Source organism: Lampetra planeri, chromosome 13 (genome assembly GCF_965212315.1).
Source record: "Lampetra planeri chromosome 13, kcLamPlan1.2.h2, whole genome shotgun sequence".
Lineage (NCBI taxonomy): Eukaryota > Metazoa > Chordata > Hyperoartia > Petromyzontiformes > Petromyzontidae > Lampetra > Lampetra planeri.
Window position 1 is genome coordinate 4,191,668 of NC_136119.1, and position 72,089 is coordinate 4,263,756.

Genomic DNA, 72,089 nt, shown 5'->3' on the forward strand with positions numbered 1-72,089 from the left:
AAACAAGGCTTAATGATGAAACAGATGTAAGTGCCGTGTACAGCTGCATGGTAATTATCAAACGAGAATTAGAGAGAGCTAAATACATTAGTGCTTGTTTGATACTGCAATTGTCAATGCTGCATGTGCATTAAACATGTATAATTATAAGTATTCGTGAAACAGTAATCTATGGCGGATATTTTTTTCTTCCTGAAATATGTTCTTCGTAATCATTAATAACAGGGTGGCAGCCAAGGAATTGATTTATTCTGGAGAGCGTCAACCGAGGAGATGGAACAATAAAATCAGTGTGCAAGATCGTGAGAGGTGGTGGTGGTTTGGGCAGACCTTTCATCCAGCAGTGGATTGACCATGGCTAATGAGGATATCATCATGAGACATGGTTTCATTCTGAAACTGTGAAAGAATTCCTCATAATGAAGCTACATATATACGTTATTTATTCGAAGTTTTAATTTGTTACAATTCATGCCATGAATATTAACTTTTAGAGTTATAATGACATTGTTCATCTCTTATGAAAGACAAAAAAAAAACTTTAGAATGGAACGTTGTCATGTTTCAAAGTGCTAATAGCCAACTGAGGCAATCGGCGTGCATTGCTAGGAGACAGCTGCCATTGTATTTAGCCTCTTTAAATTCGTTTTTTTTATGCTGGGGACCTGTCTTTTAGTAGTTTTTGCTTCATGCTGTCTCATTTTTTGAGGAATTTTACCAATGCCACAACGAGATAACGTATATCACACTTTCACCTCAACGTCAGGCATGACATTTGGTATCTTGACGACTCCGGCAAAAGAATGGCCATTGTGCAAAACGTTGCACAAGAATTTAAAGGTCAAAGTAAAACTAAAGTACTCGATGTAAATTATTAAAAAATGCTGATGCACACAGCTGTGACTTGTAATTAGGGAATGGACTGATAAAATGAGGGCTCATTGAGTTTATTACATTAATAGAATATGCTGAGATTCCTGACAGGCCAAATTCATTATAGTTTATATAATTAGGTGTCTGATATTGCCTATAATATTAACACGGCACAGTAAGCAGATTAGGAAAATTTAAATGTTTCCATTTGCATATCTGAACGTTAACATTTTAGGCAAGCAAACATAACGATTGTTGTACGTAATATTTCATTCTCGTGCAAGCTCCCTTTGAAATCTAGTTAGTTTCATCATTGCAGCTTTGAATTAATATGAACTGTGGGTCTTCACATTCCACGCAGCATATTAAGTTGAAACAAACTAATGCTGCCTTAAAATGAAAATGTATATAACAGGCAATGTTTTGGGCATTGGCCCTTCTTGAAAGCACATCATTTGTCCCCTTAAAACCACTGTGTAACGAATGCCCGTGTTGAGTGTTTGTGTTTATTGTATCTTGTACCCCACTGCCAACACAGCAGCAGCATCACCAAATCATGTTTGTAATATTAAACTGAGCGCAAAACGTCTAAAGTAGGCGATGTGCTTTACAATAAGACGAGAATTTATCAGCTCATGATTAAAAGATGACACGTTCCCTTCATTGAATTTTGCGACGATAACGTCTAGGTCTCCCTGTGCTGTCAGCAAGAGGGTGTAAATCAACACTCCCATCAATCAAACACCTACCGGTTCTGTGTTTTATAATTCTGCCAATGTCTTGCACGATAATGCGTAATTGGATAAAATAAATAAATTAGATTCATGTGTGTATATATATTTAACAATCATTATTCGATGACTTTCATTATTCATGCCCCCCCTTCTTGCCTCCAAGCCCCCTGATGTGGATAGACGTGAGTGGAGGCGGGACAGCTGCAGCCAAAGTTGATTGCATTAATGACACTGGCGCGCGGGGCCGGGTATCATAGAATCTGTTCGCTTTCACAACGCGCCCGATTATTCAGAGAACACTGGAGAAAAGTTTATAGGTTTTTTTTTTCTTCTTGGTTCTTTCGGTAAAGTCACATAGAATGGAAATAATAAAATAATAATAAAATAATTCTCACGACGTTTCGGCCACAACGCAAGCAGCCGTCCTCAGGTGAAGAACAGGTCTGTCGAGAAGACAGAGTCTATTCAGACTCTGTCTTTTCGACAAACCTGTCTATTCAGACTGTCTTTTCGACAGACCTGTTCTTCACATGAGGACGGCTGCTTGCGTTGTGGCCGAAACGTCGTGAGAATTATTTTATTATGTTTTATTTTTATTATTTTATTATTTCCCTTCTACGTGACTTTACCGAAAGAACCAAGAAGATGAATCCCTGCAGTCACGAAAGCTTTAAATCGAAATAGTTTTTTTTTCTATGAGGTTTTACAGACGTGGGCATCATCGCCGGTGGAATGGCGGTAATTTTGGAGTTGGCAGTGGTGGTGCCCAGACCTTCTCCTTGAACCTGATGGAGGGAGGTCGCTTCCCCCCACAAGGCTGATTGACAACACTAATTACAATAATAATTTATATTTGTACGCGCATTTGTATTCGTAGCTCCCAAAGTGTCCGCGTGTACGTAAATGGTGAGAACTAGGGGCGTAAAAACAAGGGCGGTAGTGCAACTTGCAGCTCTTTGTTATTCCGTTGGAATCTTTTTCCCCACAATGCATTTTAACGCAACGTAACCCACATCAGCATCCGTAAGCAAAGTTAGTGTCATTTGTTTAAGCAGGTGAAAAGTCAAGAGACCTAGCTAGAGTGACGTTGGTCACCAACATGGCAAAAAGCTAAAAAAAATTAGGTGCAGTACTGAAATAAAACAAACAGAAATCGGCTCAAAAACTATTTTTTTTATTACATGCAAAATATAACTTTTAACGAAAATGTCAAGAAGAACATCCAATGACGTGTGATTTTTCAACGATGTTCAAGAATGATGACAATTTTTACCTTGTATTACACTTCATTTGATTTTCGGTTCTCGTTTGGATTATTTACTCCATCGTTAAGAGAATTAAATATCTATGAAACTAAATGAGAAACACGTGTGTCCGTAGTGGCTAACGCGGCGGCGCAGCGATTAGCGGTTCTGCGTTACAAACCCGGCCACCGGAGTTCAATTCCTGCTCACGGCCAACACCATTATCTGAACCGGCCCTGGGCCTCCCCTAGGTTGGCTCAGCCTCAACTGACTATCGCCACTGGGGAGAAAAATGCGGCCGGGCTTGGTGCTGGCCACCCACCCCCTCGTGTATCCTGCCTGCCTTCACAGGTGCTCGCTAACAGCACTTGTTAAAGCTATAAGGGGGATCTTTATTTTTGTCTTTTGGTGGTTAAACCAGCCGGTTTGTAAGTGCCCATGTCCATACATCCGTACAATAGAGTGCTAAATACAAATGTCAATACTGTAAGCGTACAAAGCGTGCGTACAAAATAGGAGACTGTTTATTGTCTTTTCTAAATAAAATGATTACGCCGTGGGTTTTTTTAAGGTGGCTGCAACCGTCCCAATGCCTCGTGACATCTGCTTTTGAGGAGATCTCCTGGAACAAAAGAATCAATCACTTGAGTGAAGCTTCAAATATCACATGTCACAGTTGATTTCAGCTATCGTGCAAATACACAGCGTTGTTTTGTCAGGTTCTAAATCAGCCTCTGCATTCTAAAGGTCAGCTATGCCTTTTGTGGTAATAGCTTTGCCGCTCCTCTTCTCGAAGTGCTTTGACTATGCTTGTTTATTAATGCCTGTAAGAGGAAAGCACTGTATATTAGCAGATATATGGCTTTGTCACTAATGCCAAAGCTGCCCCCGAAATACACGTGACACTTTATTTGTAAGCAGTCTGTAATAAAATATCGCTACATATAGCAATATTGATTTTTGTTGATGCGCACAATATAAATAGTTTATATGTTTACACAAAGGGTGGTCATGAGATTTTTGAAAAAGAGATAGCAAATATACACTCACCTTCAGCTTATTTAGAAGCCCCAACGAAAAAACTAATCACAATACTGTACGTGGTAATTCAGTTTATATTACCTCTTGCGTTAATGAAAATTAAGGAATAGTTGTAATAGTTACGTATGCTTTAAATATATTCTATTCTGTGCCGCACATATTTAAAAATAAAGTAACATCTGATAATCATAATATTACAATATCAGCTACACAAGTCAAACAGAGTCCTTAAGTGGCACTTCATTCTAATTAGTGTTATTTTATCCTGAAATGTTTTTCATATTTCCGTGTAGTTGTATAGTTTGCATATGAGTGCTGCGTTTTAATGAAGTGCTTTTGATTAATATTACTAAGACCTCTAATGAACAATACATGTTTTGTTAATGATCTCATATGTCTAAAGAATCTCGTGAACGACTTGTTCATTAAGAGCTCCAAACAAAAATGATATTACCTATATGTGTTGTATATATTTGCATAGACCTAAGTAGATACATGTGATTAAATAAGGTATTAGACATGCATACCCGTGCCTGTTGCCAAAGCCATTTGCATTATGAAATTATTCCCCACAATCTCCTTATGAAATGGAAACAATTCATATTGCATTCTAGATACATAAATACATAGACAAAGGCTCCCCGTATAGACGTACAGGAAGTTGGGACAAGTGCTGTTAGCGAGCACCTATGAAGGCCAGCAAAGCACACGAGGGGATGGTGTAGTCACCACCACACCCTGCGGCCTTTGTGTTCCCCAGTGCTGATATTTAAGCACCATACCAGGTACTATTTTGAGGCTGAGTAAACCTAGGGGTCGACACAGACAAGTCTGCGCGCGAACACACACACACGCGCGCAAGCACGTGCTGCCACCCGCACGAACCATTTTGTTTCCTCTCTTAATGACATTTAAATGTTAAACATAAAGTTGAAATGCTACATTACTGGGTAGTACGTCACGGCTGTCAGATATTCGCCATAACTCTGGCACTGCCCAACCCCCTTGTGCTAGCAGCCTCTAAGCTCATAGATACTCATCCTGCGAAGGTAGGGTTTCAGGGTGCCCTCTGGCTCGCCTTTGCATTCACATTAAACAAGCCTAGCATGCAAAACTACAAGCTGTGCAGTATCTTTAATTCCCATAAGTTGAATTATGTGAAAATGAGGCCGCCTACATTGTTAATGTGCAAACGTTGGTACTTTGAGGGTTCATCTCAAACCAACATTTGTGGATTCTTTTTATATCCCTCTAGGTTTCTTAGTTTCGATGGACATCATAATTTTTGTTTCGTGTATTTTGACAATGGAAAAAAAAACGTAATAGTGCTGTGTGTATTCTTGCATAAAACAGAGTGGCTATGCCAAAACAATTCCTGTAATTGTTGTGCATGGCAAATATTTGATTTCGGTTTCATTCATCGTACACATAGTTGACGAACTCATTCGACAGTAAAAATAAAACAGAATACTTGAGCACGTAAAAACGTAAGACAATGATGTCCTAAATGTGTGGCTTTATAATTAGAGGGAGAAAAAAAATCCCTTGATAACAAAGCAGGAGGGCATTATTCCCATTATTTGTGTTGTTGTAGAATAAGTCTCCCTATAAGGGAGAGAGGTTGGGTAGTGACCACGGTTGTGATAAATACAAAAAATTACACCGTGTGCATGCATGCAAGTCTGTTTTGTATGCACAAGCATTTGCATGCGTGTGTGCATTAGCCTGTACAGTGCATGGACTTGCAGGGCAAAATACACTCGGGAGGGACGTTGCGTGCGTGTTTATTGTAGGTCACGTTGATAAGTGTATTGATTTTCATGCTTATGTGTATTTTTACGAGACACATGCTGTCGCAGTTGCAACACCACAAGATACAGCGTTAAAGACACATTTATTGAAAGTTTTTTTTTGGTTTGGGTATAACTTAATTTGTTGGCGCTAATTCAAAATTCTTGGCTTAAAATATTGATTTTTTTTTTCACCATTACTATGAACAGTGATGTATGAGAATAAATGGATTAGTTTTTTTGTAAGGTGGATGGCGATGCAGATAAAATATTGATTCATCATCGCTTAATTAGTACATTCGTTTTATTGTTTTAATTGTTTATCGCGCGATTTCAGCAAACCGGCGGAAAAGCTTGTCCAGACACATACTTTGCAATTCATCATCCACCTTAACTGGAGCGTGTGAAGGGTGGTGAATCTCTCGTAATTGGCTTGCTCTGCTAAAAGTTCATGTTCATACAAGCAGTCACTTAAATGCTGATCTGTGACTGCATTACACAAAGAACCCCCAAGCCTTATCCACACACCCAGAGGACCATGAGTAAACGATGGAATTTAAGGAAGGAAAATTCCTTTCCGGATCCCCAAGTGTTCTGTTAGCCCCAGTGTCTGAACTGAGTTGGCGTTTTCAGGCAGGTATTTCGTGCAGTCCCCTTGGTCTCATTAGTACTTAGGTCTTGGGCTGATCTCTCACCCTGCCAGCAGCCAGGCCAAACACTTTGCGACTAATGAACAAGCCATTACTGGGTCCCCGGCTGGCTGGACTGCAACAGAGATTAGGTGTGCATGTGTCCATCTGGCTGTTGTTGAGGCAGATTACTTGGAGGGATTATTCAGTGCAGAGAGTAAAAATAGAGACAATTAGAATGCAGGACACCACTTAGAAAAGATAATACGAGGATAATGCTGGTAAGATTAAAGGGGGGATAGGTGCAAGCAGTATAATAGAGACTTCGGGTTTTTTAAATGTGTCACTTGTCATTTAAAAAAGGGTACTTTTGCAGTTTGAAAAAAAACATTGGGTAAGTATATTTCCAGCTAATAATGTACAACCTTGAGAGCAGATTTTTTTTAAAATATGAATGGCAGCAATCATGATGAAAAAAGATATACATTTAGCAAAATACAATTATTGCATTATGGTTCAGAGCTAGACATATTTTATAGATATAGACAACCTATGTAAATAATTTAAGTGTTTGTTTTAAATAAATGAAAAGACTGCATTGACTTTATGAGTTTCTTCCACTTTTGCTTTTTTTGTCTATTCGGTTTAAAATTGGTTTTCTGCAGTAGTTCTTTCAGAGATTATTATTTTTTGGGGTCCAAAAATTCCTATTTGTAACAGCAATTTTGTGTGGTTTATGAGATTGCCCTCGCAGACTGGTGGAGGGTAGCGGTACAAAGCCAGCTCTGTAGCGAGGCTCATCTGCTAAAGGAAACCACAGACATGTTAGCCCCGGGGTCACTGTTCCTGCCCCGCAAAGCCTGGCAGAAATTTAATCTCCCTTTGCACGCTGCAGGAAAAACATCTGCCAGCTCTTTTTAAAAAAGCTGTGAGACAACCTATCTAAAAAATATATATATAATATCCACGAAACAGGGAATTAAAAAGTCTCTTTATGAATACAAAAAAATGTTCTCATGCACTGATACTCTGTTTTGTTAGGCTTAAGGATCTTTCTTACAGTCGAGTTAATGTTACAGAAACATAATTCAAACGTAATTTTTACTATGGCGGCCATATTGGTAGGAGTACATGTGAGAGACAGCCTGTGCGATAGATTTGTTTTGATTCTACAACACCATTTGTAATAGTCATCTGTATTTTTTTCATTTTTAACTTGACCATATCCACTAGCCGTCCAGTAAAGAAAACACATTCATAATTCCAAAAACCTTTACTAGTTCATACATCGTACACTCTACAACCAGTGTGATTACCGCACAACATACTTGCCAAAACAACGCACAGTGGCTAGATCTTCGTCGCAAAGCTTTTATAGAGTAATGATGTGTGTTAACTTTCACTTAGCACAAAAGTCACGGTTACATATTCTTTGGGTCTTGCGGTAAAGTCACATAGATAGTTTCAAAGAAAATAACAAAAACTACGACGTTACGATCACAACACAAGCGGTCGTCATCAGGTGACGTCCGCTTGTGACTTTACCGAAAGACCCAAAGAATATAAATTCCTGCAGTCACGAAAGCTTTAAATCAAGTCGTGGTTACATTTGCACGTAGCGCTACAGTAGGTTGTATATGTACACTATCCATTATCTAGAAGTATTGCATAAAAAAACTTAGCTCCATTTAGGCATCTCTCTCTTTGTTTCACACTGATCATATTAGACAACAAGAACCATTTGAGATTAATCACGAGCCATTGCAATTCACAGCCATCAGAGAAAGTGGCTTTACTACCATCGGAGTGGATGAGACTAATCACAAGGCATGACAATTCACAGCCATCGTCAACAGCAGCTTTAACTGCCATTGTTAGTGTATGACTTGCAGCATTAGCTGGCAGGCATACACAATGCATATTTTACTCGCATATATTTGGGTTATTTTATAATTGAAGAGCATTGCACACTGAACTGGCAATCCAGAGATCGGAGGGATTGATGCTCTGTCCTGGCACGGTACTTGAAAAATCTTGCAGGTTTATTAATCCCTCCCCCCGCGTCTCTGCCCCCCCCCCCCCCAGCATAATTAATGGGTATACCACAGTTGGTCAAAAGGTCGCATTTGGTGGGGTAAAGTGTGGGTAATCCCACCTTTACTGAGACGTTTTGGCCAGTGTGGGAAAAGTAGGCCAAATACCCTCTCGAGCGGGGTTTTCTTGAGCTCCCTTTTGTCAGCAGTGGCATCAACAATCGCAGAATTTAAAAGTATTGTTATTGTTGAGACGTCAAAATCCAACTTGCTTATATGCAGTGAACAAACACGTTTTAATGTTATCGTAACCTTTATTCAAGAAAGCCGATGTATAAGGGATTGTGTTTGGATCAGATAAATACATTAAGATTGTATCAACGCCTCTTACATTCTGTTCATTGCAGGTAAAAATAAGAACATTGATCGACGAATCCAATTATAAGGGACTGTTCGTAGTGATATATATAAACGATCAAATTCATAATTAACTCTGCTTTTGTGCAATGGGGGTTCTTATTGCTGTTATGACGAAGGCCATTCGCATCTTACATATTTTGTCCGTTATAACGCATAGATAAATGATGACTGTGGTGAGTGGTCTTTGTGTGAGAAGTTGAAACCACCCTAAAATCATTGTGATCCTCCAGTCCTCTGAGTCTGCCATGATCCATCTCACACCCTGTTATTTTTGTCTTTGCTAAACTTGGTGAAGGCATTCTCGTCTCCGTGCTATCAGGTCAGGTAAATGTGACCTTACTTTCTCCATTCCCGGAGCAGAGCATGCAAGAGATCTCATGGATAAACCTCCGATCTCAGGTCCCCCACCCTCTCGGGAGCTTTGTGACAGGAGGTGGTCATATGAGTTATAAATTACTGTGATCGCAATGTAAGTAAAGGTGTAGCCCCACAATTTCTTGCTCACACAAACTGCTGGCGGAATGGCCTCAAGTAGAGTGGCTCTAGAGAGAATACCCTCCAGAGGGTGGGTGGTAGGAGTGTTGGAGTACCAACGCTTTACCCCACCAAACACGATCTGAATATCGATTTTTTTTTTGCGTATCCGTTTATACCGCCGAGTGGACAGAGGCGGAGGGACTTGATACAAATTTGCACCATAATTATACCGAAATTGTATACACGTTAAACAATAACATAATGACAATAATCTCTGAGGTTAATTTGAAGTTGTGTTTATCATTTGCTGATACAGGACAATTCCACAAAAGATGCGTATTTGCCGTTGATGCTGCTGAAAAATAATTCCTCGAATGGAAAGAGACATCGTTTGTAATTATCGGCTGTGACTATGCCACTGTCCCAAGACACATTACAAAACGCTGCCCTGTTTACGCCACGTATGCCCCCTGTAAACATGCTGATGTTGGGTAATATAATTCGGCTTGCATTTCCTATATCCTTAACAACACCATGAATGTGAAATGAGGGGAATATATAATTTATTAATCATGTTTTATTTCCACAAACCCGTGTTGGGCTTTTTTGTTGTTGCTTTAATTATTTAGCATGAGATATACATCAGGAGAAATATGATTTGCTTTGTAGACGAATTGGAGAGATGTTTTAATTTCCTGGGGATGTGGCCAGGGATGCATATGTGTCCATGCCTTACCTAATTTAATCGTCATACACATTACAAACATGGTCATCTATACACATAATTACATACAACAGTCTCTGAGGCCTGCTGGGACAATTAAAATATAATTTCCACAGTATTTCTCTCCTACATGGTTTCAGGTCATACCGCGTGTTGTTCAGCAGGATGTCCGACGTTTCATTCCACATGCCGGGAGCCTTGTCAGTTCCTGAAGACGTTTCTTCAATTTTCCAAACAAGCACCGATGGTGTGGAACGAAACGTCAGACATCGTGCTGAACAACACGCAATACAACCTGAACACACAATGGATATATACACAAGCACAACTGTGAAAACCTACTTCGTAGAATCCTTCACACAGAGTCTAAGTCAACATGTGTCCTCCACAAGACTGTTTGGTCTATCCTTCACACAAGCGCCAAAGCAACATAAAAGAATCGTGATACATTGAACAGGGGATTTTGCCCATAGGCAATATTTAAATTGGAGTACGTAATAATACGCGCACGCACCACTCTGCAGTCATCCAAACAACGCCGTCGTTATTTTGGTTCATAAATGTGCTTTCTCCAAACCTGTCTCTTCGTGGCACACATATGATGTGTGGTGTTTGTTGTGACACCCGTGAGCCTGATATGACTTGTGAATATGTAGGGATTATTTTGTCAGTTGTACAATAAATATCTCATATTTGTAATCTTTAAACTTTGTGTACTTAAAAAGAAGATTATAACCAAAATAATGTATCGGCAGGTCGCATGCTGTGGGGTAAAGTGTTGATATTCCCACCTCTTTCAAGACATCTGACCAGCATGGAAAGGTAGGCCAAATACCCTCTTGAGTGACTTTCTAAAACTATCTCATAGTTGAGGCCCTTGCACCAGCAATGGTGTGAGTACGACATTTCAGGGCTGCTGCACCTTTTTACTTTAATTTTAGTAAAAGTACACATGCCCTGCACGGGAGTGGTCCGTATGTGCAGCAAAGATCGACCCAGGGTTAAAACACATTCCTGCGGAGGGAGCTGGTAGGAACGTTGGATTGCTCGGTCAATGGCCAGGGTCAACGGCGGCGTGGTGTATTCCGCAAATATGCCCGACTGTGAGGGCGGGCACAAGCCGGCGTGAGTAGGTTAAACGTTGAGTTTTATAAGGGCACCATGGGGTGAGCAGCCCCTCCCCACCCATCCCCACCCCTCCCACCCCCCACCCAGCCCCACCCTCCCCACCCAGCCCCTCCCCACTCTCCCCTCCCTCCCCACCCAGCCCCTCCCTGCACGTTGGACGGACGGACACAATAATCCCCTGTGGGCTGGTGTAACCAGGAGGTTCCTACCAGGACAAATTCTGCAGAAGCATTACTGGCCATCTCAAGCCGACTAACGTCAACGGCCTCTAAACCTCTTGGGTGGCATCGAGCTCCCGGACATCAGAATAACTGGCGAGCCATTCATAAAAGTCGCACCAGCCCTTGGTTGCAAAGCATCTGCTTTGCTAGCATATACCTGCTGGCAGGAGGATAAAGTCACATACCTCCTACCAGTAGACTCAAGGCATATACAGTGAGGGAAAAAAGTATTTGATTCCCTGCTGATTTTGTACGTTTGCCCACGGACAAAGAAATGATCAGTCTATAATTTTAATGGTAGGTTTATTTGAACAGTGAGAGACAGAATAAGAACAAAAAAATCCAGAAAAACGCATGTAAATTTTTTTATTAATTGATTTGCATTTTAATGAGGGAAATAAGTATTTGACCCCCTCTCAATCAGAAAGATGTCTGGCTCCCAAGTGTCTTTTATACAGGTAACGAGCTGAGATTAGGAGCAAGCTCTTAAAGGGAGTGCTCCTAATCTCAGCTTGTTACCTGTATAAAAGACACCTGTTGACAGAAGAAATCAATCAATCAGATTCCAAACTCTCCACCATGGCCAAGACCAAAGAGCTCTCCAAGGATCTCAGGGACAAGATTGTAGACCTACACAAGGCTGGAATGGGCTACAAGACCATCGCCAAGCAGCTTGGTGAGAAGGTGACAACAGTTGGTGCGATTATTCGCAAATGGAAGAAACACAAAAGAACTGTCAATCTCCTTCGGCCTGGGGCTCCATGCAAAATCGCACCTCGTGGAGTTGCAATGATCATGAGAACGGTGAGGAATCAGCCCAGAACTACACGGGAGGATCTTGTCAATGATCTCAAGGCAGCTGGGACCATAGTCACCAAGAAAACAGTTGGTAACACACTACGCCGTGAAGGACTGAAATTATGCAGTGCCCACAAGGTCCCCCTGCTCAAGAAAGCACATATGCATGCCCGTCTGAAGTTTGCCAATGAACATCTGAATGATTCAGAGGACAACTGGGTGAAAGTGTTGTGGTCAGATGAGACAAAAATGGAGCTCTTTGGCATCAACTCAACTCGCCGTGTTTGGAGGTAGAGGAATGCTGCCTATGACCTCAAGAACACTATCCCCACCGTCAAACATGGAGGTGGAAACATTATGCTTTGGGGGTGTTTTTCTGCTAAGGGGACAGGACAACTTCACCGCAACAAAGTGACGATGGATGGGGCCATGTACCATCAAATCTTGGGTGAGAACCTCCTTCCCTCAGCCAGGGCATTAAAAATGGGTCGTGGATGGGTATTCCAGCATGACAATGACCCAAAACACACGGCCAAGGCAACAAAGGAGTGGCTCAAGAAGAAGCACAGTAAAGTCCTAGAGTGGCCTAGCCAGTCTCCAGACCTTAATCCCATAGAAAATATGTGGAGGGAGCTGAAGGTTCGAGTTGCCAAACGTCAGCCTCGAAACCTTAATGACTTGGAGAAGATCTGCAAAGAGGAGTGGGAAAAAATCCCTCCTGAGATGTGTGCAAACCTGGTGGCCAACTACAAGAAACGTCTGACCTCTGTGATTGCCAACAAGGGTTTTGCCACCAAGTACTAAGTCATGTTTTGCAGAGGGGTCAAATACTTATTTCCCTCATTAAAATGCAAATCAATTTATAACATTTTTGACATGCGTTTTTCTGGATTTTTGTTGTTGTTATTCTGTCTCTCACTGTTCAAATAGACCTACCATTAAAATTATAGACTGACCATTTCTTTGTCAGTGGGCAAACGTACAAAATCAGCAGGGGATCAAATAATTTTTTTCCCTCACTGTACATGCTGCTAGTAGGCTCAAGTCATATGCCTGGTGCCAGTAAAATCAAGTCTGATACTTGCTGCCAGTAGAATAAAGTCGTATACCTGGTGCCAGTCGACTCAAATTGGATAAGCATCATAGAACCATTATGGTACCGCTCACATCATCTCTGGCGATCACACGGCTCCAACTCTGTAATGCACAACTGCGAGCAACATCAACGGCTGCTAAGATAATGAGACTGCGAGTAGCGGAGGCTCCAGCATTGGGGTCAGAAGAACCTATACGGGCAAATCTGGCGATGCCTGAACCGCCTCTGTACAGGTGTCTCCTGCTGCAGAGAGAACCTCTGCAAGTGGAGCTCTGCCAACCAGGCGCAGAGCACGACCTGTGTCTTCGGTGAAGAGCAGGCAATGCCTCATCTGTTCCAGTGTCATGAGTTGGAGGAGCCGTGCACAGCTGAAAATGTAAGCACCATTCCAGCCCGTACGTGGGCCTGTGCCCACAAACGCTCACCGTTGATCGAGTTTGGCTGCGATGGATACGAAATAGTGATGACTGGTGAAATATAAAATGTGGGCTGTGGCCAGATTCATGGGTTGGAGTTTGAGAACCAACACACTACTTGCTGAATTATATTCTCTGCAACAATAATGAAGTCACCAATAATTAATTCATGCATGCATATTAGCTTAATAAATATATGCCCGTTTTGACAATGTAAGTACAGTAGGATATATTTATAAACTAAATAAATGTAGATTGCATGTATCCATTATAAAAAAATCTTCCACGTTTTCATCCACCTAAGTAAACAGCGTTTAAATATATTAATGCATAGCCTCGTACGTACACATACATTATAATAAATTATAATACATTTTAATAAGCGCAGTTAATTTTTTTTATTTAACACATCACATTCTTCCCGACAGACCTGTTCTTCACCTCAGGACGGCTGCTTGCGTTGTGGCCGAAATGTCGTGAGAATTATTTTATTATTTTTTATTTTTATTATTTTATTATTTCCCTTCTACGTGACTTTACCGAAAGAACCAAGCAGATGAATCCCTGCAGTCACGAAAGCTTTAAATCGAAATTTAACATCACAGAAATTTTGGAAACACTGTTGCGCATTCTCCAGCCACATTGTAATGAGCTCTTTAGACTTTCAAGGCAAGAAGTAATTACAAGGCAAGTGCACAGCATAGAACAAAACTGCAGCATTGAGCTGTCACCTGCTATAGACATCAAAGGCTCTCACTCCGCTTCTCTGCTAATGGCTGCATTGTGGTGACAGGAGGAGCCCCGTGGCTGATGCGTGGTAAGCACACAGCCTGAAGTGTTGAGAATTGCGTTTTGCCCACATGCGTTTCATGCGAGCAGAACTAATGGAAACAGCTACCCACTGTACGGATGAGTTTCAGATTAACACACTTCGGATTTTTAAAAACATTTCTAAGGACAAGTGTTGAACTTTTTGGATGTGTTTGTATCGTTTACATTGTCTGCGAATGTAAAGTGTCCTCTTGCTTACAATAGTGACATCACCCGATATAACGTGAATCTACTTTTGGTGGCTTCATGTTTAAACATCACTTTTGGTTTTTGGATAGCTACAATTCAAAGTATTTTTTGGTGATCGTGCAAACGTTTTGCTTCTATGCTTGACTTTCATATGTTTAGAATTAACACCAGAATTCGGAACACGTCCTCCTACGCACTACTGGATGTGTACACAAAAACGTGTAATTTAGTTTCGTTGTTATCTCACCCCCCCCCCCCGCTTTATTTTACATACAATAAACTAAATTTGGGGTGGAGCAGTGGCACAGTAGTGGTTAACAAACTGTACAGTAAATCCAATGACCTGGCCATGGCTGTTATCAGTGGCGAGTGACACCTGAACTGGCTCTGGTGCCCCCCTTCACCTACCTGCCCTTACATGTGGGGAGCCCTTCATCCAAGGGTGGACTGACAAAGAGCTGTAACTTCAACCAGAATTCTAGCTTACGTTTGCACACGTTAAAGGTTCTATGGAAACATGCTGATAATGATAGTACTTTCATTTATGTATGCTATGCTGTCTTAATATTTTGAGAAATTATGTGAGGCATCAGCTATGGTGCAGCCAAGAAAATTTTCAAAAGGCCATTTCATGTTTTGAAATTGCAAATGTACAACCACACTCCCCGAATAATTAGGCTTCTCGCTATCAGTTCTGTTATACATTCTGTTTTTATCATTTAATAATTACTTTACGACGGCTGGAATTCGCATATAGAATAAACATCAACGTGATGCATTTTGATATCCTCTTTATAAGGTCCTGAGATGGTAGCATAATTTTCTCAATTTGAACCGAAAGCCTCCTTGGATAGCTGCACATTAACAATAATTTGCAGTAATAGAGATACCCCACTGATCGGCAGAACTAAATAAAATGTCCTATAAATGTTAGTGTTATGGGAAAACAAATTTCATATGCACGAGAAAAAAATTCTGAATCAAAACGTACATTGACATTAAACCATTATTTTATCAATTGCAAAAAAACACACAATTCAATATGTTACATATTGAAAGCCAAAATATACACAACATCGCAGCCGCATTATCACACGAAGCTAATTAAACAACGTGAACTTCGTTTTAAAAATACAATTTACAGTCGAGTATTAACAAGTGCATGCACGTTGTGGAGAGAAAGAAAAAAAAAACCTGGAATATTATTTTTTAAAATACCCCAGCAGGGTTTGACAAATTGCCTGCATTCAAAGTAGTGTCTCCATCACAGCAACACAATTATCCAGGCAAGTCCTGAGCCCACTGTTGCGGGGAAAAGCTATTGGCCGACGGAAGTGAAGAAAATGGTGCCTGGTAATTTGATGTCTCCTGCTCTGTTAGTCTCCGAGGAAGGCAAGACAGACACGTGATAAGCAGGACAAACACCACATGGCAGATCGTTATTCCTCTTTGGAACGGCATGGGACGTTCAGAATTCATTAGCGAGTGACAGATGATGTGTCTGCTAGGCAATACACAAAAGGCTCCTTGTCGGTAATGTGAAGAGGAAACAAAGGGTGTCCTCAGCATTAATACGCAGACATTTCATTCGTGGTTTCACTTCGCGGGCCAATGTATCGAGATATATAAACCTCCACATCGACGGTGAAATGCGCACAAGTGTTCCCACGAAACAAATAAGAAAATAATCACCATCGCAGCTTAGGTGGGATATTGATTTCAATTCTACTGCTGTTTGCTTCATTGTGGCAAAGACGGGAATAGTTGCATTTCTCTACGGATCACATCTGTGTATATGAGTACCGAGAGCAGGCAGAAACAAGTTAGAATAATAGAATATAGTAATGCATTTATGTTTGGGTTTCCTATGTAAATGGTGAGTACCGCGGTGGCGAGATGTTAACTACCTCGCCTGGTATACAGGAGGTCGTTGGTTCAATCCCGACCTGATGCTTGCTGTGTATTTGCAGTTTGCATGTTCTTTCTTCCCGTGGTCGTGTGGATTTTTCTTCGGATCCTGCGGGGTTTCCCTCCACATTTTAGAACATGTGTTGAGAGTATTTTGCTGTTAGAAAATTTCCACGTGATAAGCCACTTTATTGAGCTATCATTTGTGGCCAGGTCGCTTCTGAAAAATAGCTATAGAGTTCAGTCGGCTTTACCTGGTAAAATACAAAAAAGTGTAGTTTTTACTTTTACATAAATAACACATTTGCTTATTTTCATACAGTTTCAATGTTTTACCGTTCAAACATTGTGGTAGCTCCTTGTACATCACTTTACAAGTGAGTGCTAAAAGTGTGTGGGGGTGGAATATAGTTCAATAACTTCACAGAAGAAGAGGCTTTACCTTTGCTGTCAATAAAACAGTGGGTGTTAAGATGTTCAAACACGAAATAGCTTCCTATTGCAAGGCATCAAGTCTGCATTAATCACACGTACTTGAGGCAAAACACGAAAACAAACAAGCTCTGATAAAAAAATAAGTAACATTTAAAAATATTATTTTTAAACACGCTTTAATCAAATGTACTGTACTCGTAATGGCAAAACTCCACGACTCCAGGAAGTGGCCCCGAAGCTTGCCATAACGTAAGGTGGCGTGGTGATTTACAGCCAACGTTAGTTGAGCGTGACAATTAGACCCAAGCCGAAACATAACATATAAAAAAGATGGTTTAAAATTTTTTAATGATAGAATACAGTATTGTCATCAGTAAGACATAAGTATACCAAGTTTGCAGTCGATAGCACATTGGGAAGTGGGTTAAAATTGAGTTACAATATTTGAGGATACGACAACAACAGACAGAGTTAATAGAAAGCATGTAAAAAGATTGTTTAAAAATATATTTTTATTATAGAAAATAGTATTGTCATCAGTAAGACATAAGTATACGAAGTTTGTAGTCGATGCCACATTGGGAAGTGGGTTAAAATTGAGTTACAAGATTTGAGGATACGACAACAACAACAACAGATAGAGTGAGTTAAATAAAAGCGTGTAAAATGGCATTGTCTTTGAAGCTGATTGACCTACACCAGAGACAGCCTTCTTCATGACCTTATCTCACCGGTGTTAGACCAGAGAACGCCAAAAGGCGACCAGTACAAAAATAATGCAAGTATCAAAGTATTAATACCTCGTATTGAGCAGTTATATCTATGAGACTTTTGCCTGTATCATAACGATGATACTGGCAAAAAAGGTCCCTTGGCTTCATAGCAATGGGAGCATTTCTCCAGTATCAATATATCGAATGATAAAAAAGGATTTACCTTGTCTGTCGTAAATGCAGGTGTTAAGATATTCAAACAACAAATAGACACCAATTACAATTATGTTTGGTTCATGCAGACTTAACACCTGCACTTGCACCTTCTTTTATCATTCAGTAACTTATCTTCATGTTATATTAACCGTGTAATGTAGAATTTACTCAGCGTGCATATAATTATGAATGAAACACACAATATGTCTATACTGTACAGTGATTCCTTTAACCAATGTTTAAATACCTAAACACATGGGCAGGTGGGGGAGTATGCCAAGATCATGACCATACGTGCTTTTTTAAAGTCAGGCCAAGTATTTGACCATTTTCTGATGTTGCTGTAAGCAGCTGAAACTCGCTTGTGATGTTGTCCGGATAGGTCCGCTGGCAATACCATCACCGAAAAATAAAGTGTTCGCTCGCTGGGGAGTTAATGCTCATCAAGTGTCGTGTTACTGTGGTCATGACACCATGCAAGATATAGGCTTTCTCGACCTTACTCAAAGCCAATAGGCCAATGGAAACAGCATGCGAGTGTATTTTTAACAGTACGCTTTTGAGCCAGCAATAAAAAAACAAATTGCATCCATTCGAACGTAAGCGTACACGCATAGCTGTTATCGTGTTAGTTTAGTGTAGGATGTCGGTGTACTTTTATGAAAAGCACGACTCGGTATTAATTAAAATTGGACTGTGCGTCTGTTTGTCTGCTCTCTGGGTGCTGAACAGCATTTCCAAATGTTATCATTGCAAGTGAGATGCTGAAAAACCAAACTTGACAGTTTGTGTGTGTTCGCATGGGTCATTGAGCCTCTAGGCATTGCTATTAAAAGACCCATCACAACCATGGCAGCATGTGGGTTAGTCATTTTAGAATCTCATAACACATGTTCAAAAGTGAAACTTATCGGGTTGAGTAATCACGCTTCCTGAATGTGTGCCGCATTTGTGCGAGAGAGAGAGTGTGAGTGTGGATCTTTCCAGATAAGTTTGGGGCAAACAACAGAGTTTTTTTGCCCACCCACCCATAGTTTTGTCTGGTTATTTTCTCCGAGGAGGGAAATAAATAATTCAAAGCAGCAGGAGAAAACTCACTGATGCTGTGACCGTGCACCCAATTACGATGGTGTAAGTGGTCACCCAGCAGGGAAGGCATTTCAAGTGCAGGTTGAATAGACAGTCGCCTTCCCTAACTAATCCAGCTCCCAGGGTGGCCCACCTTGCACACCATTTGCAGAACACAGCCAACTCCGCCTCCTACTACGCACGCACGACAATCGCCTGCATCTCTGATAAGCTTCACCAAGGAACATCAGGGCCGCCGTTTCTAATGGTTATATAGTACATAGGATGTTCTTCTTTTGTGTCACGGAAAGCTCTTCATTGGTTCGACAACAAACATGGTCAATTTGCTTGCTCATGCCAATGCTAGCAAAAGGGACCTCTGCTCGTAGAGGAAATTGTTGAGGCCCCCCCCCCCTTGAGAAGAAGATGTTGACCTTCTCCCACACTGGCCAGATGTCTTGGTAGAGGTGGGACTACTGAGTACCCACACTTTACCCCACCACGTACAACCTGCCGGGAAGAAGGAGGGGGGTGAGAATAAAAAAAACACACTTGTCCATTTTCTTTGGGTTTTTCGGTAAAGTCACGTAGATAGGTTAAAAGAAAATAACAAAAAAATGACAAAAAACTACAACGTTTCGATCGCAACACAAGCAGTCGTCACCAGGTAACGTCATCAGGTGACGAACGCTCGTGTTGCGATCGAAACGTCGTAGTTGTTTGTTATTTTTGTTATTTTCTTGGAATCCCATCTACGTGACTTTACCTGAAAGACCCAAATAATATGGATTCCTGCAGTCACGAAAGCTTTAAGGCAACTGGTCCATTGTTTCAACTGCTTTGCCGGCAGATTGAACCAACGATTTCTAGAATATTTATCGGCACGACACCACAATTGGCTATGTTATTTATGTTGCTAAAATATGTACAAATGTCGAGTTGCACACACAGTATTTTTATGGAGAGCGATTAAACGTTTGAAATCTTTCGCCAGGGACACGTATGCATCTTTTATTATTATTGTTATTGACTTTCATCAGGGCTTGTTTGGGATGTTGTGGTTTAAGATTGTTAATATATGCTTATTATACCAAAGATATTGGTGTCATCTGAGGTATGCTCTATGTGCTTGAGTGTGTGTATATATAAAGCAAATGATGTATTTTTGTTTGGCACTTGTGTAGCCATGTAAGGAAGTGACTCTAACAACATGCATTAGCTAATGGAAAGCTGTCTGCTGTTTTAGTGTCTCCGGAACGAACTGAACAAATCAGACAGAACCATTTACAGACAGCCTGACACACCGACGCATGCACGTGTTCCCTTGTATAAAAAATATATATGTTAAGGGCATATATACCGAACACATTTAAAAATTAATAATACATAGACTTCTATAATAACTTGTTCTCATTATATAAATATTTAAATTCCCAGAAGGATGTACGAAACATTTCTGTAATGTCAAACACTGTGTTTTTGTAAGGGCGAAACATATTGTGAAACTAATTGGTTTGATGAAGGCAAGGCGAAATAATAACATATGGGGGGGGGTGGGGGGGAAATGTAAATGTCAATACCGTATTTATTGTTGGTAGTAGCCGGGGAAGTGTCTGACAGCTTGGCACCAGATTGTTCTTATCGCTGCGGCAATGTATAGGTTACCACACAGTTATAGACGCTACGTCACGTGAATCAGGCGTTTGCAATCCTTGGGTAATCCTCGTGATGGAGAATTTCACGTTTGCTTTTTGATCTTACGGTTCCCCTGTATATGATTTGCATGGCTTACAGTCTTAAAAGGGTATTGTCCTCAACGTAGAAGGTCCATAAAAGCGTTTTGGATAAGCAGGCAGGGCACATTATTTCTATTCTGGGAAAGCAGCCAGTTGACTACTTAGTGAATGTAGTATATCTGGCTAATCTAAAAGACTAACCATGCGTGTTGCAAAACTACTTTTTTCTGCTAAAATGCCCGAGGTCTTTCTTTCCATTTTGGCGTGCGTGCGTTTAAGTTCTGAACAGCCCTTGCAATGTTTTCTTCGCGTTTTTTATTTATCTGCATGCAATGTTTTTTGGGTGAAAATCGCCGACTACGTCACAAAAGCTGGTGGGGGAAAAAAAGGTTTAGAAATCCCAAGTTGTGGCAATACAATGGCGCATTCACGCGTCGAGCGTGCGCGCAAAAACATACCCTTTTTGGTCACGAAGAATGACTCCAAAGCCTCTGCGTGAGACGCTCGTGGTAAATGACTCCATGGTTTTCTCTCCACCACCCCCCCCCCCATTTTCCTTTATTCCATTATAATCATTACATGCACTTTGGGTGTTGTCATCTGTTTTCCATCGTTATTTATGTGCTCGAAACACACATCTTTGAATAACACGGGACATTATTTATTACAATGGATTTTGCTTAGAATTGGACAAGAATCTGTGGCAAATATAATTGCGAATGGAAACTGGTACAACACACAGCACACACCCGGCGTAAGACTATATATGGCACGACATAAAACGAAAAGGCGGTTATAACGGAGATTGCAACCACCACGATGTATGTAATCGTTTCAGGGAGATGGCTTTTTTTGGTTGTTGCGGGAGGCACTAAACCCAAGTGTATAGACGGCAAACGCGCTGGCCTCCAGGGCCCTTGGTATTCTTTCCGTGTGTGTGTGTGGGGGGGGGAGGGCGAACGGACTGAGCCTCGACGAGGCCAAGCTGCTCGGACCACGTTTGGCCATGCATCATTACCGATGTTAGCAAGAATGATTGCGTGCGAAAATGTGGCCTTTCCCTTTGCTCAATATCCACTGGTGATTATGAAGAAGAAGAAAAATAATAACGCTGTTTGACAATGACAATATAAGTGTTAAATTGTTGTTATTATGATTGTTGATGTGAAATTATGGCGTACGAAATAGCCTGAAAAATAGATATCCTTAGAAACACCACGCTCACAGCTTTGTGCGAGCAATCACGCGAACGCCCGCATTTACATTTGCAATAATTTGCATCGGAAGCATCCGGCTGCTTTCGATTAACATTCCTGCCGTGAATCGCAAGCCCTCTTGGTCATCTGTAAATTACTGGCACGTATTATAATATCTCTCCCTTTAATTCCATCTGAGCTCGTCTTTATTGGGTGTTATTGTTTAAAAGTGACTTGAGTTCGGCCTTGGCTTGAGCCACGTCACACAGTACTGTAATCAGCGGTGCAATAAATTTTAAGCACATTATTCACCCTCTGTCACCTCGTAATAGTTTTTGCTCAGTTTATTTAGCGGCAGAGGCTTAAACTGCCTGCATGTTTTAAAGCCTATAAAATGACCCCGGGTCAACCCGGATGCACGGCTGTTGTATTTCATTGCACGTCATTGTTTTACGTGTGATGCGCATTCCAACAGATACGAACACGCAAAGGGCCTGCACTGAGACGCATTGTGATGACACTGAAAGCTATGCATGTCATTGCCGTATTCAGAAATATATGCGATTGTGGTTAACGATTTTCTGCATATTATTCAACATTGACCCCGTATATTTTTGTACCTAGTTAGCTTATATGCATTTTTCGATTTAAAGCTTTCGTGACTGCAGGGATTCATCTTCTTGGTTCTTTCGATAAAGTCACGTAGAAGGGAAATAATAAAATAATAAAAATAAAACATAATAAAATAATTCTCACGAAGTTTCGCTGTCTTTCCGACAGACCTGTTCTTCACCTGAGGATGGCTGCTTGCGTTGTGGCCGAAACGTCGTGAGAATGATTTTATTATGTTTTATTTTAATTATTTTATTATTTCCCTTCTACGTGACTTTACCGAAAGAACCAAGAAGATGAGCTTATATGCATGTTTTATAACAAAGAAAACATTTACACGCACGATTCTTTTTTCCCAAACACAGTATTTCTCAAACACTGAATGTAAATGTTCCCCTGTCCTCCAAAGGTTAGGTCTGTACACTTGCAAAAAACAGCGCCTAGATTTGAACGTACTGTGTTTATGATTATTACTTGATGAAGCAAAACAAAATGTACATGCAGCTATTTAATAATGCCACATGCAAAGAGTGACACGGATTGTAGCTGTACTGAACCAAACGCAATGGCACCAATATAAAAATTGCCTTCAATTTGCAATTGATAGATTATTATATATAAATCTGTATATATATTCCCAGCCGGTGTGTTTGCTTTGCTGTTGCATTCGCTAAGCCAGGTGGTTTTGCTGAGTTAATATTATTGGCGTCCCTGGGCAATCCTGATGCAAGCCTTGCTTATGAAATGTCAGGCTGTGACGGTGGAGGGGGGTGGTGATGGGCGGATATTAGGCAAGCGCACATTGCTGTAAAATAATATCAAGCCAGCACAAGTCGAGCAGAACCCCATAATGAGCATATTCGCACGTGTACGAAACATTGTTAGGTATCCACGCTTGCTGCTACTTCCTTATGTTTTTTCTCTTTCTCTCTCGGTACATTTCCATGAGAAATGTGTTCATTTTAAAATCTAAACACTTACGCATCGTTGTGTTTTCCCAGAGTATTATCCTCCACCAAAATACCAGTACACAATTAAGATGGTAGTTATGCGGTGTCAGTGCACAGAACGATTTCCTCTAAATAGTGTGGGGGGGGGGGGGCATTTAGTGCGCTTTTTGCACCATTGCCTTTGGGTTTTTTTCCAGGCTGAGCTTCAGAAGATGGCAAATTTTGAGATCCCATTTATGATTGCGCAGCGTAGCTGGGAGAACTGAGCTCTCAGCCTCATGCCCTTGAGTGTTCAAATGCACGGTATATTATATATCCAGATTAAAAGCCAAGAGATTTACTTTTACGGAAAACTGAGTGCATATTTTATGGAATCTCTCTTTTCAATATAACATGCGTCTAATTTTCCCATCAAGGCCATTGTAATTACTCAGTTTTCATGCTGTCAGGTAAATAATGAGGTAATAAACAAAACCTAAGGTTGAGGTAATTGCTGAAATCTTTTCTCGTGCAACAAAGCTCGGTACTCCATTACAGCTGATTTGTTTTCCAATGAAAAATCCAATTGGTACACGTATATATATATATTTTCATGTATATAAATGCCACTTTTATATTAAAGAGAGGTAAAAAAAAACCTTGGCTATAATTGTGCATTTAATGATTGAACAACGTCACATTTGGCATGTATAAGGTAATTCGCTGGTGCAGCCAATGACGAGAGAGCAATGTGTTCATTCCCCTCCAACCTCCCGAGCACATTTCCGCCGCATATAATCACATCAATGGGAAAACATGCAAATTAGGTCCTGCCCTTAATATATCTTGTAAGACAGCAATTAGCATGCGACAATAATGGCGCTTCAAATGGCAGCGAATTTGTCTGAGCAAAATGCTGTGGCGGCTGCAGCCAGCTCACTGATTTGCCAGCTATTTTAGCTCTCTGCCTCGCCTCTTCTCGGCGCATCTGCACCTTATTAGATAACTTGGCAGCAACATGGATGACAGAGTCTGATGTCCTTTGAAAAACAGCGTTCGTGTTTCAATGTGTAAGCTGCCAGTGGTATTAGGGCATTCTGATGATATGCAGTCATCTGGTATCACTGACTTGGTTATTTGGCTACATATGTTCCGCGTTTCCAATTTCATTTTATAGCAACTCCTTATAGTGCTCACTGATAAGAGTTTGGGCACTAATGCTGCGCTCACTCTGTGTACACGGCCATCGATGTATAAATACTGGAACCCTTGTATGACCGTTTTTTGGCGTATATCTTTGGCAGATCATTAAATAAGCTTACAGACATGAGGCAGATTGTCCAAAACATTGCTGTGAATCCTTGTTTTCCCCACATATATACACGTGTGTCTTTGATGAAAATTGCATTGCTGTGGGTACATTAAATTCCCAAGGTAGAGAATAGTTTGCTCATTATATATATTTTTACAATGTTTCTTCCTTTTTGATAAACTGCCTTAATATTAAATGATTCAAACTTACCACTAAGCATAAAACATAATTATATTTTCATGAAAAATCCATGCCTAATTAAAAAAAAAGCATCTTCTATATCTTAATAATTTGCCCGACACTGCCGTTGAAAAATTTGCATATCAGTCAAAATCTGTTTGCAGATGTGGCCTCATCAGAGAGACCGCATTGGCCTACCTCTGCTTAGAGTGTTGCTCAATCTTTTAATGTTTACAAGGGGAAAAAATGCATACAATGCTTAAAGACCATGAGAGAGGATTGAATTGACAAATGACCTTGTAAAACTGCATCGGTGATTAGTGGTGGTGGTGAAACCAGTGAGGGCTTGCCTCGTAAGAGAATGTGACACCATGAGTCTTCCCAGGCACCACAATGAATACATTCTGTGATTTGGAGGAAGAAAATGTGTATATTACAAAATGTTAATTGGATGCAAGACAATGCACTCTCTATTTATGTCACGTCTCACAGAATATTTGTTATTCAAATTACTTCTTCAATACAAGCTCACGTGCATCATTTCCCATTGTAATGCCACTTCATCCTGTTCACTATATGAATGTGCTCATTATAGACAATGTTGTATTTATTAGATGCCTACCATAATGTGAAAAACTAAATGATGCTTTCATATCGTGTGCCATTGTATTTATGTAGCTAGTATTTATGTGAATGATTTTCTGCTTTTTTGTAAAACCAACAATGTACTCAATACACATTTCAACTGTAATTGCATTTTATTGTAAAACCAAAACATGATGGTTGAGGGCAAGAAGGAAAAACATTCCCATCAATTGATGGTTTGAATCATTGTTGTTGCTACCAAACTGAACAAGTCTCATCTCTCTTCATCTCAGAGCGAGATGATTTGATAGATGCTGCCGTCTGCCTTTAAAGAGCCTAAATAACTTTGCGGAGAAAAATAAAGTCAGCCGTCTGCAAATTACTGTGGATCAGAGTGCAGAGACTCACCTCCACACTCACCTCCGCACATCGGTGCAATATATATCTCATTATAATTAGTAATAGAGCGCTTGATATTTTTATGTTGGGGAAAAAAACAAGTTATTCTGCAATTAAGTTAAACACTTTCTAATTTAAAGTATATGCAGCATGACTAACATTTGCAGCCTATTTTGAGTCTAATTTATATGTATCGGTAGAACTGCTGAAATGCAAGGCAGGATTATTGTTCTCATATTTTACGTCATGTTAGAAATGACATGGGCAACATGAATGTTGAAGGTGACACTGGTCGAAGCGCACAGGCAACCCGAGGATTATTACGACCCATGTTCGGCTGGAATTGTCCTACATAATAATGCCACGTTCTTTCTAAGGAACATTGAAAACCATGCTGGACCAGTTCAGGTCCCATGCAAGAGGGCTTCGGTCCAGACCCCCACAGCAATCGTACCAGGCCAAGCCAGCACCAAATGGGCTGCGTAAAACATTTTTTTGGTTAAAATTGGGCCATGTGGCTGCACATCTTCACCAAGGTCGCCCTTGGGCCCAGCCATGAAGTTACGGGTGGGATCCACGTCGAAGAGAATGCGCCATTTGGTGGAATATTTAATTTAGATTAACCTCAGGGTAGCACGTTTGTTCATGTAAAAAAAAACAGTGGACAAATTACAAAAAAGTGCTTTGCTTACAAGTGCATCAACTAAACAAAGGATTCGGTCGAAGTTGTTAAATAAATTAGAGTGGGTTTTTGGAGGAAGGGAAAACGATTGGGGAGACAAAGCCAGAGGTACTGCTCATGGAACCTGTATTTATCTTGAAGCGATGGGACAAAAAAATAAGCAGGTGTGGACCATGACCCAGCATGGCCCTGGTCTGATCTCCAGTGGCTATGAACACTAATCATATCTGGAAGTGACAAGAATAACCCATCATAACAGAATAATAGTGCAGGTCAGAAAACTATTAGTAAAAAAATCACACACACAAACATGTGAACAAAAAAACAAGACAGCCTTTGTGTATATGCAACAAACCATCAGCAATTTCCTGCAGAAGTGCATTGTGGTACTCTTAGGTCACGTCACCTTTGCAGCAGTGAGCAATGGTGACTATACTGTGCTGACGAGTCCTAAAACGATGTAAATGGTCCACAGTTGTATATCACTGCATCACTGCTGCTGTCAGTCAATCACATTTGCAGATTTTTTAGTGTATGATAACCTAAGACAAGAAGACCATAATGCACTTCTTCAATATATTATGATTTTTACATAATGCACAGAGGCGGTGTGCTTTTTAGACATTTTTGTGGGCTGTGAAGATGTAACATAACATTCTACCAATACAGGCAGGCAGTTATAAGGTTGGCATCATTATGGCACGAACACATGGACCTGTTCAAGCTTGGACAAGACGAAAGCTTCATGAGCCAAAATGAGGCACGCAAAAAAAACATTGCTTTTAACTGGGGAGATATACTACTCTGAGTAGATGTTGGTATAATAACTGAAATTGCTTTTTCATTACGCGTTGGGTTTCTTTATTTTTTGTATTTTCTCACTCTGGCCTTTGAGATGGGGAATCCAGGACCTTGTTTGGCATATGGCAGTTAAAGGAGGGCATTCAGCAAATTCAGCAGAGCGCTTCAATCCTGAGTGCTTCTGTAAACAAACAATACCCTGAAGCCCATTTAGATTAAATGCTATGCTTACAAGTCAAGATGAGCTTATGTGCTGCAGTCACATCTGGCCGCATGCAAATTATAGGTTCTCTCCACAGAGGGCCATGTGTTGTAAGAGTGATCCGGCTGGGTTAGTGTGATGAGTGAGTCTGCTAACCCCCGCCATACACACCCCAGCGGCGAAAGGAATCCATGCAGACCCATTGCTTCGTTTCTACTGGAGTGTACAGAGTTTACGTGCTTATCAGGAGAGAGAAGATACAATAACAAATGAGCTTCGATACCCATCGGTGTGCAGGGTATGTAAGCAGGGGAGCACGTGGATGCATGCAATAGCAATTCTTACATCGTATTGTTTTATTTTATTCAAACTACTGCACTGTATTTAGATTGGAAATGTAGTGTGTTTGAGTTGGTTTCTTTTCTCCCTTTAAATGGACGGGTTCTTTTCATATCGTGTTTATATTCTGGCCGTGGCAAGCAGCTTCATTCATACCGCGGATTTACCGGGGATCAAATGATGCTTCAAAACTGTCGTGTGTTCATCTTTACTGGAAACATTCCCTCCTCACACATCAGAGGAAGCACAGCGTTGTGAGCATATCGTGGATCATGCCAATCTAGTCAGCAGGGCTCTTGACCAGACCTGCAGACGTCAAATGTACTTGTGAGGAATGTAGTGGGGCTGTTGGGAGGATGGGAAATAGTCACCAGTCAGATATTGTTTTTGTGATGGAAGATGCCAGGGCAGAGCCCAACATCTAAAAGCATTTCCACTCGTCAATGTCATGCTAGATTTTGTAGGTGAAATTGTTATTTAAAAAAAAGAGTTGGGGATTAAGTAGTCTTACGAATTTTCTTTTACCGCTGCATTTGAGTTGTATTTTTTCTGGCTTTGTTCATGTAATCGTACCCATTAGCTTAGGAATTGTAATTTTTAGTGGGGAAATGGTGATTGTTCATAGACTAAATAATTAATGTAATTTAAACCTCCAATGGCCCTTCAAATCACTTGTTGGCCCACACGAAGAAAAGTCACACAAGATGAAAGTGTGGAGCCAGCCCAGGCGGGAGGTTTTCATGCCTTTGTGAGACTTAATTAAAGGGCATGTTGAAAATGAAGTTAAGGTGAGCAAGGATTCTGCATGAACAATGGGATATATTTGAATAACCTACTTGCACATTCCCAAGCTAAAAGTTCACTGAGACACACACAAAGAGATTATATAAAGTTTGGTAGACAAAGGTTTTTTTATGCTGAATTTAATTGTTTCCATTGCCAAAGCGCTGTGTTGTGTTGGACAATGTGTTTGGTATAAAGTGAGTTACTTTTTGGCATATAATTGTTTCCACTCGTATCATGCTCAGCTATTTTGCTCCTCTGAGCGTTCCTTCTTTTGTGTGCATTTTTGTGAAACCTGTTTCAGAAAAGAACACATTCATACCCATCGTGTTTGGATTTATCTTTTAAAATGCACAGTCGTTGGAAGAAAAAGCAGGAAAAAACATCCCGTGACATTCAGGGCGAGTGCAGATAATATATTTCTAATGTAGGAACATCGTTCATCAAGGTTATTATGTGTTCCAAAATTTAGTGTTATCTTGCTAGGATAGATAAATGACGATTGTGCCATCGGTGCAAGCCTTGAAAAGAAGTTGAGAGCTAAAAGCACTATTTGTTCCAGATAAGAGAGAAATGTCTAACAATCTTTGGTGCTGTAACTCACGTGCATGCCTTGCAGACCTTAATTGCCTTGCTAACCCCAATAAATCCTTGGCATGGTCTAATCTGGCAGTCAAATTAGGCGAAATGGCAATTCTGCCACGTCAGAAATTTATATAACCGGCAAAGCAAAGAGTTCCTTACAGTAAGCGCAAGCACATAACCTATTCAACATTGAATCGCACATTCGCTGCCAAGCTCCGCGTGAGTTACAATCGCACGATATTGACATCATTTGTGAATGTGATCTGAAGATAAATAACAAATATCCTTCAAACATTTATATTCCCACTGCATCCCACGGCATTCCTATTCAACTCTGGTCTCGGTCGTTTATGGGCCAGCGGAATAACGTCAGAGTCATATTTTAAGCCGTTTAATTGACAGCCTCTGTCACATCCCACCCCCCTCGACTTCCCTTGCTTATTAATGGAGCCATAAGTGTTATTCATACAAAACTTAATTTACAAAAATCGATAAAATTGTTTTTTGCGAGCATCCAAAGCCTTATGAAATAAAACAGATAAATGCGCGCTATATATTTCTTAGCAGCCACAATGCATCATCCCAAAGAATTGTTTGTAATTAACTTTGCTCTGATGCAGTTGCCCATTTTAGAACGTTCTTTATCCTGTCAGGTTTTGTGCCGCATGATTTACAGTGGTGTGTCAGGACTGTAAATATAAATGTTCTCGCATTTATGGTTTAGCATTGTCCATACTGGCACACGGTCAGGAATGGAAATGAGCTTCCATGAATTATCAACTGCTTATGCCGTGAGCTGACACACCTATTTCATTCTGACTCATCTAAAAAAAACGTAAAAAGTAAAAGGCTAAATATGCCTCACTACTTTGTTTTAGTACTGTCCTGGCAACACTTTGATTAAAGAGCAATAGTTAGAGTGTGGCCAGTGTTTAATCGCTATGTTATGACCTCTTTTTATACCAAAATGCAGTCGGTTAAATGCCCTCACTGCTTAAGATGCAGTTGCAACTTTTTTTTGACATCGCAACCGCGAAAGAGTAAGGCTAGTAACCGCACCCCTATAATAATTAAAACTCCGACAGATATATTTGTTCCTGGAACTAAGTGAAAATTTACGTTCGTTCTGCAGCCCTGATGTGAATTTGAACATAGCAGGTGGTGAAAATGGTTTTTCTTTCGCGAAAAAAGTAAGCTTGTAAACTTTGTGGCATCCATCAGGAAGCATCTTGAACGACGACAGTTCATGAGGCTAAAGGCAATGCCTGTCGCTGAACGGTGTCAATTCACAGTGGGCTTTTTTTCACGACACAGCCTTTTACGATAATCGGCTTCCGTGACAGCGTTGAGAAAATGGCCAACACAGCCTCCTGGCATCCAGTCTCATGGATGAAGTGAAGCCAAGTCAAGGTACAGTTATTTGCTGCTGAGTGAGTAAAACAAAGCAAGGTAAAGCCAAATGATGGGCTAAAGGCGAGAAAACTGAATGGGGCAGAAGCTTTCGGGTGCAGTGTGTGAAGCAGTACACGTGGGCGACTCAGTAATGTGACTCCCCCCCCCACCCCCGACTGAAGAAAGGGCCTTCTCTCAAAAATGTTGCCGCAATCAATTATTCTGTGTGCCTGGGGTAACTTCTGTGTACAGCAGTGGCTGGATTTATGAAACCGGACAGCTGTTGGCAATAAGCTGCAATCATTGATTGTGTCCACCTGCATCACCTGCATTTGCAACGGCAGTCATTATGAATCTGCACAGCTGTTATCAATAAGCTTAGGGGGCATTACGTCTCCAAAGGGATGTTTACATCTGAGCCATCCCTCCCGTTCAATTACGGCATTTACATTTTGAAAACAAACTGACGCTCCCCGCAGCCAATGAGAACGCAATGCACGCAACTGGTTTAAAGGGACAAGAAGAGGTCGCGGAGAAAAGTTTGACAAGTAAACGACGCGCATCAGTGTGCTTGTTCCACCACACCAGTGTACAGTTCACCTGACACCTCCAAACAAATCACGACCACAGTGCATCTGTGTAATCACAAATGTACAATCATAGGCTTGTAATAACCTCATTAAGGATCATCAGTGATGTGTGATTCAAAGCTTTATTTTCCCAAGGGGTCCTTCACACTGAGAAAAACTCATTTCCATTTTGAATAGACCTATAATTTGGTTATTTTCGCGATCAGATGCAGCTTTCCAAAGCTTCCTTGTGGCCACCTCTATACCATAATTAATAAGTTTGATGAACTAAAACTAAACTATTTATATTTTACCAGGAAAGGCTCACTGAGCTATATCGCTCTTTTTTAGAAGCGACCTGGCCACAAATGATAGCTCAAGTAGCTTATCATGTGGAAATGTATTACAGCCAAACACTCTAAACGCATGTTTATAAATGTGGAGGGGAAAACCAAAGGACGTGAATAAAAATCCACACGACCACAGGGAAAACATGAAAACTCAAAAATATACAGGAATCGGGGTCGGGAGTCAGGATCAGGATCGAACCCACAAACTCCTGTATACTAGGCATGGTAGTTAACATCTCACCACCGTGGCACCCCACCAATGTGCCTCCAGGATAAAGTGTTTAAGCAGGGTGTACAAACCTGCTGTGGCATATGGTTCAGAAGCTGGGTGATTAACAAAATAAATAGAACAAACATTGTAAGGTGCACAAAGACACGTGGAAAGTTGCATTCTTGGAATTACATTGAGAGACAAATGAACATACTAGAGAACGTACACTGGCTATAGACATCATTCAAACTTCGATTTAAAGCTTTCGTGACTGCAGGGATTCATATTCTTGGTTCTTTTGGTAAAGTCACGTAGAAGGGAAATAATAAAATAATAAAAATAAAACATAATAAAATTTTCACGACGTTTTGGCCGCAACGCAAGGACGGGTGCTTGCGTTGTGGCCGAAACATCGTTAGAATTTTTTTAAATATTATTATTGTATTATTTCCCTTCTACGTGACTTTACCGAAAGAACCAAAAATATCATTCAAACTGTTAAGAAAAGTAATTGTACTTGGGCAGGACGCATCAATGAAGGGATGATGGGCGAAGGTCAAGAATAATAATGGCATGGCAGCCAAAGGATGGAACGTGTCCGAGAAGACCCATCCACCGAGGAAATAGAGCGATGAAATGAGTTCCTTGTGCAGGTACTGGGTGGATTGTTACATCGCTGGATCACAGGAGATGGTGGCATCTTGGGGAGTTCTTGTCGAGCAGTGAATCGACTGTGAATGATGATGATGTTGTTGATTTTGTCAAATTTCCTTTAAGAGAAATGTTAGAAAATATGTAACATTAAGGAACGAGAGTATTATGTTCATAAGCGTATAGCTATCAAAGGCATTGTCAACGTGCACGCTTTGCAAAATCATCCCTTTGCCTGGCACTGCATACTTTTTGTAACTTTCATATCTTTAAATGCTTTTTGTGGCGTGCAATAATTGAATAACATTTGCACGAGCAGTAATCATGTAAAACATATATTTTACCCTTTCGAGATGGATAGATTGAAAACAGCAGAAAAACATACAATTTATTGCAGCAATTGCCAATAAATCAATACTAAGATTTCACAAAAAATAACGCCTTCTCGTATATTGCAACGGAATAAAAATTTACTCATTTTTCACGTTGTTCCCAATACCTCCTTCAATTCATATTGCATGACTTTCAAAGTATGCTATTTCAGTCCTTTACATTATTAAGAAATATACTGTATTGACATTCCTTTTATATACTTTGGCACAACTGGCCGTCCGATGATGAAATCCATTTACAGCATTATAAAATATACAAGAGCGTAAAGTACATGGCCTTTGTAACTTACGGCCTGGATTAGGGGTTAGCGATAACGCAAATTTGTTCCCTCTCAGTTCCTCCCTCTTTTCTCAATTATCTCTCTGGTCAAACGCCCATGCGCTGTGATGTCAGCGACTGAGTGATTGCGTCCTGACCCCTGAGGAAGGTCAGGAATTTAACACTTAGCCCTGACATCTCTCAAATCCTGACGTGGCCCAGGATGGTAGGAACGACATCGCAAATGCTCACGCTTCCTCAACTTGACCCTATATAGGAGAAAATGGCTGGGCCTCCGTAACGCTAATTGCGCCTGTCAGCCGCAATGTACGCTCGTTCTGGCTCGCAGATTAAAGGTAAGTTTAGCAGGTTATGAGTCGTTTTTTTTATTTTCCCCACTCGAGACAATTGTTGAAAAATTAACATGAAATAACAGATTACTTTTTTAAAGGGCTAAATGTTATTCAAATGTATGCTTCGTCGCCATCATAATCAGCCATGATCAATCCTCTGCTTGATGGTCTCTCCTCAAGCCACCGTCATTTAACAGCAAATTATCGACTCTCATGATGATTTTTCGATGGAAAATTCCATCCAGCCCCTGAAAATGAACCGATTGTATTGCTCCATCTCCTCGGTAGATGTACTCTCAGATGCTTGTTCGTGGTCCACTGTCCCTTCTAGCAACATGTTCTGCCTAAGCTCAATTACTTTTCTTAAAAGGTTGGACGATGTTATTAACCTGTGTATGTATCCACGTGCTTCCCTTTATATATTGCAATATAATTCAAAGCGGGCATATCAGCATGCTTATTTGCACAATTTTATAGTGTTAAATTTCGATTTAAAGCTTTCGTGACTGCAGGGATTCATCTTCTTGGTTCTTTCGGTAGTCACGTAGAAGGGAAGTAATAAAATTAAATCAATAAAATAAAAAACATAATAAAATTATTCTCACGACGTTTCGGCCACAACGCAAGCAGCCATCCTCAGGTGAAGAACAGGTCTGTCGGAAAGACAGCGTCTGAATGAACACCACCACGTGACTTCATAGTGTTAATTCAACATTTCTTGTTAATGGGCTTTACTTGGTAAATAAATTTTTTTGTTTAATGACCAAAATGTGTTACGCACGCATAAGAACCTTTTGCCTCACAAGTACATTAATCGTCATATGCCATTACCTACTTTATAGAAATCTTAACTGCAATTACAGCTACATCTGGGTATGACAGCATGCCCTAAAGCACTGCATGGGATGTGTACATTTCTCCATCTGCTAGAACGTTTTACAATTCTGCCATCACTGCTGGAGAGAGCAAGAATGAAAAAGACTTCAATTTCTATAAGAAGTGAAATTCATTCAATTTACTCGCTGCGTAATATTCTTTCTGTGCTGCAGTGCCGCACAGCACAAATGTGTTTATTGAGTTTTTGTGTCCCTGATATGCTGTGGAAATGGTATTTCTACCCAAGAGAGCAACATTTGTACAGCTGGTACCACACCGTGGCATTGAAAGCCGTGGGGAGAGAGAGAGAGAATTTCTGCCTTTGAATACAGAGACGCTCGCAATGAAGAGAGCTCTGGAACTGTTTACATGCTCTACAGTCACCGGATTTTAGTTATGGATATGCTGCGAGATAGCTGAGCTATCGCATATTTTATAACCAGACCGCAATAAGTACAACTAAATGTGACCGAGTCGTGCGAATGTTTTGATAAAACTACAAGCTATCTACAACAGATCTAGCGCTGGTACATTATGTTGACTTTGCTGGGCATCTTCAGGTATTGCATGTGCAGGTGCAGAGCATGGAGCCAGTGAGTATCATGCTGCGCTATGATGCTGGGCCTACCTCCCAGAGGTGGGACAAAGTCATTGTTATGCAAGTCCAAGTCGAGTCGCAAGTCATCAAATTCATGACTCGAGTCTGACTCGAGTCCAAGTCACATGACTCGAGTCCACATCTCATAGGTGGGACAAAGTCATTGTTATGCAAGTCCAAGTCGAATCGCAAGTCATCAAATTCATGACTCGAGTCTGACTCGAGTCCAAGTCACATGACTCGAGTCCACATCTCATAGGTGGGACAAAGTCATTGTTATGCAAGTCCAAGTCGAGTCGCAAGTCATCAAATTCATGACTCGAGTCTGACTCGAGTCCAAGTCACATGACTCGAGTCCACATCTCATAGGTGGGACAAAGTCATTGTTATGCAAGTCCAAGTCGAGTCGCAAGTCATCAAATTCATGACTCGAGTCTGACTCGAGTCCAAGTCACATGACTCGAGTCCACATCTCATAGGTGGGACAAAGTCATTGTTATGCAAGTCCAAGTCGAGTCGCAAGTCATCAAATTCATGACTCGAGTCTGACTCGAGTCCAAGTCACATGACTCGAGTCCACACCTCTGCTACCTCCACACGAGTGGTGTATGATATCAGAACTGATGCTGGGCCTACCTCCTTTCCCAACCCGCACTGACCAGCGTGGTGAAGCATAGTCAAACAAACCCTATTACCAATGCGGGGTGTGGAGGCCTTCACCCAGCAGTGGATTGACAAAGGGCTGTATGCGATTATCGTAGAGTATGAACCGAAGGTCATGAGTGCAAGAGGGACAAAACTGGAACACTCAATATAGTACTGGATGTCTCTGACAATTATTGAAAGCATGCAGAGATGCATGCTGGGAATTACACTGAGAGATGGAAAGAGGACTCTTGGATCAGACAACAAACACAAACGAAATAAATCATATTGACTATTCAGGAAAGTAAGTGGGCTTCAGCGGAATACACAATGGGTATAATTTATGATAGCTGAAGGATGAGACTGGTGATGGACTTGTAGCCAAAGGGGAACACGTCAAAGAGTACAACCACCATGGAGTGACGAGATCAGCTTATGCGCAGGGTGCCGCGGTGGCAAAATAATAACGACCTCGCCTGGTATGCAGGAGGTCGTGGTTTCGATCCTGATCCTGACCCTGACCCTGACGCCTATGTATTTGGAGTTTGCATGTTCTCTTTTTCTCTCTCTCCCCGTGGTCTCGTGGTGTTTTCTCCGGGTCCTCCGGGTTTTCCCTCCACATTTAGAAACGTGATTTTCGAGTAGTTGGCTGCTATAAATTTCCACATGATATGCGACTTCATTGGGCTATCATTTGCGGCCAGATCGCTTCTGAAGAAGAGCTATATAGCTCAGTGTTGCCTTACTTCATAAAATAAAAAAGTGTTTAGTTTAGAGATGGATTGTGGCCTTACAAGATTGTAGAAGAAAGGTGACGATATTGGGGGGGGGGGGGGGGGGGCTTTGTCCAGTTGTGGAAGGAACATGGCTAATGATGGTGATTATTGTACAATAATTATACTTCTGGATGAAGACCTTCCCATACTGGGTGGATTATGGTCATTTTTTGACCATCCTACATTACACTGGTCAGTGCAAGTTGGTGAAGGGTGTGACCAGGACTGGTTCAGATATCACTCGCCACCAGGTTAATGTCTCAGCGTGCTAACCACCACCGCTCCACCCCATGCTAGTGTATATTATCTTACGATACAACACAAGGGTGGTTAAACGATATGTACGTATGCATGTGGTATAGCTAATTCTGAGCTTTTGAATGAAATCAATTGTCTGTTGGGAAATAAATTAAAATTATTGCAATTTGTTGTGGTTTTAAAAAATCAGTACACAACACACCCATAATGCTGACACGTACATAAAACAGGAAATCTGACCATAGTCCACAAATAGAAACATTATTGTTCTATTACTTTTTTTATTCTCATCACTTTTAAGTGAAAAGTCACACAATGCCAACAAATGTAAGCATTGGTGGAGATCACTGTGCCTGGTATCGGAGCACATAGACCATTGTGTTTGACTACGGAGATTTTCACAAGAGCTTGCAGTCGAGAGACATTTCAGCCCTGACATAGTTTAACACAGTCATCGACATACACCCACAACACATTATCAATACACTTACATTGACGAGAAACTGAATTTTGATTTAAAGCTTTCGTGACTGCAGGGATTCATATTCTTGGTTCTTTCGGGAAAAGTCACGTAGAAGGGAAATAAAAGAACCAAGAATATGAGAAACTGAATATTCACAGTTTTCTCCACCAATAAGTAAATAGTGAAATGTGTTAAATTAAATGTAATTATTATTATTTACAGCTCCATTGTCAATTCAACTTCAGGATGAAGGACTCCACAGGCCATGTCACTCATGGGGGGCATTTGACCAAACTTCACCACACTGGTCAGTCAGCGTGGCCACTCGCCAGTGATAATAGCCATGGCCTGGAATTGAACTCTCGTCAACAGGTACATAGCCATTCTGACATTCATAAAAAATATAGATATCTAAAACGCTATATATTTAATCGATGTGTCGCAGTGACATCTCACGTCGGACCTTTAACATATTCACTGGCGCTCATTGTCCATTGCTCTTAACATATTAAACCTGAGTTAAATTAGAAATATCACATTCAAGAAAGGGTATCGACAGGATTCACGATTGTGTGAAACACGCACGTATCAGCGCTCGTTACTATTTTATGATTTGGTTTCGCTGACAAAAGATACGCGCGAGAGCTAATTTCGCCGATCTTTTGCAGACTTGTCACTCCCACGGAGACGTGAAAATTACTCGAATAAATGATGGCAGTGGAGCACCAGGACTTCACAACAAAATATTCATAAACCTCTGGAAAATTGTGCAGAATGTCCTTCATTATATTAGCCTTTCGAGTTCTGACAGACAGTGTTTGATTCTGTTCTTGAGGGAAACCATTTTTCGGCTGAGCAAACAACCATCCTTGGCATGAAGCTGTTGTTACAACAACCCACCGGGAATTTGTTCACTGTATCTGGAGAAAGGACGGGTGTTGTCAGTGAAATGACGAGGATGCGTTTGACATTGGCGAAGGCAGGGAGAGGCAGTGGCGGCGGAGGCGGTCTTGCTGGCTATTGAAAATTGGTGGCAGACTAATTACGAAATAATCCTTTGAACATTTAGTGTTCTGCAGCTAATTGGCAAAGCGTCCAAGCTGATTCGAAAGTCCACTATGCTACACATTCACATGAAATCAATAATTGCAATCTAATCCCCTCCATCCATTAAAGTCGCTGGTGGCGACACAGCCTGCTGGGCATCCCTCTTGTACCCAGAGACATCTTCATGGACCCTCAGTGAATGAGACTGGCAAGGAGACAGCATTGTGATTCATCCAAACTTCAAAATAAGCCATGCCCTCTGGTTGGTTAGTAATTGGCTGCAAGGCAGGGAGGGATGGGGCTGAATATTTAATCGAGACTTAACAAGATTATAGGATCATTGTCTGGGCCAACCACAATTAATGTCTGAGGCTGGTGGAAGGCTGCCCGCTGGTATACATGTGTTTTATGGTAAAAGCAATCAAGTGACGATCACGTGTGGAATACATAAATACATTGTAATCTACCCTCTCCAGGAGTAAACTGCGGTGGCACTCCTGCAGACCGTATACTTTGACCGCAGCCATTCTGAAGCTCTCGCTAAGTCTCTGGTAAATGCTGTCCCACTATTGGAAGCCGGTGGTCACGATGGTTTGTTGTGGCCAAGTCCTAAATATATTGTGCATCCACTGCAAAATTCCACAGAGAGAAGTAACAAGTTCAAGCATTCTGGCCAAAACACTCATGGCATCTGGCAATGCTATTCCCCCTGCCCCCACCTGCCTGTGATCTTCATGCCTTGATCAGTTCCAGCAGTTAGTGGCCCACCTTAAAATTCTAACCAAAGTACAAAGGCTTCAATAATGGCCATTTAACAACACGCAATGTTATTGACGTAACACAACTTTCTCAGAATTAGTCGCTCAACGTGGCAGGCAAAACGATAGATTGGATTGCTTGGAAGAATAGTTTTTTTCTTTGCGAAGATTCATCATAATATTGCAATCCTTTATCATTTTTTTAGCACGGCGAACATAAAGCCCCCCTTTTATAAGCGATTACATTATTTATTTTACAGAACAAAGGCTCGTGTCTGCAAGCCGACAATTCCGAGCTGCTTTTACAGTATCTGTACAAAAGTGTAGTCCAGTTCCCATCCTTATTCATGTGCTCCCGTAAAAAAAAATGAGTAAGCAGATTCCACTTTCAAAGCGCAAAAGCCTTTGCCAGTTTAATAAAGGGGAAAGAACGGCGGTGGGAAAGGGGGCAGGTTATTACAACCGCCAGTGCCTTTTCATTTCAGTCTGTCACATTCCTAGTCTGTCGTCCATGAAAGGCGTTTGTTAATTTAAACGCAACCCCACCTCCAGTTTTTCTCACAAAGGGGGGATGGGAAGGGGGTGGGGGTTTGTGTGTGTGGTGTGTGTGGGGGGGGAAGGAAAGCTGTTTGGCTAGTGTTTCTTTCTACTTCATTTCACCAGAATGAACTGTGTAGAAGTGGGGTGGGGGGTGGGGGGCGGCTGGCTCTAACCAGCCGAGCAAGGCACAGTCCTCGATGCTCGCAGGAAGGAAGCCTGCTCTTTTCTTGGGCCCAGACAGTCTGCACCCGGGCGCCTCGTGTGTGCAGGGGATGGAGGGTGGGGTGGGGTGGGGAGGATGTGGCGGCGAATAATTTTGCGAGCTCAGGGATGAAATGGGGGGAAACTGCAAACGTCCTGAAAAGCACAATTTTAAAAAAGAATCGCACTTCGTCGTGCGTCTGAATATGGAAAAGGCCGCGAATAACCCAGCCGGGTGTATAAACAAGGCTGCATTAATGGGGACAGCCTTCACATACGCACTCTCGCTTAAACGCCTGGTGCTTGTGGAGGATTTTGTTGGTTATTACAAAATGAAATCAATTACACTGTAGCAAATACATGTTTAGCTCCTGTCTGTTAATGCGTGTTCATAACACGGTGCCAGGGTTAAATGCACAAACATTTAACCGTGACCAGAGCACGATTGTCCCAACATTAGCCTAAGGTCGCTGACCTTTTGTTATGCTTTGTAGCATGCTAGTGGTAACTTAGTTACTGCTTAACTCAACATTTATTCTCGTGAAATTCAATCGCCAAACACTGCTTATCTCTGAATCCCTTGTGCGCCCAAGTGTCAAAGGCAATCTCGCGGCCCGTTGGTTTGATGTGTCATTTTGGTAGCCCCCTACAAATGTTTCAGCGAGGGCTTCATTTTTGATGTTCCCATCCCCCTTTGTGTGAAAGTTTAAATATGTCAAGAGTCTCTCCACGACCGGGAGAGAGAAGGCCAATGTATGCCATTGTCATGGCCAAATATACATCTGCTATAACTCACATTTGCTACAACATACCCCCAAGATCTCGGTGTAACAAAAACAATGTGCATAATCCTTATTGGTGCTACACTATATAAAGATATTTAAATAATAAAAGATCCAGGTCCTCCTTATAAACAATGGAAGCACCCTGCATAAAGATATCCAATAATATGGCGTTGTGGCAAGCAGAATACAATCATGATAGTGATTTTCGGTGTAATTGCAGGCTATCAGATCCTCCATTCAGACAGTCTTACATGTCATTAGGCTCGCCCGAAGCCAAATCTTTCCATGTTTGAAAGTAAGAGTGGCTTTGGCCGTGCTTATAAATTACTTACCCCCCACCCCTTATCCAGTGTAAATATATTTCTGTAGAGGCACAACTGAAATTTATATCATAGCTTTTCTGTTCATGTAAAAAAAATTGCATTACATCTAGCACTCCTGCTGTTTTCAGACACGATGGGTGATCGGAGACTTGTCAGCCAACACGACTGCATCAAAATTCAATTTCTGTAATCTGTCTTGCATTGAACAAAATGAACACGATATAAATTCTGATGTGCATAATGCAGATGTAATGATACAGGGCGTTTTTACGTTTTTCCAAGCATTCTTTTTCAAATTTTAAATGATTGATTTGTTGTTGTTATTGTTGCTGCTGCTTGAATGGGTACCAAAGACCTTGTAAATATACTTGAATTGTGTGAGAGAATAAATGGAAATTATTCAATGTTTCTCGTAGTAAAATTAGATGGTTACTTAGCATTGAGAACAATTTATTTTAGTCTTTAAGTTCAACAATGGTTACGATAGTGAAGAAAGTGTGCCCAGAAAAAAGTGTTGTACATGCTGTGTTTAGAGATTGTGACTACCGTCAAGGCTGATTTAAAAGGCACTAAATGAACGAGGAATGAAGCGTTTTGCCAGTTTAAAGCATCATTTCACCTAACATATAAAGTTAGAACACTTTGATTCTTAATTAAATTGGCTTGCCAATTAAGGGGACTAGATCAATGAAATGTCCTTAATTAACTTTGTGAGAGCCCATTCAGATGTATTTGTTTTGTCTACTGGAAACACTGATGCCTAACCACAGCCTATATGTAGCTATAGCCACCAAATGTGATTTTAGTTGAGTATAGATTTCCATGTTGTGGTTTGGAGTACAATACTGCCACAATAATGGTCTTCTTTTGCGAATGACCAAAATGTGGATTTAATATGCTGAAATGACCCCCCTATATATAATTTGGTTTTATGTATATACTGTCCGTATAAAATATATTTGTTGGCCACATCCAAAAAAAGATGGTTCCTTGTAATCTTTTGTGGGAATAAAAATAAAAATGTGGCATTCATGTACGGACATATTTTGGGTCAACGTGCACTTGGCGACGATTATAAATTTAATTAGACATCTTAAACATGTTTTCATCGAGAGACACCCAATTGTGTTGGCTGATTCTCTGTTCTCCAGTCTATCCCAGAGATCAGAGGATGAGGCAGAAGACACTTTATTTGTTTCATATGCTGTGATAAACTGTACAGCGACATGGCCTTACTACCACATTGACTGTTAAATATAGTGTTTTAAGTTATAGTTACAATATTTACTTAGCATGTATCATTATCGCTGAGGCTCAAAGCGTGTCGAGATGGAAGGGTTACATTGAGGTCAAAGCTACATTTCTCAAGCTAAGTAAGGATAAACATTGCCAAAGGGAAGATGTGGTTTGGGTGTTCTCCCTAAGCCTGTCATGTCTGACCTGCTTTACCGTACACACAGGCATAAACACCACACCCCATCCTCCTCCCTTCCACATCCCTGTTCTAAATCATCCACGACGGAAAGAAGGATACATTAGATCAGCCGACATAAATCCGCACACTAGCAAGTCTTGTTATGTTATCGTGATAACCTTTAACTTGCAGTATTTTTGTAAGATGTATACCGTTGGCACAGCACACGCCTTTGTAATGTGGAATAAAAAAACACTTTCCTAAAAAATGTACCGTAAATTTCAAATGAGCAGTTAATTCTATAGGTTTGTCCTTGTCTCTGTCGTTGCCGTTAGCCAAATGTTAGTGGCCTGGTCGGTAAGTACTTGAAAATTGCATTTGTATATCGTGAAAACTTGACCACAGACAGTAAATGAACTAAAACAAGGTTGGGTCACCCTTGCCAAGCTTTTAAAATGCTGTCCTCCCTGTGCTGACGGATGGCACTACATTTAAATTAATTGGGCTCACCTGGAGAACCCAATTTGGCACAGATGGTCCAACACTATTATTCAACATTTTTCTGCTGCCAATGTGACTACACTTACCACCTGGAAATCCTAACTTTAGATATTAATGCTGAAATTGTTGTTAACTAGCCAAACCCCCGAATGCCAGTCTGGTTCATTATTAAGTTACTTTGAAATAGAATTGGTCAATACCTCGATTTAAAGCTTTCGTGACTGCAGGGATTCGTCTTCTTGGTTCTTTCGGTAAAGTCACGTAGAAGGGAAGTAATAAAATAATAAAAATAAAACATAATAAAATAATTCTCACGACGTTTCGGCCACAACGCAAGCAGCCGTCCTCAGGTGACAGACCTGGTTTTCACTTGAGGACGGCTGCTTGCGTTGTGGCCGAAACGTCGTGAGAATTATTTTATTATTTTTATTTTTATTATTTTATTACTTCCCTTCTACGTGACTTTACCGAAAGAACCAAGAAGATGGTCAATACCTACTGAGATTGTATTTTTCGAAATCTCTTTACCCCTGTAAAATAACAATAAAAGACTTAGCTGCATTGCCATTAAGTGCTATACAGGAGTGATAACAAAATGTCATTGCAGCAGATATATAAAAATGCGAAAAAGGTAAAGGTGCAGCCATGCAATTTCTTGTCCATGCCACTGCTGATAAAATTCCCTCAAGAGCTCCTTTAGAAGGTATTCAGCCTCCTCTTCCAAGCTGAGCAGACATCTCGGAACCGGTGGAATTAACGATTCAAATGTGAACACTTTTCAGTTCCTTCCAACAAAACTTTGACCGTAGACATAAGAAAATGTTTCTATAAAGTCTTACCAAGCTGTTCTAGCTGTTCTAGCAGCAATAAGGACAAAAAAGTGCATCGGCATTTCATCTTTATTCCCTTAATGTCGCAATACAATTCTAAACATTTTTACTTGTGCATTTGTAAAGCTGTTGAAATAAAATAAAAATTGGTTAGCTGGCGTAGATAAACTATTATCTTTAAACTTGCCTTGGGCCGTGTCTGCCGAAGAAGTGTTCTGAAACACTTGAGACATTAACACACAATGTTTCCATGAAAAACGGGGACAATTCACGCTCAGAACTGCACTCAAAACAGCTCTTTAAGAGATGACACTTTGTCAGAAATCCTGGGTGGCTTTGACACGAACATTGTTTTGGGCCACAGCATCCTCAACCCCCGTGATGCTCGCACGCTAAGACTGCCTTTAAACGTCGGCCGGGATGGCTGCAGGTAACTGCTTATTTACTGTAATCTGTCAGGCGCACCTGCAATTTTTGTTGTAGATACGTCTGCTTGTTTTAATGCTGGTGCTGAAGGAGGGTGGGCAGGCTGGTTGGAGTTAGGGTGCGTGGAGTGGGTAGGGGGTGATGCTCGAGGTAGAGCTTTATCTGGTCTGGCAGCTGAGGCTGTCAGCAAGTGGTGTAGGGTTTCACTGAAAGCATTCTGCCTCCCTCGAATACCCCCCCCCCATCTCTCCCAACCCCTCCTCACTGCAGCTCCCTCTTCCACCCAAACAGACCCACTATTTGTTATACCACGGCTAATGCAACCTCGTCACCCTGGCTTCATGGCTTTCTAAGTCAGAGGTCTTTATCTATTACAACGTGATGGTTTTTTGTAAACAAAGATAAGTAGTATATCTTTAGTCAGATTTAATTAGAATTGTATTTACGTCGAACAATTGACACGTTTTCATTATGCTTTGGGCTCGTAACAGACCATTTGAAGACCTAAGGGTTTTTCTTACATCATTAAATTCAACTTCTTGATTTCAGCTCTTTGAGGCCCAAAACTCTCTGCATCCAGGGAAACATGATTAATGAAATATGTACACTGTAACTACAACCATGCTCCAGTGCAAGCAATCAATACAGTATATCCAGAAACAAGCACGAGAGAAACGTGTTCAACAGTAAAACCACGCAAATGCCGAGTTAATCACCATAACCATAGAAGGCTATGGAGTACAGCAATAAAACAAAACAATAACCACAATTGGAAAGATCGTACCGCAACAAATTAAAACAGCGTTCAGCATCATAAACGCAAATATCTTCAATGAACAATTTCCTTATTTGCTATGAAGAAGGGTCATTGCGTGAAAAATCGGTGGATAGATATATTTGTCTTGTAAGGCCACAGTGTGTTTTGAGTTATTTGGTAACCGAACAATTCACCGTCTCACACAGCATTTTAAAAAATCCGCACGTAAAAGCAAATTGCAAACAAAATTACAATCGCAGTCCTTTGTCATGCAAAATAAATAAATGCGAATATTGTACAAACCAAAGTACAAAATAGAGAAACACTTTTACTTGAACCATCAATGGAACTGTGCGTGTTTATTTCTAATTAGCATACCATTAAACAAATAGGAGAATTAAGTGCCACCATTAAGTGGTTGTTTTAGGTACAGAATGGACTGTTCATCTCATCAGCCGCCTTCAGCTCATTGCTATAATTGTTTTTGTCTCTTCAGGGTCAACCTGTATGACGGGCTCACTGGAACGACCTCGGGGCGTACGCTTTGTGAAAACTGACAAAGCGAATACCAGTTGGCAACAACATACAGTATTTCATCCTTCAGTGCCTTGTCGTTAACTCTACTTTGGATGAGACGATTTGGTGCAGATAATTGAAACTGTAATTATTGTTTTCCAGATAGTCTTTTTTAAATTTGCTTGTATAATTTACATATGTATTTAGTTTACCCCCCTCCTCTTAGTGTGGTCATATTATGCATTCTATTAATTTTTGCTGAGCCAGAACCCATTTTTAGCACTTTCATTTTCACGTAATGTAGCAACAGCAGGCCCGTGTCTGCCCGACACCTCACCCCACACTTTTGGCAACCAGGAGTTGTCAAGACGGAGATCACATCTCCTTCTCCATCTCAATCAATTGTCCATTGCGGTTCACAAAGAAATGCGGTTTTAAAACATGACACTGACACCCTGTACAAACTGGGACTGCATATGGTTGACAATTTATCTTTTTTTAGTTCCACAAAGTAGCTCCTCGAGACGGCCAACTGTTCCACTTCTGATATAGACCCTGCACCTGGATACAGCGAACAGATCTCAAGCAAATAAGATTGCTGAAAGCGGTTAAGTTTATAATGTGGACACATGTAAAAGCTACAGTGGTCATAATCTCAAGTGCACGTTTTTTGCCTGAAGTTTGTGTTTACTCAAAGTACAAAGTGCGGATACAAGAGGTTTTCAGAACAGGTGCAGCCACATTCACTGCGTTGCATGCTGTGCCCCTGTGGCTTCATGTGAAATCAAACGTGAAGGTGGAGCTTGCTCACAGCCACTGCTAACGGATGGGCCTTCGCTACAGAGAACCCATCGGGGAGGATATTTGGCCTACTCTTCAATGCGGGCCAGACGTTCTTGGAGAGGCGAGAGTATTCACACTTTACCCCCGACCGCACGCATCCTGTCCAATCTACTGTGGTGCACCCAGTTTCACTGCCCGGGTGGACAGAAGGTGGTGAGACATTAAGAAACTTGCGCCGATTGGTTCAACTACCGTGCCAGGCGTTCGAACAGATGACCTTCTGATTGCACACGCTCAGGGGTGCTAAGGATTGCACCACGGCAGTTATTCCTGCCTTTCGTGTCCGTCTGCATGTCACGTTTGTGTCCGCACGTCGCACGCGTGCCCCCTGAGTGTGTGCCACTTGTTCCAAGAGTACTCTTTCATGCATTCAGTGAAATATGACGGAGTGGTAGAGTTGCTCAAATTAGTGCTCACCTTTGTTTCCCCAAGTACTCTACATATTTGCATGCCTATAATGAACACTGGGTGGAGCGGTTAGCGCACTCTACCACGAACCCGGCTACCCGAGTTCGATTAACCGACCGTGGCTAACGTCGATGATGAGTGGTGGTACTGGGTCCCCATTCTGACCTCCACCGACCTTGCACTCATTAGCATAGTGAAATATGGCCAAATAACCATCATGACCTACTCTGCATGGGGAGGTCTTCATACAGCATCGTATTAATAAATATCTGTAACAAAAAAGAGTGTTATTGTAATAAACGTTACATAGAGATATGCTGGATTTAGTTAAAGTGTACCGCAGTGTTGTTATTCACCTTGCTGTATTAAATTAAGGGGTTTTTCTGCAGCGAGACAGAATCACAATTGGGATTAAGGATCCAAAAAGGTTTTTAACTCGGACACATGCATAGCAAACGATAAGGGAGAGGACATAAAATCACTAAACCAAAGGCAGCATGGTTACATGATAGCCAGAATGGGTTTTTAAAGGTTAGATAATTCCAAACTAATATGCTAGATGTGTATGAGAACGTTATCCATATGGCAGACAGCGTGAAGGAGAGGATATTGTGTACGTTTATATCTGATAGCACAAGAGCTTATCTTCCAGAATGAAATTAGAAAAAATGCCTGGGCTTGTGTTATCGGGGGAGGGGGGGAGGTGAAGTGGGTAGTAACATTTTGCTATCAACCTGGCGACCTGAGTTCTATTCCTGGCCACAGCGACGATGATCAGTGGCGAGTGACATCTGAACCCGATCCTCACACCGCCCCCCCGTTGCACTGACCAGTATGGTGAAATATGGTTAAAAATTTGCATGACTGACAAAGGAGTTCAAATTATAATTGTTGATTGCTGTTGTTACCAGATGAAGATTAGTCAACTGCATAAAATGATTCACTAAAGACATGTAAAGTCGACGCGGTGATGACTGCAATGAAGCTACTGGAGCTATGCACTTTTAAATATAGATTGAAAAACTCATTTCTTTGTACCTGCTTTTGTATTTAATTGTGTTGCCCTTCCCCCACACCTACAATTAGCACGGTTGGCTACATACGGTGCAAAAGTAGTTCACTATACATACAGGGTTAACCAGTAAATAACTAAACACATTTAAAAATAGGGCTCAATTGTTAAAATTAAATTAGCTTTACGTTTTTTTTGTAGAAGCGCTGCTAGAATTAACCACCTCGATCCTGGCTTAGCCTGGGGTCAAGCCACCAGGAATGTGCTCGATCTCATCTGATCTTGGAAGCTAAGCAGGTTTGAACCAGGCAAAGTTTTATAATCGGCGACTTCCACGTGCAGCAGGTTGCTACGCGACTGCGGGGTGCGGGGGGGGCTATGTGGTTGGCAACAATCCATTGTTGTACTGTACTTCTGCGTTCCCGCATTCCTGCTTCGCACCTTCACCAAACCGCACTGACCAGTGTGGTGAAGTATGGTTAAATAACCCCCACAAGCCACACGGTATGGGCAGGCCCTTGTCCAGCAGTGGACTGACAATGGCCCATACATGTACACAAATAATAAAATATCTCAAGTCTGTACTTATATAATTTAATTGTATTAAACGTAATAGTGTTCACTCCTTTTAGTACTATCTATCAGAACCATGGATGTGTGTTCGTACCGTTTCCCTTCGTGTAATATACATGAGAGACCTTTGCGAAGGACAACTGGTATTTCATGATTTATGCGGTGATAGAACCATCTTTCGTCAATGGTTGCCAAGTCAGTTGAACAGCGAGAAATAAAAATTGCGCTGTTGGTTTCTCAAACAGTACCCTTGGCATAAGACTGTCCAGTGACTAATCAAACATGACCTCCTGCTTCTTTAATCATGGGAATAAGTCGAGTAACCAAATTCCAACCATCACATTCCTGAATGTACTGATGTTAGCAAACGCTCCTCCCTTGATAATCACTTTTCAATCATCTCCGTAAGTCCCCGTGTCTGCCGTGCTTGTTCTGGCATGCCCGAGGCTGCCTTGAAATGATCGCCTTCGTTTTCTTTACCGCTACATTCATTTCCGCCCGGCCCCTGACTACTGTGATGGGTTTTTTTTTACGGGGCTGCGTTGCTGACAAATAACTAATAATGAGGCTGGAAAAATATGCGTGTATGTCAATGTTAACATTCTACAAAATTCTACAAACAGGTTTTTTTCAAGGAGATGGAACTGCTTTCAGCCGCTCTCATGAGCAGTCGGTCGTGCACTCCACACTACATCCTACACATTCGCCTTTGAGATATAAATCTACTCTGTATAAGTAACAGAGCATTCACAAGTGTTCATTTTGCTGTGCGACAAACGAGCAATAGGGCGGCAGAGCGTACTGATCACTCGTGCGCTTACAGACGTCCACAGGCTTGAAGCTGTGATTTGCAGAGTGCATAGCTCAGCCTCCATCAAGTGAAGTGTTTGTAAGAGGGCACAGAAGAATCATGCCGGTATATGCTTGGAATTACTGCCCTTTGCAGACTTCAGTTTTTTTTTGTACATAAAATACATTTGTAACCGTGGGCATGCTGCTGCGGTGTAGTGGTCAGCACACTGGACTTGCAATCTAGTGATCGCCGATTAGATCTCTTGGCACGGCAGAATGAAACAATGGTGCTAGTTTCTGACATCCACCCTGCTTCTGTACACCAGACAGTAAAAACAGTCCCCCCCACAGTTGGTCAATTGGCTAGTCACGTGGTGGTGGGATAAAGTGTAGGCTACTCTCAACATCGCCCGGGACATCTGGCCAGTGTGGAAGAGTAGGCCAATTACCCATTATAAAGGCTTTCTGGAGCTCTCTCTCTCGTGTGGAGGGCCTTCTACCAGCAATGACGTGACCAAACAATTGAAGGGCGGCACCTTGCCATTATAAACCACAACAGTGCCAGCACATTTACATTCCACTGTGGGCACGATGTTAACTCTAGTGAGGTGGATTTGGGTTTTAGCTCTGTACTCATTGCATACCGACTGAAAAAAAATCACTGTACTGATCACCACAAAATGGTATTTTATCACAATTCAGGGGTGGGGGTGGCAATGATTCTGCAATTAAATAGATTTATTTCAAATATTAGGAATAGAGTATACGTTTGAAATCAACATATTTTGTAGTGGTCAGGTGTCATCTATCTATTGTACTCATTGAGGTCCGGTTAATTAAAACATTATGGAAGCGATGTGAGGTGTGCACATGAATTTGTGTATTTAGTTTACTTGATTCTTTTCTATGAGCTCCCTCTAATCTCTCACTGGTTTACCATCCTAGCAACTGTAGAAGTATCGAAATATATTTTACGGATACTTTTTTTCATATAACAATTGCTGGATGTGTTTAATCAATTAACGGCAGTCTCATTACCAACCTCCATTCAGGAAGCCGGTCCTGAGCAGGGGATGGGTGAGGGGAGAGGAGGGAGGTAGCTTAGTGCTCTGAGGTTCAAAGGTCACCAGCGTTGGGCCCCACAGTCAACATCCAATTGGGCTTCTCTCCGCACTCAATAACCTTGAGGCTCTCATTGTCACCCCTCACACAATATAATGTCTCAGAGGGTATGCGGGTCCCACCAAAAAAAACTGAAACCTAGACACACCTTTGTTTGGAGGCATTTCTGTGAGGATTTATTGAGGGAGAGAAAAAAAACATAGTGTAAAGTTGAATTGGCATCCACAGCCTTAGGAAGTTCATGCACCACAGGAAGTGGGAGTGCATGTGACTGTGGCTCCGGCTTTTGATTTTGTGGGTGAGCTGTTGAGTGGTGTTTTTTTTGGTTTTGCACTCAGAAACACATTGTGCTTTTTCTCTTTTCTTTTAATCTTCCACGACAAAATGGAGAGAGAGAAATGACCTTGGTTTTGTCTGGTCCCGAGTAGGTTATATTTTCTGAAATTCTGGCATATAAACTGTGCACATGTACTCACGAAAGCTGTTATAAATTCGATGTGAGTTGGGCTCTTCATGTAAGCGTACACTGGATTCAGAATTTGTGCATTTTACACGATGTCATGTGAACCTAAATATACTCCTAAAAGTGTAATTCCTATGTACTGGTATATACACTTTCAACAAATACTCTACAGTACATTTTCTCGCATCCTCCTCACTGGGGACTGAGGTCTAGGCAGATACGTGAACACCCATATAGATTGACAGTTACACAATGCACAGCTGGGTTACTCGGTGAAAATTAAGCACACACTACTTTACACAATGCAAGATGCTGTATTAAACTTTAGTTGCTTATCATGTTAGAAGTAAGCGAATTTACGTGACATTAAGCATAGCATACTGTACGTGAAGAGGTGAAGAGGTTAGATTTGTGGACATCTGTAGAAGATAACAGTTCCACCATGCACCAATAGCATCTGTAAATTACGAGAAACACCCATCATAACAAAACATAGGTTTCCCAGCAAGCACTATATTTCTGCTGTAATAGGTTTTTCTTTTCATTTACAGATCTGACTATTTCTGGAAGTATCCAAGCTAATGAGCTCGATCGTGTAGAAATTGAGACTCTACGTATGTCGTTCCCAGAGGCGGTCTTTTCAGCAGTGAGTATTGGTGATTATACTGCGCTGATGAGTCTTAATAAGGATGAAATCTGTCGATAGTTGTTTCTCTCTGTCTCACTGCTGCTGCTCCTGCTCCTGTCCATCGGTCACATGTTCTTACATTTATTCCGAGAGCGACCTGAGACTAGAGGACCACAATCCAGTTCTTCATGTACTGCTGATGGGGTTTTGTATAATACACAAAGGGTGAATTTTTTTGGACATTTTACACAAACACTGCACTGGGTGTGGACGATTAATTGGTCAGGACGAATATGTGACATTGGGGGAGCAATGGTCCAGTGGCTCGCATTTCGCACTGTGAACCTGGTGACCTGAGTTTAATTCCAGCCATGGATAACATCAGTGGTGAGTGATATCTCAATCAGTCCTGGCAACCCACTGCTTATCCAACCAGCACTTACCCGTGTACTGACGTATGGGAAAACGAACCCTCTGTTTGGTATGATGCGAAGAGGCCTTCATCCAGCAGTGGAATAGCAGAGAACTGAAAAATGCATTATTATTATTATTTGATATAGACATTTATGTTCGTGGTTAAAATGTATCAAACATATTCATTGCAATGCACTGTAATATACAATGCCATAAAATCCATTAATAATTACTGCATCATAAACCTTCATAAGGCTGGCCTAAACACTGCATTAAATCTATTAGTTATTCGTTTAATACATTTCAAAGTCATATTATGTGACTATTATCAAACATACCGATGTGAACATTTAATTAAACAGATGTCACCTTCTGGCTGGTGACGTTGCAGATGTTAGTGGTGGATGGATTATTTTAGCAGTAGTTTTCCACACACGCAGTAATATCATCACCCTGCTTCCTACAAAGCAACTGAGCCAATTTTTTTTAACCGTCTGCGCCGTTTTAGGTGGCTTACAACAGGAACTGCGCTTCTGGTGTTTTGAAAAGGCTTACTGTGCAAGCAAACCGTTTTTTGGCATAAACACCGCAGTGACAATTGATTTAAGCCCTGGTGTGTTGTAGGCATTAAATTCTTGTTCAACTTAACTGGACATTATTCCCTCTGCTGGTAACCCTCTGACCGAATCCAACTATAACCCCCCCACACACACACCACCCCCCCACCCACGTAAACTGCCCAGCTGCGAACAAAGCCGTGGGTTAGAAGATTACATTTTCCGTAGTATATTGGAAGAGGGGCACATATAAATATTGTATTGTAAGTCTAATTGTTCTCTATTCCATTAGATATTATCGTGTTTTTATTCTTGATGGTGTCATTTTTCGCACTTCAACTCAGTCATATATTTGTTTGTTAAATTATTTATCTGGTTATACATATATTGTAGATAGTTTAAAATACATGTTTTTTTGCTTGTAGATCCAGGAAATAAATAAATAAATATTCCACGGTTTATGTAATATTTCTGCATTAACTGTTAACTAAACCTTTCCTGGCATGTTGGGGTTTTTTTTCTCTAAGCTTGCAAATGCCAGTTTTATAAATGACAGATTGTAGTTGTCAATAAGCCATGTGTCACTGGTCTGAGCTCAATGCTGACACAGATTCTGCTTCAAACTCAAATAATTTATTTGTCCATGAATAAATCTAACGATTGAACATAGTATGATGCAATGGTTGAACAAACCAAGACCGTGAAATGAAGTCAAACAAACTATTGAAATTATTTATTTTAAAATGGTACCGTTAAAAATGCCATCATAACTTGAAAAATATATCTATAACATGCTTCTGTTTAGACACGAATATAAAGATGTTGGCAACCTAAGTGAATATGGCAAATAAAACTGCCGTAAACGTTTTAATTTTCTTTAACCAACAACCAATTCACAAATATGCCATTCATATGCAAATAATAGCTTTTTCCGTAAATGTCATTTGTATAAATCAAATGTATGACAACTCAATCTGAAATATGACTACAGTACGAAATGAGATATATAATGTAATTACAGCAGTTGGTATTTCTTCCTCCTACGTGCGAGACATGACAAGTGGCTGCGGTGCCAGGATTTTGCTAAAACAGCAGCTTTTTATACACACTCGAAAGCCCCATACAGTATAATACTGCTCGAGTTTTATATTATGCTGGTGATATATATAGAGCAATGTCAACATATGTAGAATAGCTCACATTTTTTTTTATCAAGTTGTAAATTAACTGTAGCCACAGAGCAGAATAACAAATCATTATAATTAGAATGTTAAATCATGAGGTGTTTTTTTTCCTATTAAGCGTCAGGAATATTAATCTATTCTACGTAATTTTACTAATTATTTACAAACAGACACCGCATCATCTCTTTCAGTTTCACTTTGGGCGAAAAGAAGAATTTGACAAATAGATGCCATAATGTGTGCGGTTTTAATGGTTTTGGCAGATCTGACAGTAAACACGTGTGCACTTTTCTTTTCAGTAATTTAGCTCCATCCCAGCTGTTGACTGTTTACTCGTGGATAACAACAATCCCTCGGAAACACCCGACCTGCTTCTGCCAGGGCCAGTAGTCCATCTGGCCCCAGCTAGAAAAAAAACCACGCAGCCACACTAGCAACTTCTTTAAACAGTTGCTCTTCATTTGATTGCACGCTGCCTGGCCGCTGTAAGTGCAATCCTGGTGGGGTTTGAGAAGGGATTGGGGATGAGAGACTGGGGGTAGGGCCCTACCCATGGCCTTGGTAACTTTGCCCTCGATCTGTTGGAGTCAACCTTCAACTCACCCCCCTCCCCGTCTCCTCCCCGTGATCTCCCCAACCCCGCACACCACCAGGGCTGCTGCTGTTGCCCTGTTCTCTGTTAAACGCGACATGCGGCGAGTGTCTCTCTGCGGCGAGTATGAATCAGTTATGCTCGTTCGTCCACCAAAATCTAGATGGAAAATTAAAAATGTACACAGTCAACCACCGCCATGTTCAAAAATAAAAGACTCGATTTAAATTGCCTGATATTGTTGCAATGTGTATATCTCTGGAAAAAAAACGCACGATTTACACATTGGTGCAAAGTTTTTTTAAATGTGGAGTGTAAGTGTTTAGGAGTGAGTGTGTATGTCCCACCAGTTTGCTGCGATAAAAAAACGTATAACTCCCCGTTCTTCTGTGTGTTTGTCGGCAAAAATAGACACGTGTTTAATAACAACGTCATGCTGTTTGTATGACATGAAACGAAAAAAATGCCTTGTTTTTCATTTGAAAAAAAAAGAAATGAAATAGAAAAAAACGTATTTGTGTCATGTTTCAAAGAGTACGAGTCAAATGAATGGGAAGAAGTGTGATATTTAAAATTAATATAATAAATAATGTATACGTACTTCATGTGTATCTAACAATTACAACAAATATGATCAACATCTAAACATTTTTGCACAAGGCAAGCATTTGCTTTAATGCAATGTATTTGTAATGACTTAAACCACTAAACCTTAAAAAACAGGAAAGGTGAGGAATGTGTTCGCTTAATAAATAAAAAATACTGATATTCTTTCACCCGTGTTTACCAAACTGAAATAAAAATTCAGGAAATGTCACTTCAGTTTACATTTTAAACACGCTCGCAAGGCAGAGTGTTTATGTCACAATTGCCTGCCTGTGTCTGGCCTACATGGTCAAGGCATTCGGTAGGTAAACACAACATCTGCCTGATGGAGAGTAGACTGGACTGGATCAAAGCAGTAATCCCACAATCTAACCTTCAAGCGGCTCACAGTGATTACATGACGAATGATAAACAGGGTTGTTGGCTAAAGAATTGCTCGTAAACATTGTTTTGCTCTCCGCTCAAACCCTACGCTGATGTCTGCACTGTGATATAGTTGATGGTAGCAACCGTCGGGTGTTTGTTTTATAGCAATACTTTACGTAAGTGGATTCTGCGAGGAAACCTCTTCATGCTTCGTAAAGACTACATTGTTGTGATTTGACCCAGGAGCTCAAACCCTAAGCGCAGCATAGAAGTGTTACGCAAGATCACACCTGACATTTAAACAAATAGCTCTTTAGAAAATTGTAAACAATTTGCAAAGAGAAGCGAAGCATTGGTTTGTGACTATCCCTGAGACCAAGCCAACATTTGTTGGATCTGCTTTGTGAATATGGGAATGTTCTTTGGTCAGTGGTGTGGAAGCATAATTTGTGTATGCATATGATTGTATTCTGAGGTCCCTTTCATTGTCAATATGTAAAGGGGTAAAAAAAAATATCAAACAGTCCTGGCATATGTATGCATATTTTTTTTGTTAGGCATACAGTATTACACACACACACAAAATCTTACTCATGCATTATTCAGCATGTATTGTTGGGGAGCTGAATACAAATACTACGAGAGAATTAACATTGCAATGTCGAAGCATCATAGACGACAATCATACAAATATACTTTTAGCAAAAACTTACAGTGTAATTTTCTCACGTGTTTATTTATTCAGCTGCTCTCTGTCAGGGTATAAGAATGATGGGATTCATTTGACGTCACAAATACCCAATTTATTTTTAATAAAAAATCATATTGAAGGCATGCAGTGCCACAATAAAAAATGCATTACTAAAATGGCAATGCAAGAAATACTATATAATAATATTATATAATAAAAGAAACAACAGGGCAGTCTGACCTTCAGGATCATTATTGGAATAATGCGCAGCTATCAGTGGCTTGTCGTTTAGTCAACAAATGATTGCTTTGCAAGTTCTCCTGGCAGAACCTGACGGGGGCTAAAAGCTTCAGATTCGCACTGTGAATAAGATTATTTTGTTAAGGAAATGAATAATCTGTTTTGATAGTAGCCTCTGTATTTCCTGGCGCTATGCTTTTTTTTGCCCAGACCTTTTTCATCACTTAACTGATATTCTCAACATCAATTTGCAGGCAACGTGTGCCACATAGGTGAGTGTTTTACATGTGTGTATAAATACAAGTCACACTCTTCCTGTGAACATATGAGCTTTTGATTGGGCGGTGTACATCATTATCATAATTTTGTTTATATATACTGCGTGTCCCATGCAATGCGTCTCGAGGCGCCAGTACATTTTGAGTCAAGTGATGAAAATTCCCATTTCACTAGCATATATCCACAGGATATACTACTAGGACAAACACTATTGACCGTCAACCATATGGTAATTATGCTATTGATCCTGGAGTGGCCAATGGGACTGAGTTGACTCTGCCTGGGATTTGATGTTTTGTGGCAGGGAATAATAATGGAGCTGCAGCAAACATGTATATTTTGTTTTACCAAATAAGAACTCAAGAAAGCAGGATAGTGTTATTAGCAAGCCTGGCCTAGGGCATTATTATGTCAGTAGGGGGCGATTATTACTATGTATACGGGCAGTCCTTGACTTAAGAACGGGTTCCGTTCCTGAGACCCGTTCGTAAGTTGAACGGTTCATAAGTCAGAACACAACAATCTGCTATATTTAAATGCATATACGGTCAGTGTTAGAAAATGTGCTACGGTTCAATAAAAAGGAAAGCATCGATGAACTCATCAATATGAAGAAATATTGTACATTTGCATGCAATACTGAAAAAAATATTGGGGAGTGAATAAAACATAAAATAATGTAAGATACATAGAATAAAAAAAAAGTCTTATTTTTTCTTACCTTGAGTCCTGAAGCTGGCTTGTTTGTCCGAAGGGACGCAATGAGTCCCCACAATTGCACGCGCACACAACAACGAACCCCTGTATAGCCTTCACAGACTGTAGGAGCAAGTGCTGTTAGCGAGCAGTGCCGATGGAGGCTGGCACAGCACACGGGAGGGTGGGTGGTTCGCAATGGCAATGTTTACACACCGCACCAGGTATTAATTTGAGGCTGAGTCGACCGAGGGGAGGCCCAGGAACCATTTAGATAATGTCACCTGGTCTTGGTCGTGAGCGGTAATCAAACTCGGGTCGTCGGGTTGGTAGCGCAGCGCGCTAACCATTGCACTACCTCTCTCCACAAAGACATACAAGGGGGTTTTCAAGTTTCATTGATTAGGTATAGCCCTGTGAGCCATGCGGCTCTTGAGTCGAGTGCAACCGCAACAAACAAAATATGAACAGAGAACATCTTAAAGCGACGTGCATGCACGTACACACACACACACTAACTCACTTTCACACATACACATGTGCGCGCATGCACACACGCAAACACTCAATACCAGTGTAGTGACATCGCGGATATCACTGTGTAATGCCGTCCCTAGAGAGGGCACGGCGTGCGGTGTCTTGACACCGCGGGCACCACTCACATTGTGGGTGCAGTACCGGCCCTAGAAGGGCTCGGTGTGCGCTGACCGACAGCGCTGGATGGCACCACGCTCTGCGCTCTACGTGCAGTGCCATCCGAACTGAGTAATTTGCGGTGTAATTTTCATTCAAGTTAAGTTTTGAACACACTCTCTGAGAGGATATGTCCAGAGAGGAGATGGCGTGATGATATGAGTTTGCATGCAGATGCTCAGTGGATAATTACACCTCAGGATCATGAGAGATAACATTGGCTTGGGGAGGTCTTCGTCCACCTGTGCATTGACCATGGGTGATGATGATCACGTGACTGCAGAGCCTGCTGCTGTTTACACCAGGCCAGATCTTTTCCTTTGTGGTACTATAGTGCCAAATCCCATATGGTCTAACTGCATCGTTACATTGCTAATGATGGATGGTACGTGACAACGATTAAATGTTGTTTCAAGTTCTTGGAAAAGGAAGGGCTCTTGTAACCCCAACAATGCATTTCAGACAACAGCTGTTCCTTTATAGCGAATATAATAATTTGTTTAGCATTTTAAATGACCTAAGTGAAGACTGCATAGAAAATGCAATTGATGGACAACATTTTTCCGTTTGTCTGGAGGTGGGTGCCCACAGCGTACCTTTTGCCAAGGCTGTCTTGAAAGCTGAATGACTGCTGTGTTTTTAGAGTCATGGCCATGGCAATATCTGCTCTGCTTCTGCAAGGCATGAGGCCCCGAGACATCGTCTTCCTGCTTCCTGCAATTATAGCAAAAGCAGAACAGTTGGCAAATAAGCCTCAGGCTCATATGACCAGTCCACTCTCTTTCAAACGAATGTTACCGTCTTTATAATGGTATTTATCCGTCTAGAAAAGCTTCCCTGAGTCAAAAAACCCTGATTCATGAAGACTCTCCATTTTGGGATAGTTGGCTAATCCCACCAGTGAGTAAGGTGTATGTGTGAATAATATGGAGCTTGGAGAAATGAAATGCCGCATCCATTGTTCTCGTAGCCATTTGGCATTTTACATTGCATTACGAGTACCTGTTGGATATTTTCAGTGTATCAACAAGAAGAACCTTGAAATAAACATTTGTTTATTTGATTTAATATATTACGAGGTATAGGCTCTCTGATCAGTTTTTTTTTGGGGGGGGGGGTATCACATGCAGCGTTTTGCTCCACATGGTCGGAGCAGCTTCAGGAAATGATTTCAGGAACTGGAAAGACTGTGTTCCCGAAGAAGCTCCCAGTACACATCACGCCGAACGACACGCGGTACGACAAAAAAAAACGTCGGAGAGCTATACACATCACAACCGTGAATACCTACTAAATATCCTGTAGTGTTTAAAACAAGGCAGCATAAATATATCTTGTTAAGCATCAGCGTTCCTTCATGTAGAATTTATGTTGGAGCACAGGTATTTAGGAGCATACTAAGCACAGAATTGCAGACAGGTTTAAGTTTATTAGGTCAGCTGTAGTAGAATACACAGTTCAAAGGCCATCACGGTTACATAATACGTAATTTGCAATCTGGCTGCAAGCGTGGAAACTACAAACTGGCAATTTTAAGTGCATATGGGACTAAATGGGTGACTGCTGGTGAATTGAAGCTGACATTTCAATTCAATGAGATAGTTTTTGTAAACGTTATTGCGTTTACTGTAAAGTTGGTGTGTTTGGAATAATCATTAAAATGCAAGGTCGATCACTTGTGTAAGTTTTGAAAGATCAGTTTTATAAAGACAACTTGTGTAACATTCATTACATATTTATCTTACATACATCAAATCATATTAACGTTTTCTCGTGGTTTCTATTACGTGTCTCGCCTCTGCAAATAAAGATAGAGATTGTGTTGGTGAAAGTGGACTTGCCATAGTTCCTCAAACAATAATTATTAAATCACTGGGAGATTTAACACAAACCTGGTTACTTTGTGTGGAGTATCAACCTTTCAAAATGTACAGTGAAGGGACATTGCCTCGTATGAACATTTATATAAGTCTACCTACGCCTCTACTGCCAGCTTGTTTTTCAACATTCATCAGATGCGAAGGTATGACTTGGGCGTGATTAATTTGCTCGGCAAGTGTGTAGTTATGAAAAACTGAATTTATGCAGGCACAAATCCACATTATATTCAAAAACTTCTTAATGGGTAGCAATAAAAAGAAAGGGCTTTCAAAGGAGAGATTGCATTATCGGGTGCTCACAAATAATAAATCTCATAGCTGAATAGTTTTACGTAAAAATTATTCCAAATTCAAATTGTTTCAAATCCCATACGTGGTGGAGTGGTCTGCTTGGCTCTGTCGCCAGCAGATATCCTCCTTAAGAGACTCAGTGTGGGAATGTGGTCGGGGCTAGCTGGCCAATAGATCATTCCCTGCAGGGGAAGATGGAACATCAACGACTAAAGCTACAGCCCTCTCCATGTGGCCAGGAAAAATAAATGTTTCCCTGAGTTAATGGGGTCATGATCGCTGACAGAGCCACTAGATTAAATTTCCTTAATACGTGCTCTTCAGCATGCAGCACCTTATGCCACACTGTGAATAAAAAAAAATCTGCACAGAAAATCTATTTGCAATTAGCAATGATGCTGCTTTTGGGCCTGTGGCTAACTTAATGAGCTGCAAAATATTTTTTTTCTGTTTCAAAGTAATTTATTTGCATAAAATGCTGCACAGAATCTTCTGTCAGTCAAAGCCGGCCAATGAATTTAGGTCTCTGCATCAATGTTTATGCTGTGCAATTGACCTTGCATATTTAATGGAGTGGTTTTTTTCACTCTTTTTAAAAAAAGTGTTGGCGAATGAAAACATTGGTCTGATTAGAATTTTTTTTGTAAACAAAAAATATTTAAATACATGTTCAAACAGATATTAATCATAAATAAGAGGTTTTTGTTTTATCATTCCACATTATTGATTACATTTTAATACTAAACAACCCATCTTTCAAGAAAGTAAATAAATACATGAATTGCTTTGTGCAGTATATATAACGTATGCATTTATTTATTTATTTCCGTGCGTGCTAAACGGATTGTTAGTATCACAGCAATCATGCTAACAACGCTTCAATATTAGAGTCTTGTATGTCATTAGTAATTTTGATCAAAATACATTGATGGTAACGTGTCCTTTTTTGAAAATACACCAAAGAAGCAGATATAATGGAATACTAATCTCTCAGATGTGTGTACGCTTCACTGCAAGGCGTTCAGACAGCCCTGGCTAATGGGGCAGATGGCTTCCATTTAGCGGCCACAAAACAAATGTGCCACACAGCATTTGAGCTACCATTGTACCCATAGCATCGGGACTTCCACAGCCATTGTTTATTCAAGGTGCACATCCCCTTTACATAACGAAATTTGTTGCGGAATACATTTTATTTTGACCTTAGAAGTTGTCTTTATTTAGTTATTGTACATTTACATACGGAATTCACTCATTTGTATTCGCAGTCACAAGGAAATGATCTCATTTTGTAATTTCTAAAAATGTAATCATATTTCACATTTTTTACATAATTTAGAATGTCACACTTTTCATCAAAACCGTCATTTTTCAAAATATTACCTCAAACGAGACGATGACACATGTTCACATGTATTACATATCATTGTCACTAGATAAAAAAAAGACCATAGAATTGTGCTGAAACTAATTTAATCACAGTTTTTTTATATATAGTATTGAGCTTAAGCGCATTCAACTGATTTTTAAAAAGTATTACACAATATTCCCCAAGTTACCCCACAAATGGCTGGTACGTATTTCAAAAAAGGCATGATCAAACACACACACACGCACATTACGCTTTACTGGAAATACTTAAAATGTTATCCAATACAAAACCTCGTTTAACTTAATTTGACTCAATACTTAATTCAATAAGGGGGAGGGGGGGTGATATTGAAAAGAAAAGCCGGTTATGCTATACTGCAGGATCAAATAAAAAAGCAATTGAGCTATTTTGCTTTACCATGTCATCAAATATTTGTGAAGCAAATCCTGTCCAATCTGCCTGGCAGGCAGGTTTGGTGTGCATCTGTGAGACATTTTGAGACGGGTGAGATCAGACAAAAGGAACAGATTTCATTGGCCAGAGCCCAGCCGCATGCTGATTGGATTCAGACTCTTTATCCCACTGGGCTCGATTGCATATTGATTTGCGTGCAGCAAGGCTGGGGGGGAGGCTTTGCGTATGAAAAGAGCAATTTTTGCCCCAGCCATTTGGATTTGTATTAACGGCATGAAACCCAACATCTGCCAGGGATTACTTCATTGCATGCGAGACTGTAAACAGCGTCGCACTAATTTCATACACAACCAGCATTGTTTTTATTTGCTGCCCCGAATATGAGCACAGAAAATAATGACACACTTAATTTTTGTGCCTTCGTTGTTTTCTCCACTCTCGCACTGCGTTGTATTATTTATGCCCTGCAAATTTGCACAGTCATAATATACAGTACTTAATTGTTTTTTTTTGTGTTAAAATATTGTGCCGACTTCCTCGTGAAAGTGGTTAATGTCTCACATTACGCAATCATATATCTTTTTTCTGACTCATAAATACAGCACAAATAAATAAACACGATTTCACGTGTGCAACACTGCATGTCTGGAATGTGTATAAACACACACACATATACAAAACATACTAATCCTAATGAACCATTATTGCATGGCCATTATGGTTCATGTTGTTTACTTTGTAATGCATGACCATACAAAACTAGGCGATATTACCCACTAATGCTGGGAGAAAAGATAAAGGAGCAGCACTGCAATACCTGCTCATGCCTCTGCGATTAGAAGGGCCTCGGCTAAAAGAGAGCTCCAGATAGCATTTGGCCATACTGGTCCACGCGAGCCAGATTTCTTGGAATAGCGGGGAGAACCCACATTTTGCCCTACCAAACGAGGCCTGCCGAGACATGTGACATACACATTTGCACTGCTGGGCGGACACAGAGGTCAGGGAGTATTCAAGAAACCTGCACCGTTTTTTGTTTCCACCGTCGCGGCCAGGACATTGAATCGAACCGGCAACCTCTGGATTCTAAGTCCAATGTGCTAGCCATTAACAACAATGGCAGAATCCCAATTGATGCTGTAGGGTTTAAGCACGAAGGTGGGGGCAGGGGAGTGGGGGTAAATAAAGAACACAAATGGGGGGGGGGATGGGACAAGGACAAGGCCTGGTTGGTTTGTGTGAGCTCGTGGTGGCAAAGTGATTATGGCACAAATGAGCCCACTCAGACGGGGCTGTTTGTACAAGTTAAAGGTGCTAATCTGTCATCGACTTTTGTTACGGGGGGGGGGGGGGGCGAATGAGAGCCAAAGACGGCCATCTCCTCTTGCGTTTGCCGGACTCCGTGAGCCCTGTATTTTAAATAACCCACTTAATGCATGACTAATGCATGGAAATTAATAACAGATGCAGCCTCTTGCTTGCCTGCCTTGGAAGGTACAAGAGGCTGTGGGTAAAAGAAAATCTGCGTAGATTGGTATGGAATGCCACACGTGAAAGTGTTATTGGATGAGTCGAACGAAAATGCAAGGATGTTTATTCCGAATTTGTTTGGTCAGATACATTATTTTTTTACCAGTTGCCGTGTAATGTGGTTCAACTTAGTAAACATTCACCTCTTGCATTAAGCTCTTATTTGCTTTTCAACTAAGTGTTTTTTTCAGGATATTGTGATTTATTTTAACGTAATCCTATACGTATTATTTTTTCAGCCAACGTGGTGATGTTTAATCATTTATAAAGCAAAACATGTTTGGCAATAATTTATTTTCAAATTTTGCATTAAACAGACACTCGAAATGGCTCCGCGTACAGTATGCGTGTGATATATACATTTAAATTCTATCCCTATTTTTTCCACATTCTCTATTTTACTATATCCATGTTACACCGAAGAGATTGACAGTAGAAATGAATGGTATATTGAGTCAAATATGTTGTAAATCAGAGCAGAGATAGAGAACGAGCGATGAAAAGAACACTGAGCTTTATAAAAGGGAATCACGTGGAACCATTTACTTCCAAATACAAATCCCAGAATTTGAAATGCCTCGCAGTGACAGCTGTGGTCTGTAATAAGGCACTGGCAAGCATGTACAACTTGTTAACGTAATAAGTGTATAGAGAAAACAGTTGGACGTATGCTGCGTTTTTTCATTTTGAACCTACACAGTAATTTCTGTGTGTGGGGGGGGGGTGCATTTATTTTTGGGGGCACCCTCAAGCTTTATAGGGCTCGTGCTGGTTTAGTGGCCATGCCAGGAGGAATTCCTTTATTGCCTGTGCGTTTGCCCCGTTTCCCTCAACAGGCATCCCTTGAGCTAAGTGATGGGAACAAAATGGAGATGTGTCCTTTTCAGTCATGCCCCAAGCCCAGACGGGGTTCAGCTAGCACACTTCACGGCCTCTTTCCCAAAGCGACGAAATTGGTTGGGTGTCGGCTCTGCCTGCAATTGACAGGGTAGGGGGGGGGGGATTGGTGGGGTGAAGAAAGGCGACACTGGCCGGTGGCAGGAAAAGAATACACTTTCTGATGCTCGTTTCCTCCCACGCATTGCTGTATTCTCGAAAATAGATTACCCAGGACCTCTATCCACAGGAGCATCGTCTCAGATAACGCAAGCATATCGAGCATTTCATTGTTTTATTTGTCATACCGTGTGTCATATTTTACTTCGTGGCCTTTTTTGACCATAAGTGGGCAGACATGAATTTGGGATTGGCTTAATCTATCGTATGTTCGAGATTTCACATTGTCAGCATTCATTGTTGAAATTTCGACAAACATCATATTGAATATTGTAAAATTATTCTATTCATACTGATGGTTATTTTAGGATTCTGAATCTGTGTTTAAACATCCACTTATTTTAACAGCTGCTATTAGTATTATATATATAAACACATGTCACAACGTCTTTTTAAAGCAAATTAAGTTAAAGTGCAATGTTAACGGAATTAATTCTTAGAAAACACAGCATTACAATCTCACATGATGTGAATAGTGAAAACGTTGCATGCCACTGAACGTCCCTTACACGTTATTATAACCAGCCAAACCTGATTTACACCCCGACGCTGCCTGTAGTTTATCATAAGAAGTAGATATAGATGTTACATTTTGCTCTCTGCCCTCCATTTGCTGTTATATCCTGGGTACGGCATTTTAAAAATGAAACTGCCTCTTGCCCTTCCCTCCCACTCCTGTCTCTTCCACTCCCTTGAGCTTTTGCTGTAAAGTGATCTGGGTAGTCAGCCAAATCCCCAACAGCGGCTGACCAGCGGCTACAAAATGCACTGCTTAACCCAGCCATCCTGTTGGGGCGTTAAAACGACTTGTTTGTTCTTTCGATTCTGTCATAGGCCACAAGATATAATAGAAATGCAGTGTGTGATATTAGCAATCTGATGAACCGTATACATGCTCTTTCATGTCCACGTGGTTGTGCTCTTAATAAAACCGTTATAGTATTAATGATACGTGCTATTTATTATTTTGGTTTGAAACATGTCTTCGTGCGAATGCTGTTGATTAAACGTTAACGATAAAATATATAATTAGCGTAAATATTTTACAGTTCTTTTAAAATGCCTTCATTAAAATAACATGTATAAAACTGACGCATGTTTTGCACATTACCGTTAGCAAACTTGAAAGACACACAAGCGGATTGTGAATTTTGCCGTCAATTATCTGGTAACCACACGTCATAAGAACCTGTAAGCGTGTATATATCGTGCAGCAACACGACCAACTTGACATGTAAAAAATTACACCGGACTGTCCATACTTGTGCTGTAATACTCTGAAAGGCACGTCACGTATGAACGGCAATTAAAATATTTGGCTACAGGACAACCTGAGCCATGACAAGTGCAGAGTGTTAAGTTAAAATTGTCTCTTAGCAGGAAGTGTAAGAAAGAAGGGCGCAACTGCTGTGAATTGATATGCACAGACCACTGGCTAGCACCCAGGGCAGCATATCACTCACGAGGGGCTACACTGCTGGCGAGCTAAAAAGAACCAATCATCGCCTGAGATAGACCCCTGTAGGGATTTGCACAACCAAGCAGCACATTGTCAGTGAAAAATGTAATCATGCTGAAAACAAGTGCAGAATTCAATGGTGTAAAAATCTCAGCAAAACTGTAATGTTGCTGAAAGTAAAGACCCGTTCGCACTTTTTGTATGTAATTATCCAAAAGCCTTTACTCGGAGCTTGCACGTCTGTCCGTACATCAGTCATCATGCAGCCAATTAACACTTTCACAATAGAATTACTGGAAATGTCCATTTCTGTGCTTGTCCATTAAAACTACACAACTATTCACAAACTTGACAGGTATACATACTCAGTACCTGCGCTTCGGTTGAAATTAGTTCGAGTAAACAAAAAGATATACATTTCGATACTTTTTCTGTACGTGCGTTTAGGCTTGGGCCCATGACCTGCAGTGGAGCCAGTGGTGGGGATGGCGGGGGAGAGCCGGTGTGACTACTGAGATGTCACTGCCGTGGCTCTGTTATGATGTGAGACTGCTTCGTGGTGACATGAGATGAGAGAGGAAGGCGGTAGCAAGCTGCAGACTAAATTAATCCATAATCTTTGTAATGGCTGAACGTTCGGGCTGGAATTTTCGCGTGGTGGGGTGGGGGGGATCTTGATAAATGGCCTTGGGGATGCATTGTTTGCGAACCCTCTTAATGGGAGAAACTTTCTTTTGAAGGAGGGGCAATGTCCTGGATCAAATGTCGAAGGGACAGCAGGGGGGGGGGGATATCCACATAGGCTCAAGTATACGCTACAGAGCCACTGCCAAACAGTGCGTTACTCATTTAGTTTGTTAAAGATGACTGCTGTAAAAATAGTGTTTTTTAATGATAATAAATGTGTCGGGTGGGGCATTTAAAGTGGTTATTGCACTTCGCTGTAAAATTCCGACAACCCGAGTTCAATTCCAGACCATCGCTAACATCAGTGGGGTGTGATTATTTGAAACGATGTTGGTCACACTCCCCCTCCCCCAACTCTTCATCAAGTGAGACTGACCAGGGTGGTGAGGTACAATCAAACAATCTCCATAGCCAACGCGGCATAGGGAGGCTTTTGTCCAGCCGTTGGCTGACAAACGTGGGGGAACTTATAATTGCAGTATTAAAATCCTCACATGCACTATTATGGTAGAGATACAGTTTCCACTATTAATCAGGTTCAACACAAATATCGTACGAAGGAGTTAAAATTATTTTTTTTACTATAGCATCAATGTACAAAGCTGATGGACACTTACTTAATTGGATTGCTGGCTTTACTATTTGTATGACGCCTTCAGTACATAGGGCAATTATACATAAGCGACTGGTTTGGGCTTATAAGGCACCCACCCAGCAAGGCTAAAGGATTGCATGACTCAGGCAGCCCACGTGAAGGCCAGAACAGCTCGCTGTGTCAAACAAGACATGAATAGTTTTTGTAACGCCACACAAAGTCTTTAACCACTGGCTGTCACAATTACCGAGCTGTTGTGCCAGGATATCTGAGCCAAGTGCTGCACATTCTTCATAGGCAATTATGACTAATGTAATGATTCATAAGATAAAGGAAACCAGTATAATTTTGGTAACTAATGGCTGGGAGCCAATGCCTGCATGGTACAATGCCTTTTGCCACGTTTTGAGGTCTGTAAACACACATTAAGAATGTTGAACTTGAGTTAATTTCCCGGGTAGAGCTAGGATTTGTGGAAAGTGGTATTACAACCAGTCCTAGTACCCACCCTTAACCAACCCACACTGACTAGTGTGGTGAAGTTTGATCGAACAACCACCATGACCAGCAAGGCATGGGCAGGCCTTTATCTAGAAGTACATTAATATAAGGCAGTACATTATTATTATTTAATCTTGTTATTATATTAGTCTTCAGCATGGAGGTGAATTTTATCCAGGGATCGGTGTATGTATTTGGAAAACATCCCTTTCGCAAAATGAATGACCAACATTTTTTTTTTAATACTCCTTTATATTCTGCTGCCTAAGTTAAATTCTGTCGTGTTATATAACACGCCAGACAGACGCAGTTTCGGAGACTTCAGAACAAATGCCGTTGGCTCAGAGACATAGGCACTCTAATCAAACAAAGTGTCAAGATGTACGAACTCAAGAGAAATGCACGGCTGAAATGTTCCCCAGTCCTCAGAATGCTTTTCTGCACTCGAGCTGTTGCCTGGTCAATACCATTAAGTATGACCCTTAGTTTTCTTCTATTTCTTTTCTCGGGTGTCTTATGATTTAAGCCAAACCTTGACCTTTAACTATAATCTTGGCTACTTCATAATTTCGAAAGGGCCCAGCTGAGGTATCCATACATCAAATTTGGGGCAAAGCTGACCATCCATTCTCATAATACCTGGCTGACAAATGTGTGTAGAGTAATACTCATACATCTCTTGTTCGTTGCATGGAGCATAGCAAGCAACTATATTCAAGCTACACAAGTCACATGATGGTTAAAAATGGAGTTTCATATTATTATTTTATCTCTTGTTTTGGCACGCTCATTTGTATTGCTAAATAAAAATTCATCATCATCATCAGCCATGGTCGATCCACGGCTGGATTAAAGCCTCCCAAACCGCCACCACCTCTGACGGTCCAGCGATGTAACAATGCAACGAAACACTTGCACACCGATTTTATCATTTCATCTCCTCGGTGGGGATCCTATCAGATGCATTCCATTATAAATGACAAAATCTAAAAATAAGACGCGATATCAATTTACAGTATTTGTATATATTCATGAATATATACACGCACGCTGATGGTGTGCCCATTCGCAATAACGTACGATAAAAATTACCCCCGCGCCTCATCACACCGTACACAGAGGAGAGTAAACAACAGGCAACACTGATATACGTCATTATGAAGATAACAGAGGCCGACAGGGATCTTAAAGCAGGCTGCTAAGACCGGAGGGCTTGCGCCCGGGTCAGGGTGCATGTGTGTGCAGTGTGGATGCTGCACGAGGGCTGACTGCCATCTCCCCACACCCACCAACACTGCCCCCAGAGGTTTGCATGAGGAGGGAATGATGTATAATGCATGACTTGCTGAGCGGGTGTGTGGGCCCAATTCCCAGCCACCAGCGGTTGCAGGTGCACCCAGTCGAAAGGCTGTGTAATGGCTTTTTTATGGCCGCTCCCTGATTTGATGTGCTATGATGCTTAGAGGGGGAGCATTTCAGCACAGATTAAGGGCTGTCCTGATCACTGCTTTCAGTGAAAGGACAGCTTGATCATACAAGAGTGCTTTCCACAGAAATGTGTTATTAAGGCTAATAAGCTGTCCATGTGTAGCAAGAATATTACCGACAAATTATTTTAATACAAAATTGAATAATTTTTCAAATTGCACAATGTCCACTTTGAAGGGTTTGTTTCATTGTTTTCATATGTACCGTATTTAAATGAAGATGAATACAAATGTTAAGAAATGTACATACTGTGATGGTTTTACTGAACAAAAAAACTATAGCGTGCATATACCAAAAATTCAAGTCATTCACACTTCAGAAAGTTTTTTCAACAAATTCGCATTTTGGTATGAATATTGACAAACGAACTATTCGTTTACCGTCTCATTCAACGAGACATGTCTCAAAGCAATGTTGCCCTAAACCTTAGTGCATGCCATCACTTGTTTTCTTAAAAGAACAAACAGCTGCCATGGAAGTAGTGTCACAGATGCCTCATTCGTGGGTGACAACTCAGCGTCTTAACAAAGGTAGCCAGTGCTGAAGAAAAAGACAGTTTCCAACTTAAAGTTGTAGCTGTTGTCACGGGTGTTAACACCTTCCTGGGTTCTGCCCACCATCCATGCAGACCTGACCTTGAAACACCTGACTCCCAACCTAGTTCCCTGAACTGGAGGAACACTTTTCACAGCTGACGATTTTCCAACTGTGATGAGGTGGAACAGGCGGTAGCAGCACTGGCTGCAGCCAAGAGCCCATGTCCCTCTGCCCATGCATGTGATGGCCTGTATGGTTCATTGCTGGCTGTTGTAGACACCAATGAAACCGTTTACCAGACAGCATGAACGCTGTATGAATGCGCATGTTTCTCATTTTACTATTGATTTCGACAGCGTTACCTCCCAACAAAATAGTGGAACTTATTTGAGCTAAGTTTATTTTACGTAAATGGTTAACAGTTTATTTTTTTCGAAATGCTAATGATGTGTTGTTATTTTTTTTAGTTGCTGCTTGTATTATTAACTTGTGTGTTAAATAGAGATGTTCCACACAACAAACAGTGAATATGGCTTATATAAATATACTTTTTCAGACATATTTGTAAAATGTATGACGTTAACATTTTGTACAGGAATTTTCATAACGTCGTTTTTGCATCCGTTTCAGTCCGTGGCTCGTGTGTTTTAATTATTAACACGGAGTCAAGTCGTACTGCGAGTCACGGTTGTTTTTTTATGTGCGAGTGGTCCTTCTTGACTGCCAAAATATTTGCCCAGTTGCTATGAGCTAAGGCTGTTTTTCCAGTTCACAGGATTTAGTGATCAGCCCCAGTGGTTATGACAGATTTATTGAAGAATCGCACTTGATGTATCACTTATTAAGTACTGTATTATATAAAGCAAGTAGCGAAGCTGCACACATATTCAATATAAGCACTTTATTCATTTTCTCCTTTATGGCTTCTGTATTCTGTATTGATTTATTTATAGGAAACTAGCAACCGAATTATTTTTTTATTATGGTAATGCTGACAAAAAATATGTCTTTACACCATATTTCTACAGGGATGGAGTAGTGGCATTGTGAGTGTTTCTTTTGCACTGCGCAATGAACCCATCAACCTGAGTTTGCTTTTCGATAACGCCAACATCTGTGGCTAGTGACACATGAACCATCCTGATCTCCTTCACCAACCTACACTGCCCAGCGTCGTAAAGTATTGCCAAACAATCCCCACGATCGTAATGACATGGAGAGATCTTCATCCAGCAGTGGATTGACAAAGGTCTGTACATTATTATTATTTGTACTTTTCCACATGACCTAAAAGTGTAAGGCGTTCTTAGCAGATAGATAAATACATGTGTGGGTTGGGAAATTAGTTTTGAGAATGAGATTTTTAACAAATGTCACACTAACCTAGCATTAGGCTTATTAGAAGCCTCCATCTATTGTTCTAATCATATAATAGAAAAGGATCATTGAACTTAGAAGCTAATATGTTTAAAATAAAGTAGTAAGTGTACTTTTAATGTCTCGCCATTCGAACTTTAACGACCCCTCATACATATTCTTTGTTTTTTTCGGTAAAGTCACGTAGGTAAAAAATTAAAATAAATTAAATCACGACGTTTTGGGCGCAACACAAGCGTCCTTCTTCAGGTGGGGACATCTAAGCAAAAGCACACCGCTTAAGTGTGGACAAAAAAACTAACAACATTGAATATTTTCTGCTTCAAGCATTGACTTTGTGGTGGGACTTTCTGTTTGGTAAAATGTCTTAATTTATTGTATAAACTGTCTAATTATGTAAAATGTATTCGTTTAACATTAGCTGGCCTAAACAGCGACACTTTCTTCCCAATGACTAAAATTTACTTTATTAAATACCTTTATATATATATTTTCCAATAATACGGCCCTGAAGAGTGTATATAATGGACAACGTTTCGGGCAATGGTTCATCTTTCTGTTTTGAAACAAAACCATTGCCCAAACCGTTGCCTCATATATATTCTCCTTTAGTGCAGCGTTATTCACGAATGTGTTGAGTGTTTGTTATCTGTGCTTGCGCACCACTAATGTAATGTAATATTGCAACAGCAAAAATGTGCACGGTACTTTAATTAGACGAATAGCTTTTTTCCTTTGTATGGATTCTACCGCAGTAGACATATTTTATGTACAGTGCTCTCGCACACTGCGTTTAAGGATGCTTGTTAATCTACAGCCGAGTGTAAAATGGGTGTGACAGAAATTTGGATTCGGCCTTTGTGAGATAATAAACGGTTTGGCAGAGTGGCAGAGCCAGGAGTGACATACCAGACGTCTGTGTGGAGGTGGAGGGGTGTGTGGGGTGCTAGTTTAGGGTGGAATTAAGGGCAGGTGGTGGCAGGAAAAGAATATGGGCCTCTTAACCAATAAGGCTCCAGTTAGCCCCATGTCGCTCTTAAAGAGGAATGCTTTGTACAAATGAAAGGGCACGTTTTTTCAAAAAGAAAATGTTCACATCTGTTACCCACAGTGAGTTATGGGACTTAGGGTTGGTTTTTGTACGATACCTCCACAAATGTTATTGTATTGCTTTTCTTTTTCAGGAAAAAAAATACAGTACATTTGGCAATGGATACCCTAGACTCTTGTTTCCATTATAATAAAATGATAAGCTTACATAATATGCGTGTACTTTTTAAAATATGTACAATATATTCTTTATATTAATGGGATTACAATACATCTTCAAAAATAATCACGCGACCCTCTTTTCAGTAATCCTTTTGGATAAGTCAAAAGGGCCATAACAGAGTCTGTGAAATTGTTTCCAGCTCTACATCCTAATACCAAACAGCTGCAGAAAAAAACTGAAGGGAGAAAATATACTGTACTGTGTCTAATTGATAAATTGTACCGCATCAAAGAGTTTCTGCCCCAAACACAAAG